Source organism: Rhyacophila brunnea, unplaced genomic scaffold, assembly GCF_057557595.1.
Source record: "Rhyacophila brunnea isolate RB1 unplaced genomic scaffold, BYU_Rbru_1.0 scaffold_8, whole genome shotgun sequence".
NCBI lineage: Eukaryota > Metazoa > Arthropoda > Insecta > Trichoptera > Rhyacophilidae > Rhyacophila > Rhyacophila brunnea.
The window spans coordinates 47,397,793-47,469,881 of NW_028233350.1; the positions used below are offsets into that span (position 1 = coordinate 47,397,793).

At 34.3% G+C, this 72,089-nt stretch overlaps 3 protein-coding genes across 3 annotated transcripts; 1 reads left to right on the forward strand and 2 right to left on the reverse strand.

Annotated features, from left to right (window-relative positions):
* Positions 1-6,136: 6,136 nt before the first annotated feature.
* Positions 6,137-33,128, reverse strand: Bcat (Branched chain amino acid transaminase). Its single transcript, XM_085959292.1, has 7 exons — positions 32,874-33,128; positions 31,387-31,611; positions 19,756-19,965; positions 19,159-19,389; positions 14,647-14,947; positions 11,009-11,163; positions 6,137-7,796 (listed from the first exon to the last, which is right to left on the reverse strand). The coding sequence occupies exons 1-7, from the start codon at positions 32,889-32,891 to the stop codon at positions 7,611-7,613; spliced, it is 1,326 nt and encodes a 441-aa protein (XP_085815418.1). The 5' UTR covers positions 32,892-33,128; the 3' UTR covers positions 6,137-7,610.
* Positions 33,129-35,616: 2,488 nt separating this feature from the next.
* Positions 35,617-44,131, reverse strand: LOC147064307 (succinate dehydrogenase assembly factor 2-B, mitochondrial-like). Its single transcript, XM_085959293.1, has 3 exons — positions 43,944-44,131; positions 38,512-38,648; positions 35,617-37,057 (listed from the first exon to the last, which is right to left on the reverse strand). The coding sequence occupies exons 1-3, from the start codon at positions 43,998-44,000 to the stop codon at positions 36,784-36,786; spliced, it is 468 nt and encodes a 155-aa protein (XP_085815419.1). The 5' UTR covers positions 44,001-44,131; the 3' UTR covers positions 35,617-36,783.
* Positions 44,132-45,812: 1,681 nt separating this feature from the next.
* LOC147064308 (vesicle-associated membrane protein 3-like) lies at positions 45,813-47,029 on the forward strand. Its single transcript, XM_085959294.1, has one exon. The coding sequence runs from the start codon at positions 46,119-46,121 to the stop codon at positions 46,503-46,505; it is 387 nt and encodes a 128-aa protein (XP_085815420.1). The 5' UTR covers positions 45,813-46,118; the 3' UTR covers positions 46,506-47,029.
* The last annotated feature ends 25,060 nt before the right edge of the window (positions 47,030-72,089 follow it).

Here is a 72,089-nt window from a genome sequence, read left to right on the forward strand (position 1 = left end):
AATTTTACAAGAATTAGGCATTTTCTTATTCAAAATATTGGCAAGATGAACACATTTGAAGACAATTCTAAAGAAATTAATTATAAGCTATGTTTTTGACCATTCAAGTTTGATAAACATCCTGCGAATATTGATTGCTTTATAATAATTATTGACCTAAGAATAAGGTAGTGTTTTTTTGAAATACGCCATTTCTTTTGGCATTCCCCAATGGTTAAGCTACAACATACGGCCGTAGCCATAAATTGACAAACTATAATTAAAGTAGGGAGTAAAATTATGTTAACGCGCGTGTTTGAACATGTACCTAACCGAATTTTTTTTTATTTTTTTTTAAACGATACATGTTCAAACACGCGCGTCAATATCATTTTACTTCCTATTTCAATTATAGTTTGTCAATTTATGGCTACGGCCGTATGTTGTAGCTTAACCACTGGGGAATGACAAAAGAAATGGCGTATTTCAAAAAAACACTACCTTATTCTTAGGTCAATAATTATTATAAAGCAATCATTATTCGTAAGATGTTTATCACACTTGAATGGTCAAAGACATAGCTTATAATAAATATCTTTAGAATCATCTTCAAATGTGTTAATCTTGCTGATTTTTTGAATAATAAAATGCCTAATTCTTGTCAAATTTGGGATCACAGAGATTATCAATATAATTTTTTATCGTAAATATTTTACTAAAACTATCTCGTCATAAATTATACTAATGGTTTTATAAATGCGATTAAAAATTAATAAACGTAAAAAATCTTAACACCACTGCACATTCGTGTACTGAAATATGACTATATTCTAAAACACTAGAGCGAGAGGTTTAAAAGAATACTATTTTATGTAACAAAAATACTTTATGCAGTCATCAAATGTTTAAAATAAATATAAAGGATAATAAGGATTCAAAATTTTATAAATAGATTATCTACAACGCTTAAGGAATGTCCAGGATCATGGTTTGAATATACAATAAAAACTCAATTATGACCCACGCTGAGCATGTGGGCCGTTAATTATTATTATTATACTCTGCGCGTACCTTCACTTCTATCTTTCTTGTGATCACAAATCCATAATAAGTATGAACATCTCCGTATTATTTTCTTGAAAGTATTTTTGAAACCAGTTTCTAAGCTGATATAGATGTTGTTCAAAAATATTTTCTGTACAGTGAAACCCCGATTCTACGGTTTTCAAGGGACCCTAAAAAAACGATAAATGCGGGATACATATTTTTTTTTTTAAAAAAAAAATGTTTTTCTCCTGGTTTTTTTTTGACGTCTTATTCGTCAATTATTTTCTGTTTCTCAGCTAGAGTTATAGTTTTCTTCATGGGGAGCGTTTTAGTTGCGACTTATAAAAATTCGTGATATGAGATGGGAGGCAAACCTGAGCGCCGACCGACCTGTGCAAACAAAGTGACGCGACTGAAAGGTCTGTATGTATCATAAACAATTCTGCAAAAGCGAAATGAAAAATATTAAACAAAAACGGTTAATCGGGATAATATTTGTGACGGGACCATAATATTTAGATGATAGATGGAGGAAAACGATAAATCGGGGAACGGTTAATGCGGGATTATTTAACATTGTTCTTATGGGTGTTTGGCGGGACTTTTAAAAATGAACGATCCGTGTGGCAAAACGATTTATGCGAGAGTTGGTAGATCAGGGTACCCTAAAAGTCACAAACCGATGCAACAATGGAAACTTTTATTATTATTACTGTGCATTGAATTAAAATTGTGTGGGGTTATTCAATTTGTCAAATAGCCTGCGGTGCATAGTTCGGCTACCACCTAGGTGGCCTAGGTGGCATTTCATGCGGTAAAGCGTCAATTACATTGAGCTTTTTTATGAGCTGATTATTGGCAAATTTAAAAGCGGGCGGTTCAGCTACTGCCATTTCATGATTACACACAAAATTTTCCATTCGCTGATAAGCCACAAGCCAGCGAGCGATTTTGACGGAACGTAGTTCGTTTTTTTACCGGGAGGTCGCTACGCTCCATAACAATGTTTCCATTACACGTCAAAAAGGTAAATTTCAAAATGAGTAGTTCGTTTTTTCACCACCATCGCTCTACTGCGCAGACGCAGTAAGCCCACACGCCGGCGTGTAGTGTGAAAAGTTGACCGGCTTTCAACTTTTCTCGGTGGAGTGTTTACAACCTGCTTATTAGCTTATTCGATGATTACACTGGGCGAATTTACAGGCAGATTATAAATTTGCCAATAATCAGCTCGTAAAAAAGCTCAATGTAATTGACGCTTAAGAAACAAAAATATAAAAAGAAAAACAAGAAAAACTGGTTATAATTAAAAGATTTTATTTCAATTATTATTTTTATGTTTTGTAGCGAGCGACCTAGACTGCTTTTCGACTGCTTCAGAAAACATGTACATTTATTCCTGTTCTTCCAAGTGTAAAATTCTTCGATGCCAGGGCAATTCTTTACTAACAAATAATGTATTTTCACGATAGTTCAATGTTAATTTAATATACAAACAGTAAGCATCAATAAACCGTATCAATTATTATTAACGTTACTTATACATTAAGTTATAGCTCTATCATATTATGATGCATCACACGACGTAGTATCGTGTTGCATTTTTTATCGTGGATATTTAAAACAAAGACAAAACTGGTTTTAAGCATGTGATTATTAGTTAATTGAATAGTAATTTGGTTATTCGTTTCTGAAGTGATTTACATTCAGTGCGAATCAACGATTTAAGTATGGATTTCATGTAAATAGAAAAACAGTAATTTTTACTGTAAGATGTTAGAAGACAGTAAGTTGTAACAATTGCATAGGTAATTCAACATTTACTGATTCGGTAATAAATATGAAACGATCGATTTAAGAATATTGACAATTTAAAGTTTATTTTCCAAATCCATAATAATATAGGTAAATTCCATAAAGATAATGGAATGGGTTCCGGTGATGGACTGAGGGACAGATGCGGCTAGTTGACAATTACACAAACTCTGTGGATACATTGGTGCCATAGTTAAATATCTAAGCGGTCTGAAGATGTAAACCTTGTCTACAGATGTTAAACAATCTGTCTTGTTGTCCGATTGGTCTCCGTTTCAGTCGAGCTGTCAGACTTAGCTACAAAACTGAAATGGCCGACTGAAACGGAGACGAGGCAGGATGGGTTTTCCATCAGTTATCATATCCATTTTTAGAATTGCCTAATTAGAAATTGAGATTTATAGATTATTGAGAGGGACTATCCTATAGGGATGGTCTGAAGGTGTAAACCTTCTCTACAGATGTTAAACAATCTGTCTTGTTGTCCGATTGGTCTCCGTTTCAGTCGAGCTGTCAGACTCAGCTACAAAACTGAAATGGCCGACTGAAACGGAGACGAGGCAGGATGGGTTTTCCATCAGTTATCATATCCATTTTTAGAATTGCCAAATTAGAAATAGAGATTTATAGATTATTGAGAGGGACTATTCATGCTTATGGAAAAAGAGTGATCACCTTCTTCTTCGGCCATATCCGCCCCTTAATTGGAGCATATGGACAACACGCGGTGCCTCCAAAAATCCCTGTCGCTCGCCAGTCTTCTTGCTTCATTCCAGGTCAAACCAGCATCCCGTAGCTCCGCCGTATACACTCTATAGATAGTATTTAGCGGCCTTCCAGGACGCCGGAATCCGGTTGGCTTGAAGAACAGGCAAGCCAGGTTGAGGTTCTCTTCTGGCTTCCGCAGCACATGGCTAAGCCAGGTCCAACGTCGCCTCCTCACTCTCAGCGTGATGAGAGTCTGCTTGATGCATTATCTCTTATCTCCTCGTTGCTCCTAAAGTCATACCACCGCACACCCAGTATCCATCGCAAACATCTGTTTTCGAAGCTCAGTATACGGTTGCTCTGAGCCTTCGTTAGGTGTCATGATTTGCTACCGTAAAGCAGTATCATCAGAATTCAAGCGTCGAATAGGCGGCATTTGGTTTTGACCGAGTACATTCGTGAGTCCCAGACATTCCGCATCGAGTTGAATGTTGCTCTAGCCATTCCCATTCGGATAGCGAGCTCTTCCTGCAAAATGCCATCTCCCGTGATGTGTACCACGGGTACTTGAAGCTGTCGACGCTCTCGACAGCTTCAAGTGATCACCACATCGCCAATAAACGAGAAACTTCCTAATGTATGAATATGAAAAAAAATCAAATAACAAAATCTGGAAATGTTTTTTTGTAGCCGAGAACTACCCTATTACCTACCTAATTAATTTTGGTAGCTATTTAGCGAAATTAATCTGAGTAGGCATGACCGTACTATTTAGTCAGTACATATTTTTCATAGTACTTTTCTAATTTCAATTGAAATATAATACTGCATTATACCAAATGACCGATATGTTTAGAAAGTTATGAAAATAATATTCATTTTAGTGGATAAAAACTACATAAAACATACATCGCCATTTCCCGACTGAACTGTCAAGTGAGAATGAACAGACGACTAAACTGATTGTCTAAATACTAAAAACTTAACAGACCAAAACTAAAACCTCGACTGAACGGACAACAGAACTGAAGTCTAAAAGGACCTTAAACGTTGTCTCATATGTGTCTCTGCTAAATGCAATCATAATTTTGTGGAAATGTTTCATATTGAATACAAAAATGTGATTGAAATTGGTAGGTATTTATCGAAGATTTTAAATAAAACTTATTAAGCCGACTATTAGGAAGTAGCCTAAATATATGAAAGTGAAACTGAACAAAATACCAAATTATTTCACATTTAGATTGAAAAGATAAAAATGACTTCCATCAGTGTTAAAAGCATAAAAAAGTTTTTCAATAATGAGTCAATCACATGAAATCAGAATAATAGGTAATAGTATGCAAGTAACCAAAGCAAAACGTCCTTTTCATTTATTTAGTTATCAAATGTTATGTTATGACGAAAAAGTTTCATATCATACTGAGATTCCCTCCAGGCACAGTCCGAGCTCTCGGATCCGGATGAATAGGTATTCATGTCTAGGTATATAATTATGACTCTTTCATTGTTTGTTTTGTCCTATAAATATTTGCAATAATACAATTAAAATATAATAATTTATACAAAACAATATTGATATTTTTAAATTCTTTTATTATCTGTAGAAATTACATAAATATTTATTATATTACATATTATTACATACGAGCGCACAGCAGTATCACTGACTGGATCAAATAAAATAATATGTACATACACACCCGATACTTACTATGATAAAATGTACAATATGTAATAATCATTTATTCATCATTTTTACATAAAAACTTGTATTTTTATTTATACACAGTATTATTGTCACTTGAATAGTACAACTCTACAACTCTACAACTACTCGACAACCTCTATTTCGACATTATTGGGAACTGAATTTAAAACTTAGCACAATACACAATCCACAGTGCACATAACTACATAGATCAGTCGACATATTATTGTCACTCCATAATGGCAATACATAATATGTATTCAGTTATCTTGTTAATGTAATAAATTAAGTAACCATTGGTCATTTCAACATATTATTTCTATCATCGTTAGGTAGATATAGATATTAGATATACAAGTTATATTAAATAATTTGAAATCATCAAAAGTTGTAGCAGTTTTAATAAACTCTTAAATTTACTAAAAAATTTACTCCGGCTGTCGGTCTACTTTTCCTCCTATTTAATCTGTCTTCAATAGGTTAAAGATTCTATTTGATAACCAAAAAATTAATGTGGAAACTCCATATTTTTTTTGTCAACATTCCACTTTTCGGAGATGCCGGTTACTTTATAAGAAAGACAGCATTTAGGGATTGAGGGTTGTAAAGATATATTACTGTTTTTAAACAGTAATAGTGCTACCGATGGCGCTAGGTATGTCGAGAAAGAAATAATGTATCCTCAAAAGCGGCATAAATCAAGGTAGCCAGTCGCAATAATGAGGTAAAGATATTATATATATTAAATATTTATTAACGAGATAACCCCATGTTGAAATAGGGTCAACATTTATTGCACTTATTGATAAATCATAATATTGTCTTGTTAATTGGTTCCAATACTGTAATAAATTACCGATATATGATTAATTTTTTGATCAATAAAATAATATAAACGGGAAACGTGCGGCACGATTCCCTTACGAGAGGTTTTTCATTGTAAGAGGTGGGTGACGAGAAAATACAGAACCGTCGATTAAAATCATTCATCATTGCGTTTTCAATACGGGTGTTACGCTCAGAATGATAATGATTTTAATGACGAGCGTCACTCGAAAACTCCTTCGCGACAGTGAATAGTTATATAAGTACGTAATACTGTTCCATTTATGCATAGCCCGAGATGAAACTGTAAAAAATTAAAGGGATAATCCGCATAGGCGTCATGTATGCGGATAGGATGTGACTTTTTGTATAAATGTGTGCGTCTCAAATTACACGGCGACGTTTTTGTTCTGTCTCATCAGACACAGGGTTGTTATTTTATTTTATAAGGTAACTTAACTTATCCATTTATAAAATAGTATTACAAAAAACTGGATTATTTACAAACAGTTAACAAACCAAATTAATACGATTCGATAATTACTAACTAAAATCTAAATAACATGATACCGACAGAGTAAAACAAAACGTTGATTATTGTCAAAGCACTGTATATGGATGTAGATGTGGCGATGAAAAACATTCCAGACATTTGCTAAATATTAAATAGTATCTCTTCCTGTTTAAATGTTGAGCAACATCTACATGAATAATTGAATTGACTTCATAAAAAAACAGAAACAGTTACAATGTACATATCATGTGCTCATAGCAAAACTGTGAAAAATAATATTGAAATAATAAAATGAATGTCTATGAAAATCTTATAATTTAAGTTGTTTACTTTCCTTCTGGTATTTTTTTGTGTTTATAATAAATACTATTTAAAGCAAGCACATCAAATGCAAGCACACATTTTTGGCCTACTCCTACATGTCGAAGTGACCTAACCTAACCTACACAACACAGTCTTGTGTTCATATTTATCTAGTGCCAACAGCAATGCGGGGAAATAAATATAAAATGCTTTTAACGGATCTCAATATCTAACTTATATTGTATATATATACAACTACAAAAAACATTCACATGATTGATAGTAACGATTTTCTTCCAAGGAATATGGAAAAAAGAAATTAATGGGCTAGTAATTAATATATCATGCAAACATTTAAATGACGAAAATTCACAATGAATATTGCCGCAATAAATACAAGATAAAAAAATTCAATTATCAGCATGGCATGAAAATTGACATGAATTTTATGTACCCGACAGAACTGTTTACAAATAAAACTAAAGTATAAATAAAAATTATAATAAATTTGATCGCCCTACATAGGACCCCTCCGGTATCCGCTAACTCATTTACTATTATAGTTTGCGCAAGAAATAACCGGTAAAATTATTAATCTGTACAAATTAGCATCGGGGCCGTGTGCGCGTTGGACAGGTGGTGAAGCTTCGCCCGACAATGCATTGAGACATTTGAGCCGCTTTCGATAATATTGTAGCAGGAAAACGATCAGATAGTTCTGGCCCACGGGTGTTCGAGGTGGCCGTACTGAATGGCGTTGAGGGTGTCTAGGATGCGTTTGTAGAAGGGGGCCGGCTGCTCCATTGTCGGAATTTTGATATCCTCATCTTTGAAGTTGATTAATCCTATGGGACTGACTATACACGCGGTTCCCGACCCGAACAGTTCCAGGAGCTGTAAATCCAAACAAATAACAGGCGTAAATAATATGTAATATATACTCTAAGCGTGACGTTTGTAATCTAAGCTCACTAGTTTTTTTTTTCCCCAATGTGCATTTGATAGAAAGTAAGGACCTGATGAATCAGGGGAATCATTTTATGGCTGAAATGACAATATTTTCTTTTGTTTTTGTTGTATTTTGTCATATACCTACATCATAATATCATATCTGTCGTATACATATCTGTTTAATTCTGAAAAATCCATTTTTTTTCCTTCTCGGCAATTTGGCAATACAGCCGCATGTCCTACAATATGCGTTAAGAAAATGTCAGCAGTTTTCGGGAAAATATGTAGCAGATTTTTTTTTACACAATCTGTTGAGACATTGAAAAATAATATTACAATCAGAGAAATCAGATGCAAGTGGCTGACATCCATTTCTCGTAAAAACAAAATCTGTTAATACAAACCCCTCTACTCTGTGGAGGCCCATATGATCCTATTAGGATCGGACATGGTCGGAAGAAGAATCATCTTACTTTAAATTGCGCTACAATATTATAGGAAATGTAATAAGTAATGCATATCATATTAGTCACTTATATTCCGTTCTCACATGCTGATTTTTATAGTTCAACTTTACTGTCTATTGCAGTGCTTTCCAAACTTTATGTTACTACGCCTACCTTTAAAAATAAATTAATCTTGGCGCCTCCCTCCCCTTTATTTCATTAAATAATACAGTAACCTTTTTAAATGGTCAACAATATAAGTACTAATACAAGAATGAAAAAAAAATATAAAAATGAACAAGGTTTTACTACTTATATAATATTCATTTTTAAATTAATTTGTTTTTCATGCGATGAATGTGCTTGTTTATTAGCACAATCAATTTCAATAGTAGTCAATCCAAATTTATCATCGTTCATTGACAAATGGATTCATGGGCCCCACATCCTGAAGCGGGCTACCTTTCGATGAAGTTATGGGCAGTGTGGTGCTCTAATGTAGTGTTTCCTAAATTATACACGGGAGTTATCATTTATTTAAGTATATCAATCATCATATAGGTATCACATCAAATTGCAACGCACAACCACATATCTAAAATATTTAAAAACCCTGTAACAAAGCAGGCGACTTTTTTTTACTATTAACGTGAAAAGTGCATTAGCAAACTAACCAAGAACTCAGTAAATAGATTTTTGTTTGCTTCAATATATCTGGGGCAGAAGTAATTTAAAAGTGGAAACATGGCGAACTTATTTTTTTGTAATTTTGATTTCTAAAGCTCCAATTTTTTATGAATGCCTTCACTTTGTCTTTTTAAATCAGTGAATGCATTAATGGCCCTTGCATTGATTTATTCACTCAATTTTTTTAAATGTCAACCAAATAGACAAGTTTAACAACAAAATTATCATATTTGTTTAGACGAATTTGCCTCAAATTTCAACATTATGATTTGACCCTTTTATTTCATCTTTTTCACGAGATAGCCAGCACGCATCACAATAGTATTGAAGTGAGGTATTATAAAATTAGTCTTCATATTTTCAGACAGGTTTGCAAACAACCTTTTATAGGACTGTTTTTTTTAATGTAATTTATAACTACCGGCCGTTTTATAAACTATGCATTTGCAAACTGCAAACCTGTGTCTACATTAATTGTGTTAAACTTTTCGCGCCTCCCTTTGCAATACTCCGCGCCTCCCAGTTTGGAAATCGCTGGTCTATTGCATGTCGAATGTTGAACAAGAAATCGAAAGGAATATTTCCATTTTGATTTAAGTTGAACCGATAGTCATAATCGAGATGGCTTCATGTGAAACAAACAAGTTTGATGCGCCGGTGCGAGTTCACCTTCGGTTACTCTAGAGAACTAGTTTACTCGAATGACGGTTCACAGGTGAATCGACAGAAGTAGAAAGAACCTCAACTTACGAGTTGTTCGACTTTATTGAAATATGGTTCCCACTTATCGATTGACTTTCAACTATGATTCTACATACAGTTGAACAACAAAAACCGCCACTGAGAACTCGGCAATAGCGAGTAATGTTTTCATTCGGTCATCATTCAATAGGAATATTCATAACAACATAGCCGTTGTTTCATATTTGTGATTTTGTTTTAATTAGTCATTCGCGACTTTGATACGTCAATCGTATCAACATTGGTGAGGTTGCAATCCATTGTATGCTAATATCCAAATAATGCTAGAGCCATTATAATACACGTTTGATGTAATTTACTTTTACAAATTACATCAATGACATGATAAATGTTTCTGCATTACGAATTTGCTTACAATTAGACAACAAACAGACAAATAATGCACATTTATGAAGATACAATATATTATTGAAATGTGAAAATCAGGTTTCAGGGTTTAATTATCCAATACATACTACATAATAAATCAAATTATAATAACTCAACAATTAAGAAGTAGTGTAATTGCTATCAGAATTACAAAATATGTAAAAGTCAAAGTTAAACATAAATTATCTGCTTCTAACCTAACCTAACCATAAACTATTGACAATTTTATTTTCTTCTCTACTGGCAAGGAAACTTATTAAACTACATATGTTAATAATCTCAAATCAATACACATTACGTTTTATTTTAATTAACACAATGTCTTTCCACCGAGAGTTGACAGTTATTAGAACAGTGGTTGATAAAAATTATCATAAAAAACAATTTAAATAAACAAACTGTTAATTTTTTAAGAATCAATTTTTCAAAACAGTATTCAAACTTTGCATTTAAAAAGATTTCTTAATTTTCTCATCGTGTTTATTGATTCTTATGATTTTTAGTACCCTTTGAAGCCTCTCCGTTAAGTAATTTTATCACGGGTGAAGTAAGGTGTGTATCACCTGCATCAGGGATCGTGGACCTTTTTCTGTGTGTGCGTCAAATTATGTACAAAAAACTTTTTCAAGAGTATATTGAAATAGTAATCTGAAAATGTCAATAATACAAGGCAGTGTTACCGGATTAAGGTCATTTTAAAAATTCAGTTGATCTTAGATGAGTTTATATTTAATACCTATAAAAAAAATTCTCAACTTTTTGAATACAAAATTCGAACTTGGTCCATGTGTCACACAAAAATTGTCCTCGCGCCACTGAGTGACATGCATGCCACAGTTTCTCCATTCCTGACCTGTATAATACAGTTCAATGAATTATATTCAAGCTTACCCGATTTTCATTAAGAAGAGTAGTAATTTGGTTCATTGTAATCGGCGATTCGTCGACTCTGATGTCTCCCCAGTGGCGTGCGAGCTGAAGAATCGAGTGTCTCGTCACTCCCGGCAAAATCAGACCATTCAAGGGGGGCGTTGACAAAACTCGGCCTACAAAAAGAATCAGAAGTATTTATTGCGGCTGCATCGGCGTATCATGAAGTTTTCCTGAACCGTTCGCATCATCAATGACGAGGTTTTAAGATGAACCAATAAACCGAGAGAACTTATAGAAACTATCTGTATAACATATTTTCCACAATGACAAGTATGATTTACCCCGGTACAGTACAGGGAAAGGTCGGGCAAATACAAATGAATCCCACTTTCTATGGGTCACACCCCTCGGATTATCCAATATGGAACAAAAAATATGAATCAATATTGAAATATTTTCAAGTGAAATTCTTCACTCAACAACAAGTGAATCGAGCGAGAACAAGTTATCTTTCAGATGTTTGATGTTTACTCGTTTGTCATAAAAAAATATTATATTCATTATTATTTTGTGACCTCAAAGTTATATTCATTAATTGCGTCACAAGTCTCAATATTATCACACTTTATTATGAAAATATATTATGGATACTGCAAAAAAAATAGCTACATTCACCTAATATCTAATTTTCATATTTGCTTCAAATTAATTTTTAATCGTTGACATGTTGTTTTTGTGCTGTTACTGATTGTTGGGTTTTTTTTAAATAATTCTTAATTACTTACATAAATAATAACTGAGAAATTAAATTGAGCGTAGTTTGACAGTTTTGGCATCAAACAAGACACGGTCCGAGAGGCAGAGCGAGTGAAAGCAGCGCAATAGGCCGGATGAAAGTACAGTGTACAGTCAACAATATCAACGGTAACAATAATCACACTAGACCCGACTAATTCCTGCGTACGAGAAGAAATAATCACATCTGCGTGTATTCACGGTTGAATGGTGCCATACTTATAGCTACCTAATCAGTTTTCTATGTCGAGGAACAATGATTACCATAGGTTTGTGTGGAAAAATGGTTACCTTAAATTAAACTTCAGCATGTTAATGTCAACTTCCGCTAAGCTAAACATTTATTGAATTAATTTCAGAAAGAATCAGATTTTAGTAATAATAAAAATACAAGATTTTGTAGCAAGTTATTCAGAAGACGTAGAGAATAAGAACCGAGAAAAGGTTGGATTTCGTTAACAATCCAATACTAAATGGAATTCATCAATTCATCACTTCGACACTCGAAATAGATAACTAACTTCAGTTGCAACAATGTTGGGAAATTGAATTTTAAATCAAAACTAATTGTATATAATCGGATTGAACTAGTTCTCCCATCATTTTATCATGTTAATATTACAAGTTATCATGTAAATGTCAAAAGGTAAGCACTGACTAAATAGATATCCCAAATATTGGTGTCGCTGTCAGTATGTATGACTATGTAAAATCCCACCGTGGAAAAGTGTTAAAGTGCTTGCTTTTCAAAAAAAAAATGGCACACTGTTTGATTCAGAGTAAGGACCTAACGGGTAGAACGACAGCTTTTCACAGCGACACCCTTTCCTCAGATTTTTTTTTTACCATGTCCGATCCTAATAAGATCATAATATGAGCCTCCGCAGGTTTGTCAATACAATACAGATTTGTTTTTATGAGAAACGGATGTCAGCCGCTCGCTCAACATATCAGGAACACACTCTGACTCAAACACAAATTGAAAAACAATATCTGCATTCGCCGTACCCAGCATTTAAACTTGAGACCCGCGACAGTATCAGCCGGCGCATAAGCCGCTCGGCCAACGTGACTCATAATATACTCTTCCAATATAGCCTCCACTCCGTATAGGCCATATATTGCTTACAGTTGTAGGTACCTATAGCCTTACCATTATATGTGGGCTACTGACGTTATAACGGCAATCCGGGGACCTATCGGCCCTCGCACTTTCAGGTATAAATCTACGTCTCCGACCCCCACTATAATCTGTAACACTGCATACAGCGCTATAAAATCGTAGTCAAGACATGATGGTTCTAGTATAGTAGTTACGGATTGAGCGTTGATATTTTTTTATTTTTCAAAGCCTCACAACGGTTCGGAATAAAAGGAGAGCTAAGACGACGGTGACATCGAGGAGGCCGAGATCCAGCGAAGGTCATGGAGCCGATGATATGAATGTTTACTTTATCGAGAAATGAGTTATCTACCGATTGCATTGTTTAGAATATTATATTCAGAAGATATGACATATTATATTATAATGAAGCCACATTTATGTATTATATAGGTAGTTAGTTGTAGGTAGTATTAACGTGACAAAATTATAATATTGAACAGTACAAAATAAAATGTTGTTCATTTTAGGAAATAATGTTTTGTAAGCAAATGAAAATACTTATATGGGTTTCGATAATTCTAGGAAAGTGCCTACTGAAAAGCAATAGCCCCAGTAAAATTATTTCTACATTTTATTTTATATCATCATAATGTATAATGTATAATGAGAAACATAAATAAAAAATAAGCGAGATGTCTCAATGGATAAATAAAATGATAAAAAATCAAGGTTATATAAACAGATAACTGAGATAACAATATTAATGCTCACGCATTAATTGATCTGACAAATAGACTTATTTCTAATGTCTAATAATATATCATTTGACCGATTGTACAATCGGGCATCTGTAAATTTCTATATGATATATTATGCCGCGCCGTGGCAATGAATTTTGTATTCATAACATAATGCACACTGAAAAAAGTCACGTAGAGTTAATTGACTTTATGATGATTAAGATCATGCATCTGATGGCTTATACGTAGATAATAAATACTGATAATATAAGCGTTATCTACACATCACACGGAGTATTCATTTTTTGTAGGTATTTTAAAACGATTTGCTAAAACAAATTCGGGTGAAAAAAATATGTTATCTACGTACGAAAATAGCACGCCGCGTAGTAACCTTGTTTTGAAAGAGAACCGGCAAATATTTGATCAAAAATGAATGTTAGATAAGCGCGCCTCTCTCAGTATCAAAACATCTGTGACGTACTGTGATATGATAATCATCCGACAAAAATATTGTGATAAAATCACATCATGATAATAATACCTTTATCATATTAATTATGATTTTGTTCATCGAATCGTCTTATTTATCTATGGATCCATCTACCTGTCGGTTTACAGAAATCAAAGAAAATGAAAAAGAAATCAAGATTTGAGAATATACTTAAGATATTATAAATTATCCACAATAATATTGTCATAAATTCATCTGATATATTATTATAATATATTTTATTTATCACAATGTGATTTTATCTTCATATGATAATTTCAGATGATATTATAAATTAATAAGCTAAGAGAATAGTATGGGCCTCCGCAGGGTGGTTGCTGTATTGAAAGATTTTTTTTTTATGATGTTTATCGTTGTTACTGAAATTTATTCCTTATTTTAATAACCTTTAACCCTTTCCTAGTGAAATAAAACGAATCCGGCTTTAGATTCAATTACACTAGTATGACTGAACATTCGGCCATCAAACGATGACGATTACACGTTGGAGATATAAATTTACCTCCGTTTTGGTCGAGCGATACCATGAAGATGTTCATGGTGCCGGCCTCGGTGAGCTGATTGTCGTCTCCGTACAGCCACAGCACCTGGTGGAGCCCTTTCTTGGTGGCCTGGCTCTGGATGTCAAGGGTGGGCGCGTAATTGGAGCCCATCTTCTTGTCGCCCACGCCTCCGGGCCACGCCCGCGTGTAATTGGGGTCGGCCAGCAGCGATACCCCTCCATCTGCCTTGAAGTAAGCTCCCACCGGACACAGGATGGCGTACAGCAGCGCTGATTCTGATGAAGCCACTCCCAGTGTTGGCTGAAATTAAATAACTTTCAACTATCGGTATATTTCAATATACGTTTCCTTAATAATGGTTAATAATGGTAAAAAGAAATAAAAAGTTATACAAAAATAATATATGGGTCGAAATGCTGGGCCATGACTGCCGGGGTTAACAGAAACCAGTGGCAAAGGGTGGAGGTAGGCTGTTAAGATTCGCTGTAAATAGTGCACACTAAACTTTGTTAGTCATATGTATTTGTTTTTATTGAACTAAGACTACAATTTACAGATCGTGTTAGTTATTTTTTTTAAATCAATTAAACCCTGCCTAAACGAAACCATAATAGTGTTGGTCTAATTTGGGCGATACGACAAAATTGTGCACACTTTTCCATTCATAGTTATTTGTTTTCGTTGGATTAAAAATACATATTACACATATTATGGGCTCATTTTTTTATTTCATTAAGCCCTGCCCAAACCAAACTATAATAAATAAAAAATATTATTCTATCTATAAAATATTCAAAGTTATGTATGATTTAACTGCATAATTTTAGATATTTTATAGATATACATGTATTTTTTGACTTATTATCTATTATGGCTTGGTTTCTCAGGGTTTAATTGAATTTTAAAAACTAACCAACATTTTCTGTAAATTGTAGTCTTATTTCAATGAAAATAAATATGTATGTCTGAAAAAGTTTAATGTGCACTATTTATGGCGGATCTTAACAGCCTACCTCCACCCTTCGCCACTGACAGAAACCCTAATACATATATTTGAAAAGAGGATATTTAGAAAGTTAGACTGTGTAGAAAGAGACGTAGCATCTCTGAGGCTGAGGTGAAGTAAGGAACCTGCAGCGGACAGAGGGGAGGCTGGGACATAAGACATATATCGAGCGGAGAATCTCTTAGGACTCTTTAATTATTGTTCATATCTTCATTTGCATTTTAAAATTTGTCAGTTAACGTAGGTCTCTATATCCTTTACAATGTCCGTTTGAAGCAGATGAAACTGGTGAAATGACATTTTCTACCTAGTTTCATTGTTTATGACTGGTGACTGATTACATTGTAATTCTCTCGCTGAGTATCTAATGTACCTCTAGCAGGTACAGATATTTCCAAACACTTTGAATTACTTACTTCCTCACTTAGTATGCAATAAGGTTTTCACATTCCTTTAAGGGGGGACATGCTCGTCGAAGGTCAAAATTGAGTTTTTATTGTATATTCAAACCATGATCCTGGACACTCCTTAAACGTTGTAGATGATCTATTTATATAATTTTGAAGCCTTATTATCCTTTATAGTTATTTTAAACATTTGATGACTGCATGAAGTATTTTTGTTACATAAAATAGTATTCTTTTAAACCTCTCGCTCTAATGTTTTAGAATATAGTCATATTTCGGTACATAACTGTGCAGTGGTGTTAAGATTTTTTACATTTATTAATTTTTAAACGCATTTATAAAACCATTAGCATAATTTATTACGAGATAATTTTTGTAAAATATTCACGATAAAAAATTATATTGATAATCTCTGTGATCCCAAATTTGACAAGAATTAGGCATTTTATTATTCAAAAAATCGGCAAGATTAACACATTTCAAGATGATTCTAAAGATATTTTTTATAAGCTATGTCTTTGACCATTCAAGTGTGATAAACATCTTATGAATAATGATTGCTTTATAATAATTATTGACCTAAGAATAAGGTAGTGTTTTTTTGAAATACGCCATTTCTTTTGTCATTCCCTAGTGGTTAAGCTACAACATACGGCCGTAGCCATAAATTGACAAACTATAATTGAAGTAGGGAGTAAAATGATATTGACGCGCGTGTTTGAACATGTACCGTTTAAAAAAAAATAAAAAAAAATTCGGTTAGGTACATGTTCAAACACGCGCGTTAACATAATTTTACTCCTTACTTTAATTATAGTTTGTCGTTTTATGGCTACGGCCGTATGTTGTAGCTTAACTACTAGGGAATGACAAAAGAAATGGCGTATTTCAAAAAAACACTACCTTATTCTTAGGTCAATAATTCTTATAAAGCAATCATTATTCATAAGATTTTTATCACACTTGAATGGTCAAAGACATAGCTTATAATAAATATCTTTAGAATCATCTTCAAATGTGTTAATCTTGCCGATTTTTTTAATAATAAAATGCCTAATTCTTGTCAAATTTGGGATCACAGAGATTATCAAAATAATTTTTTATCGTGAATATTTTACAAAAATTATCTCGTAATAAATTATACTAATGGTTTTATAAATGCGTTTAAAAATTATTAAATGTAAAAAATCTTAACACCACTGCACAGTTTTGTACCGAAATATGACTATATTCTAAAACATTAGAGCGAGAGGTTTAAAAGAATACTATTTTATGTAACAAAAATACTTCATGCAGTCATCAAATGTTTAAAATAACAATAAAGGATAATAAGGCTTCAAAATTATATAAATAGATTATCTACAACGTTTAAGGAGTGTCCAGGATCATGGTTTGAAAATACAATAAAAACTCAATTTTGACCTTCGACGAGCATGTCCCCCCTTAATGTATTAATTTGTTATATAAATGAGAATGAACCGTGTTCTGTGTTAGTGTACAATTACAATTTTTTTGAACCATGTCCGATCCTAATGTGATCATATGGGCTTCCATAGAGTGGAGGTTTGTATTAACAGATTTGTTTTTACGAGAAATGCATGTTAGCCACTCGGTAGGTCCATACTCTGACTCAAACACAAATTGAATAACAATATGTGTATATGCCAGACCCTGGATCACCATTGGCGAGTAATAATTTGATAGTGCCTGAAGACAGTACAGATCTTAAATCAATTAGAATTCTATTCTTCACTCTCCCTTTTTGGCTTGACATCCTCTATATACGGTAAAATAAATAAATAATTTGAAAATAACAAATACACAATCAGGTAGATGGTGATCTTTTGACCTAGCATTATAAAGCAGTGATAATATTTCATTGTGACATCTGAAGAATAGAAACTGATCCTAACGGTGATTATGAACGAGCAGAGCGGCAAGCTGCAAAATAAATCCCAGATGACACACGGTATTTACAATATTAATCTGTAAAAACGCTGTTATGTTTTAAGGGGAGCATGACCTATTTATTATATGACATTCCAACATTAAAAAACTTTCAAACTGGAGTTACATTTATGCTGAACATGAAAATTTGCATATTATATTTTAATTGCATTATTTTTGGTTAAAAATAATAATATCACATGTTGTTGAAGGTACACAAATTAAACTATTTTACAACATGATAAAGACAGTAAACAAAATGATTAATGAAACCCTATTTAATTATTGCTCCAGTTTTAAAAGGTTGGCATAAATCAATAAAATAGTATTATATGCACAAGGAATAGCGGATTTTTTAATAAATAATACTCTCTGATTTATTATACACGCATACCTACAAGAAAGTAATATCCTCTGCCTTATTGATGTGATGTTCACCTATTGGCAACAAGCTCTCTGTACGCGTGCGCTCTGAACAACGTTATAATAATTTGATGAGTCCATTTATCTATGCAAAAAAACAGTGCAAATTTTTTTCAAAAGACGGATTCCAAAAGAAGAAGGAAGAATGCCCGGCAACAGCTTGAATGCCAAAATAACCTACACAATTTTTTAGAATAAATCTCATTTTCAAAACATATAAACACGGGGGCACGCCGTAACGAGATAACAGATCCGTCCGTCAGTTTATCTCTAAAGATATTTACGACAAGCAGTGCAGACGACACGCTCGTTTTAAACCAACAAAAAAACGTACGACACATTTAAAACGATAATATTTTGAGTCGTCACCATTATTAAATTTAAGACCTCGTAAACGAACTTTAGCCGTCTTCTAACAGTAGCGCCGTGCTGATGAAATAATAATATTTTTATTTTACACCACGCCTCTGTTTAAATCGCGCTCAAAGCGTGTTATGCATATTTTAAATAAAAATAATGTGAACGCCAGCATAACAAGGTCTGACAAATGACTCAAGATCGATGTCATTCTTATTTGTATCTGAAACATTATATAAGGCGCATCTCAGAAGGATTCGATTGAACAGGAAGGAAGTGAGAAGGTGTTACAGTAAAATAGTCCATACTCGTGTAAATAAGTTCTCCTGTCAACAGTAGTATATAGTTTAATAAATGGTAAACATGCTCACATCGATTCCGATGAACGTCGGTCGGATGTAGAGACTGGAAGCGGAAGAGTGTGGGACCCACTCCTGATCCAGGGAAATGAGTCTGCCGATGCACTTGATCATCTCCTCTTCGTCGAAAGTGGGCAGACCCGTTCTGACAGCGGAGAGGTTCATGCGCTCCATATTCAAATCAGGTCGATACATTCGGATTTTGCCGTCTTCCCCGCGGTAAGCTTTCATTCCTTCAAAAAGCTACCAAAGAAACAGGATGCTTCAATAAATTCAATAATATTACCACAAATTTACCATTCCTAAAATATTATGATACCTGAACACAACATTATAAAGTAACATTTCAATCAATTCAAATCATTCTTAAATGGCCTACGAGCTTACCAGCGTATCGGGCCTTCGAGTACCTAAAACCAAAGGTGACAATATTTAGATATATAATTATATATCTGATAATTCGAATATTGCAGTGTATCCTCTATCTTTGGCGACCCGACTTTTAGAACGCATCGCAGAATTCATCCACACGATGGGCTCGGAATGTCATGCTGACGTTCGATATATTATCATCCAGAGACAAAATTATGCATTTTAAATTATATTTACCTCGATGGCATAGTGCAAAACCTTTGCAGCGGGGTGCAAGACGAGATTTTCGAATGGAGTGATCTCGGGCTTTTGCCATCCTCCCAGTTGTTTATGGTAGGATATCTTGAGCATGTGATCCGTAAAGTATTTGCCGAACTGCAGATCGCTGACGTCCGGCTTCGCCTGCAGCTGATCAGGAGTCGCCAGTCTCACCGACAAATCTGTGAACTGAGAAATACTCCGTTTTATTTCACGTCGACGACTCCGGCTTTCGGGATGATATATTATTTTCTCGCAACCCCTTAAAATTAATAAACCCCTTTATAATTTCTTTTTCATTGTGATTTGCTTAGGAATTAACTATTTCAATATTTTGTGTATCCATATCGCCGACTCTTGTTTCTGATCAACTATGTATTATCAATTAATATTAAAATGTAAGGCAAACAAACTAAAAAAGAGTGTGTGATGAGCACACGTAGCGGAAGTGAAATTTCTTAAGTATTAATAATTGTGCTTTTTCGTGTTAAATTATACATAACAAAGTATAACAGGAGACATTTTCGACAATCTGAGCCTGGGGATATAACTCAAGGTAGAGTGTTTGACAGCATATTATTGAAACATTGGCGGTTCAAGCCGTGGGATTTTTTTTCGTTTTTCTTTGCTTATCAGCCGAATTCACTCAACCAGAAATTTTGCTAAACCGTGTGTTGAAAAGTTTAACTTCAATAGTACGTTAAAAATGGTCTATTTCTATTAATTGAGATAAATCACCATTTCCGCTTCTAGGTTTATATATTAATATTCTCATGAGGATTGACCGTCATTAAAGACACAGATTAAATTCCGCATTCCATATAATTGTAATTAATTAATTATTTAAATTATTGAATAATTAATTTAATTAATTGTAATTCCACCCCACCATCACCTTAAATGCATCAACCCCATGGGCGGGAGGGTCATCGTTTCCTCCGACAACTCTTCATCTAGCACTATCCAAAGTACTAAAAACCGGATATAATCATTTTAGAAGTCGTCTACAAATGAAGTCACATGATTTTCGGCTACCTTTAGAGTGTGACCCCTTAAATTATAGATCATCATCAGCTCAGCCACCCTCAATCCGCTGCCGGATGAAGGCGTCTCCTCGCTGGTTACGCTCTTCTCTGTCCTCAGTCTTACATTGACGTATACTTCCACTAAACTTAACAATAACTTTAGCTCTGAATAGATCTCATCTGAGTTCAGATTTTCATCAGAAATTTCTCATATATAAGTAATATCCATTTACAAGGATTACTTCTGAGTCCACAGAGCAGTTTATCATGTCACTCAGGTATTCCAGCGCATCTATTCTATACACAAGGTTGCTTTCGGCCACTACGGCAGCTATCTAGGGTAGGTTTGTATCGAAGTATTCGCACTTATTGTCACAATTATTACAAAAGTCAGTTGTAATTGTTACAATAAGTGCTATGTTTTAACAGCACCTCTCTTGGCTGTGTTAAATTTGAGAGCGATATAGACAGTTTTGACTGTTTAGACGGCTAACTTATTGTAATTGTTACAATGAGTGCTAATACTTGGATACAAACCTACCCTAGATAACAGCCGTAGCGGCCGAAAGAAGTCTTGTGTATAGAATAGATGCACAGGTACAGTGGCGCACCCAGGATTTAATATTGGGGGGGGGCCCAAGGAGGATAATGTAAATTAGTCCCATAGGATTTTTTTCTTCTTCACAGCCTAATTTCTTGTTTATCGGCCTTTTGTCTATTGCACTCGGTGTACCTACACTATGGTCCCCACATCGTGAAACGGGCCCTCAGGCTAGGATATTTGGTGGCCCCCTACCTACCGCCAAGATTAAAGGCAGTGTGAAACACTACATTAACGTTTTTCAAATTGTGTTTTAGTTCAAATGAAGGGTACTCTACTCATACAGTGAATTATTGGCGATTTTTAATACATTTACTTTAATAATGGAGCTGTCGAGTATCGACACATAATAATCAAAAAATATATTGCACAATTATATAATTGAAAATGTTCATGGCCATGAAGAATAATAGCTACTAAAGCTAATTTATGATGTGTGTTTATCTCACTTATCTGGTCAACCCGACACGCCGGGCCCCCCACAGCCCGGGCCCCCAGGCTAGAACCCTGTCAGTCCTCCCCAGCCATGACCTACACCACTCCGGAATTCGGGTGGACACCGAGAATTTTTTGACAGTTATATTAGGGATTGGGTCTGACATTAGTGTTTCGAAATTTTTGTGTTAGAAATTAAAATCTAAGAATTTTTTCTAAAAACGGTGCTGGAGAATTACAAATCATTTTTTTGACGTGTTTTTATTTATCTAAGCCCAAAGGTATGGTTTATCGGCTTTCAATTTCAATGTTTAAAATCATTCTGATAATTTTGAGGGGTGCCAGGGCCCCTTGCCCCCCCCCCTGGGTGCGCCACTGCACAGGTATCTTCAAACGGACTGCTTCCGCATACCTGATAATCATTATCATACCATCATAAAACGATTATATCGAAATTGTTTTATTCTGCCTAATTCTATCAATAATCAAAACAAAGATTAAAATCATAAGTTTTTTTATATTTAAAATGGCACTTCAAATTTTTTTGATAAAAATATAATATTATCTCGAAGATAAATTATTTCTTCCCGGATTCCATTGTTGTCACCTTATCTTTTTAATGTCAAATATGTAAAATCTTGTACGCCTGGGATGTATACAACATGACCTGTGTGCGTGCACACTTGACAGAAGTAAAACTTTTTGTATCTCGGTAACTGTACGTGGAATTCTCATCATTACCATAATCCATCCCATCTTCGCTTTCGCTTTACTCGCAGAGTTACTGAACAGTTTCACTGGCACAGTCTTTGGGATTTACTTATTTATAGGTAGGTATACGTCATAAAAGACAGAATAGCCAATGTCGGTCATATGTATTATGGCTTGTTTTTGATGCTTCGAATGCATGATATACCAAAGACAGGTATCAACTGACGATTTCTGTTATATTATTGTTGAAATTTCCATTTATCATATTTTCTACTTCTATAGATTACGCAGTCGGCTGACTGTCTAAGCAATCCACCCTGTCAACACCGATTGTTTCGCATCCGCGATGGCCGAGTGGTAACGTGTCCGCTTATAAAATCGTGCGTCTCAGATTCAAATCCCGAGTCTGATAAATTCACATGCTGTCTTTTAATATGTGTTTAGAGCCAGACCGTCAACATAAAAGGTTGATTAATTGGTTAAGGCCATGCATTAGTTGAGGCATGGTCTAAAAAGATCGTTGCTAGGCGATGTGCGGATTGCGGGTGCAAAAGACGCCTGTCAAACGAAATATTATTTCTCATATAAATCCAACATATGTCCATTTTATGTTCTGTTTATTATTCTATTAGTAACAATAATAATATATTCATTGACATGTTTTCTTTTTAAAGTAAATGGGTAACATTTTTAGTCATCTTTACACGATTTTAGAATTAATTGGCCCGTCGCCATCACGCAGCAAAGTGACGTATGTCTGACTCGCCGTTCTCTGAATGAATGCGAAGCGAGTACAAAATTTCGTCGCGCGTACAGTTGAAAATTATTTGGCGTTTCACTGATGCGTCACCTTAATATACATTTATTGTTTAAAAAAACTATTATGAAAGATCTTAAATTACATCCCTACGTATGTATGCCCGGGCGTGTGCTTCATCTTCTTCAAAATATTATCTCAATGGATATTATTAATATGTTATAATTAATAATATATCTATCATCTTTGGTAGAAAAAGTTATAATAATAATAGGTCTTGAAAGAAGTATAAATTCAATAACAAAAAAAGACACTGACATGTGAATGAAAAAACCAAATTTACTTTAGACACGGCCACATGTCATTTGATAGAATAAATATTTTATCACTGATTAAGAAACCGCTAACTGCTCACTGCTCACGCATGTCCTTGCCTATATTTGCATATTTTTGCCAAATTTGCAAGGCAATGTAAACTTCAAAAATTTTAGCAAGGAAGTTCCTTCAACCAATCGATAAGTTATGATGTTGTAGAAAACCGGAAATATATATTAAAATCATTTTTGCAGCGGGTACTTTATAGGGAATTTAAAATTACTTTTCATCCAGTACTCGCAGTCAATTGTATTAATATGGAAATATATTATTATACAATATGTAAAAATAAAAATACGCCAACGATGGATGAGCGGTTACGCGTCACGCTTATAATGTCGTGGGTCCCGAGATCGAATCGCGGGTCCGGAAAATTCACATATTGTTTTTCAATGTATGTTTACAGTATGGACCTAATAGGTTGAGCAAGTGACTAACATCCATTTCTCGTAAAAAAAAACAAAAAAAATCTTAATACTACCTCCACTCTGTGAAGGTCCATATGATTTTAAGATCAAAGATGGTAAAAATATATACATCTTCTTTCTTCTTCTTCGGCCATATCCGCCCCTTAGTTGGAGCATATGGACACCACGCGGCGCCTCAGAGAATCCCTGTCATCAGCCAGTCTTCTTGCATCGTTCCAGGTCGTACCAGCATCCCATAGCTCCGCCGTATACTCTGTAGATAGTATTTAGCGGCTTTGCAGGACTGACTGATTGCCAGGTTGATGTTCTCTTCAGGCATCCGCAGCACGTGGCCGAGCCAGGTCCAACATCGCCTCTTCACTCTCAGCGTGATGAGAGGCTGCTAGGTGCGTTCTCTCATCTCTTTGTAACTCCTAAAGTAGCACTCAGTATCCGTCGCAAACATCTGTTCTCGAAGCTCAGTATACGGTTACTCTGAACCTTCGTAAAGTGCCATGATTCGCTACCGTAAAGCAGCACCGTCAGAATGCAAGCGTCAAATGGGCGGCATTTGGTTTTGATATATTAAAAAATACTATCATTGGCTTGCGATACTTATAATGGACATTGTAAGTGAAAAATAGTAGCGCCTGCTCAGATAAATTTCATTCTTTAGTTACATGTCATAATATTACGCTTATGGAATTTTTATGTGATTGTAAAATTAATTCTATCTATATTGTAATAAAGATGCATATCGTTAATTTGCATTCATGTCTTTACAGCATTCGGCCGAGGAGTAATTATACGGCAGATCATCCGCAAAAAAGAAAGCAATAGTTTGTAACCATATTCTGCTAATTTGTCCACTCAAATATTGGGAATAAAATCCATTAAGTCAAAGCATACAATGAATAATTACGTACAACATTTTAAAGGCATCAAAGCTGACGACTGACTTGTATCATTTCCAGGTAATGTGATGTGATGTGATGTGATGTCCAGCATTAATGCAGTCAGTGCAGTATGAGTATGGCTGTCGATTTTTTCGCAAATCCCTTTATGTGTCACATTACAAATTAGTAGAGGTCCATGAGTTCGACTGAAAATGGATCACAATTCAACATGGTGCTCAAAGTGAGCATTCACGAATGTTACATTTCATGGAAATGATACAAGTCAGTCGCAAAGCTTTAGAAGATCATATGGGCCTCCAGGGAGTGGAAGTTGTATTAACAGATTTTACATACTCTGGGTCCAATTGCACATTGAAAAAAACCATATTAAGTAAATTTGCCTGTCGGGATTTGAACCTGGGACCTTCTACTTACCGCTTGGCCATCGTGGGGCCGTATGTTATGTTAAAATATTTCAAGTTTCATTTTTTTAAATTTGTCTTTTCGTATTTTAATAACCATTTAAGGTTTCATATAATACAACATTTTTATCAAATTTAAGTAATTTCTTTATTTGTGTTAACTGTCAATCCTCTGTGGAAAGACATTGTATTAAATAAATTAAAATACAGCATGTAGTATTTATTCCATATAATTTAATAATAATCAGGACCGGTTTTGTCCGCTTCAATGGGAGATTGTCAACTGATACAAAATAACTGTAATTTTGTATATTATATTATATCAGTTGACAATGTCCCATTGAAGTGAACGAAACCGGTCCTGCCCATCTATTCTATACACAAGACTACTATCGACCGCTATCAGTGGTTAACGAGGGTAGTTTATCATATGTTTGTATTGAAGTATTGTTACATTAAGTTAGCCGTCTAAACAGTCAAAACTATCTATCTCACTCTAAAATTTAGCACAGCCAAGAGAGGTGCCTTTAAAACATAGCACTTATTGTAACAATTACAACTAACCTATTGTAATTGTTACAATAAGTGCTAATACTTTAATACAAAAATATGAAAAACTACGCTCAATAGCTGCCAATAGCAGCCTTGTGAATAGAATGCGCTGATTATTATTATATCATTTGATAATATAAATACTACATACTTATGTACTTGAATACAGTACACTGTACAGTGACTTGAATCATTCGAAACAAAAAATAAGATAATAATATAATATGATGCAACATGAAAGAATATAACACAAGTAAAATGTTGAATTTCATAATAATGAAAGATTATGAATTGAAAATTTCATTGAAATGTTTCTTATGAGACTTATGTAACAATCAATGAAGGCTCAAGTTCATTTTGATATGTTTACATTATTTACATTATTTACTTAGCTCGAACAGGTGAAGAACCATATCTGCCTGGGCCAACTGTCTATAGGTGGATGGTGGATGTATACATACTAACTTAATGAAATTGTTCACATAACAACGTTTGGCCATCTGAATAATGTGCACAAATTATAAAAGTGACGTCGTATTATGCCGAAAATGCAGCAACCTGTGAGTACTCCTACTAATCAACAGTAACAGGGAAATTAGAGCATATATAGAGCGTTATATGGATGTATAGGTTCACGCCAGGTATAATGCCACAAAAAACCAAGTAATCGGATAGGGGAATGAACCTTAAATAAAAATGACAGAGGACATAGCTTGAAGAAAAGACAATCATTGGACAATGTCATCCAGTAGTACCCGAGTAGTACAAAACGTTCAAAAGGTAAACCTTGGGGTTGCTAAACCAATGTTTAACGTAACACGTTATGCGAAAGTACGTGGCGACATAATGCAGAGGGCCGAAAAAAACAAAATGAGCTTTTACAAACTTTCATCCGGACGATGATATTAACTTGACTAAAATGAGGCATATATCATAAATATGTTGCAAATATATTGCCGAGAGTTCCAAATTTATTTTAAACGATTTATTAATTACTACTTGAAGTAACCGCTTAGCATGAAGTGGCTTCATTGATCGATATTTACAATTATCTTACTTAAAACAATAATAATTACATTCATCAACATTAAAATATATCTATGTAGGCATACACCATACGGCATATCAAAATGAAAATAATTCTGAGAGCCGAGTCAAACGAAAAAAATTAAAATCAAATCCAAAATATGCAAACTTATCTCGATCTGTTGTGAAAAATCAAAATTGGAATTGGCAGGAAAGCTAATTTGAACAAATATGTATTTAGATGTCAGTCGGGGCCAATTAGGAAAAGGAGATCAAACAAACATATTTTGACTTTTATATATTTATATATATAGATAGACACTGCTGGACAGAATATCTGCTTTTAAATTCATTTAAATTCCGGGGTTGGAACAAATTCTCGTGTTGTTTTTTTTTAATGCGTGTCAATCCAAAGAATGAGCCCGAAAGATTAACCGAATGGCTGATGACTGTACCTCGTAAATATCTGTTGTAACTCACTCTGAGCGAAAGTGGAAATTTAGAGTTTTAAATAATAGGTAATTTAATAACTCGTACAATATTAGACAAAATAATATGATTACCATAGTCTGGCAACTCTCACATTAATCATGACCTTGATGGACTGTTTTGCAATAACAAAACAACAATACTAAACCTGTTTTTGCAGAGTTTTTTATTCATGTAATTTTAAAGTTGAATAAACCCACTTTAAACTGGTTTACATTGAAGACAGGAGATTGCTGAATTACCTGATAATCCACTTACTTTACGGTTTCAAGACGGAAGTAATTATTCAAAAGTAAAATCTGCATTTCATTTTTGAATGTGTAAATTAACCGCACATACGGTTTAGTTTCATTCGAAAGCCTGATACATTATGTGTATGTTACAGATTTAATAAAGGCTGTATTACCAAAATTTTTGTTTTTTTTTTTACGCGAAATGGATGTTAGCCACTCACTCGACCTATTAATTCGACACTCTGGGTCCAAACACACATTTAAAAACAACATGTGAATTTTGCCAACCCCGGAATTCGAACCCGGAACCCTGGACATTATACGCCGATGCGGTAACCCCACTCGGCCATCGGGGGCCGATTCTAATTCAATCGAGTACAATCGGTTGATAGTATTAATTTTTTAAATATTATGTATCTTTAAATGAATCAAATACATTCATTTAAGATAGGTATTCTGTTTTAGATGTGGACAGCTGGAAAAAACAATTTTAAACATCTCAGCAAACATAGTTGTGTGTAGCAGTAAAAAATTTAATAAAAAAAGACCTCAGTTGTTTTTTTTTTATAATTCCTTGTGGGCATCAAATGACTAAAAGAGTTTTTTCTTCACTTATTATCACTGAAGAATGCTCAAGAGCATCATACTTACTTGTCTTGTTATTTTGAATTTTTTTTAAATAATGTGTTTATAATAATCTATCTATAGCTATAGCTACGCGATAGCACCTTGATAGCACCTTGACGAGGGTCACAACACAGAATGCAGGAAAGACCACAGGTTTTACATACTAAAAACAAATTGAATATATATATATATATTTTTAATAACTTCCTGGGTTTTTGTTTTTGTATTGAAGAATGTAATTGTTGTAATGTAAGAAGTATGCAAAGCAAACTCTCATTTCATGGATCATAAAAAACACTTCAATTTATTAATCTTATGATAACACTGTGATAGTTATTTATGTTTAATGATTATTTTTTAATTCAAATTGAAAATACTCTTCCTGGGTTTTTGTTTTTGTATTGAAAAATGCAATTTTATTGTTGTAATGTAAGAAGTATGCAAAGCAAACTCACATTTCATGGATCATAAAAAACACTTCAATTTATAAATCTAATGATAACACTGTGATAGTAATTTATTTTTAATGATTATTTTTTAATTCAAATTGAAAATACTCTGGTGGGAGTTTTTTATTTTTAATTTTGTAAAATGCTTGATGGTGATTGGGCAGTATTGAATGGTTATAATTAAATAAATAAATTGGATCCTGTTTTGACATTTCGCTACGGTTATTTAGTTATATACTGTTATTTGCGATGTTCAGTAGTCTTTCATTTAAATATCATAAATAATGATGGTCGAATACTAATGCAAAATAGTTTTATCCATCAGCGCAGCCTTGGAGGCGGCCTTGGAAAATTGACAAAAATATCTCAGAGTATATGCGCGCCTGCGTGTGAAGTGAATGAATCTCCAATCTGAAATTTTTTAGTCATCTTTACACGATATAAGACGTCATCACAAAAAAATTGACGTGCTCCCACCTCGAATGCCGCTCGGCGATCGCCAATTGTTGAAAATTATTTGCTGTTTCTCTTATGTATGCTCTTAAATGAAACAAAAAATTTGATTCAACTAAATTTACTTTAATAACAAATTCTGATGTTTCTAAAAGAATCACATAAAAAATGTCAAAAGAAGCACTTATTGAAAATAATGAAATTGTCGCATTGCATGTTGCTAGTATGTTGACAATTTCATTAAAATTTTAACAACCATTGATATAAAGATGCTTTAAGACACGTGTTTCGTTCGCAAGGTGAGTTTTATTATAGCTCTCGTAAAGAGGAATTTATAAGTATTAAAATAATTAACACATTATTTAAATAGTCTGTTGACATATTTGAAATATATGAAAATATATTATCATCAATTTGAAAGCCATCTAAAATAATTACAAGATAAAAAGAACTTTTTATATACAACATTTTTAAATTTTCTGTTGAATCATATAAACTTGACTTGACTAGCTTAAACGATCAAAAAAAATTGTACTTGATAGAAATACTGAATAATGAAATGTCATTTCATATTGATTTCCATAATAACGCACGTATATATATTATTTAATAATTTAGTTGCTAGGACCCCCTAGCTTTTCATACAAAACAGAATTAACTAAAAATGAATTCAATTCTACTTAAAGATGGCTAAAAGTATTAAAAAAATGCATTGGAATCGTGTTCTTTTATATTCTAAAAGTTTCAAATGTCTAGCTAGTCGGGAAGTTAGTTAGAAATCGGTTACAAGATTTGTACCGGACAAACAACCACTGGACAAATAAGAATACGACCGAAGAAAAACGTTGTAAAAAATGAGTTTAAGAGTGAAGTTAATAAGTTTGCTATAAATCAGGAACTTTCATAAATATTTATCAACATTTACAAAAAACAATATAGACAGAAGAATAATTAAAAATTTAGAATAAAGAGATAACTCATAACAGTAGGCATAATTCTTTTTGTTGCCTTGATAATATCTTGATCATGATAGTAAATTTAATAATGATGAGATAACAATAATACTTTAAGATAGGTATCATTTTTTTTATATGCTAAAAATGACAATTTAGATTCCACTGTATGACATTTAGTTTTAAATGCTATTTTTAAAAAGACCTAAGATATTACGACCATTTTATTGTAAGAAAGCTACGGTACCTGAAGGGTTGAGATCCGGATTGAGCTGCTTATTATTGATTCAAATGAATTATATTTTTTGCATTGTACACTTCATGTCAAAAAAATAATCCAAGAGTCAGTCGGTCAAAACTGGTCTCGATATTAAAAAGTGTCGATAGAAAAACTAAACGGAAATTGTGTTTTCTTGTTTAATTTAAAAAGAATGGTTCCTTTGATATTTTTGGTCGTAGTCACAGTCATTATAATTATTAGTAATAAAGTAATAATAGTCAATAGTCAGCGATGATCGGAGGTGTTATGGTTTACAGTAGTGATTATTAAAAACAACCAGTTTTTGGCAAACAATGTGCTAATGTGCTAAAACATCTGTTCACACAGCTCAGACATTCACTTAACAAATCTAAAATGTTACATTGACAAGTGTTTTGATATTGCAAAATTGCCTCGCTTGAACTGTGTATTTTATGACACTGATTGCATTTTAATATGATAGAATAGTTAAAATATTATTTTTCATTCAACGCCAAATACACACAAGGTTTAAGAATGTTGCATTCTTATTAGGCATTGAAAATACATCATTTTGAAAAACATTTATAAATTCTAGAAAAAAGGTAGACAGGCGGTACTTTCAGCATTTTAAGCTATCGGTCCGGTCCGCCTGTGACTGAATCCTGTGCAAAATAAATCTAGCATTTGTGTCATCGGATAGTATCAATAGAGCACGGAACATTCGAGATCAGGGAACCATTAAAAGTCATTTGAATGTAATATAAATAAACTCCATAATACACGAATGATAGGTTAAAACAAGAAATATTGTAGCATTCCAAGACACCTCACCATACTGCTATGTCTGCCATATATACACGTTTTGTTCTGCAATATACATAATAATATATTTTGCTAATAAATTTTTAACGCCATGTACATAATGTAATGAGCGTACGTAATTAAATTGATATCTTACCTTAAAAGATTCGGCTTGTTTTATTTCATGGGTTCGCTTGGGCGTCGGCGACTGCTTCAAATAAGGACCATCGGCGATGTTGACGGCTCCTTGCTTGATCTGTTCGGCACTGTGTACTTTGGGCGGAAGGACGTCTTCCACTTCTTTGATCCTCAATGACGAACTGCAGAACCCGGCGTATTGCTTCAGCTGGTGCTGATACTCCACAAGTCGCCTCACCAGTATCTATAAACAACGACCCTTTAATAGATTGACGCTTTTCAGTGGATTACATTCGAAACAATGTAAATTATGTATCTTTCTAAATTACCGGCTCACGCTAGATGTGAAAAAATAACTTCACCGTATCGTCAGTGTATAAATTAGCAAAATGAATTTTAAATCATGTTTTCTGATTAAAAAAAACAACCATGGGAATTAATTTACAATGTCGAGTAAAAATTCCGCGAAAACAATTTACCGGTGGAAGTGTGAATTAGCATAATGTTATATCTGACATTTTTATATTATGATCATTGATTGTGAATATATTTTACCGTAATCGAAACTCTTCAAATTTACATAATGTTGCCAGATTTACTATTTCAAAATAAAGAATTTTGAAATCCCATTTTAACATTAGTAAATTTTTTTATATCGGAATGAAAACAGGAATAAGGGATGGTAAAAAAGCTACGTGTAATATAATGAATGGGATATGCAGGCTCTACCCTAGAATGCGGCATGTCAGTCACACGGGACATACTAATTGAGAGAGTCAATTGAATTCCATATCTTACACACATATACACAGCTGACATCAGCGCAGGATTAATCTTAAGAAAGTATATTTGGGGATGTTTCATTTCTATTTTATTACCCGATTATACTGACAACCTTAAAAGGAAAATTTCATCATTCTAAAATCAGTGTATTTAACAATAAAAATTTGCATGATTTTCATAACATAGGTCTAAAATAACCAACTATTCCTCGGGAGAGAAATAAAAGGGCATAGGAAAATCAATCAAATTTGCAAAATACTATATTATAATGATTGTATCGTACCTTGTTTGTTAAATTCCACTTATCTCTTGAAAAACAAGGTTCTATAAAATTGGCAAATAGAAATTTTCTTCTAACATATACAGTGATTTTTTTTTATATAATATAATATTAACTAGAATCAATATTTATCGCTTTCGATAATATTCAACACAACCTTTCAGATACAATATTTACCATTGTAGTATTTTTGTATTTAAGTATATCAATTACCTACAGAAAATGTATTTTTGTTCTTTTTAAGACACAATAACATATTATTAAATTATTAAAACAAAAAGTCGTGAAACTGGCTTTAACAAATATTTTCGCAACATTAAATTTAATAATTAATAATTTTATTGCCCTCGTTGAATACTGCACGCTGAATGAATATTTTATTTCAAAGAATTACTTTACAAGATGTATTTTTATTTATTTTTAAATTATAAAGTAATACTTACTTTACTTCGTATAACCATTTTTGAAGTTTTAGATGATACAGATAAAATGTTAAAAATCACTTATTTATTTCACCCTTGTCACAGTAAAATAGTCAATAAACAGTCTAGGCGCAGAGCGCAAACACAAAAATCACAAATATCACTATGGCTGAATTAGAATATCGCGATCATCGTAGTGTAAAAATGTGGCCTTCCTCATTTCCTAGAGGGGATAAAATTCGCAACACTTTTACTTGCGACACTCAAACTTACAATGACTGAATATACAAAATGTATGATTATAAATTTAAATGATGTGCGCAGTGAAAATCACACATTAAACAGTTTGCGACAAACCAATTTCGAGTGGGGGGGAGAGGGGCCGATAATATTATTTGTGTGCCGAGAATGTGATATGAAAATATGACATCAAAAAAATACCTCAAGATATCTTTGATAAGAGAGTCGGAATATTTGGGGTACCAAAACACTGATTACGTACAAAATACCTAAGCAAACAGACAAATTAATTTATCTCAGCGTGAGACTAATTTCACTATTACTATTTTATTTACACTATGACTATTTACACTATTACTAAACATATGTACATGTGTATATGTACGCGAGCTACTCAAACAGAATTTATACGTTAACTAGTATGTTTTAGTGACAGCAGAACTCCATATTGAATAGAAAGATGTCGCATGAAGCGGATAGAATACTTTGCTTCAGCCGTTATCACCCGCCGGGTCAGTGAGGGGTTAGCTCTGTACGTACCTGAAGAAAAATATTAACATAATATATGGAGCGTGTGTGCGCATAGTGTGTAGTATGATTTCTGTTTGAACAATGATTAATTTAAATATCACCCATAGACCACTATTTTATAGAAAATGTGACAAAAATTATACTTACACTTATTGCGTTTCAATTTTTCATACTTTTTCAAACATATTAATTACATGGGTTGTATTTTTTACATTTGTTTTTTCGAAAATGACTTGATATCTCTTCTTCTTCTTTGACATCTCCGCTCCTCAGTCGGAACATACCGCTCACCGTTCCGTAGCTTTGCCGGATATACCCTTTGGATGGTAATTTTTTTCAGGACGCAGAAATCCGGTCAGTTTAAAAAACGAGCAGGCCGGGTTGAAATTCTCTCAAGGCCCGTGGCACGTATTATTAACTCGGCATGATAATGTTATTCTTTGTTTTCGTATACCTCACCTTGAGGACGGTGACCCTCTTTAAATGTCATAGTCATAGTATGCTTGTCCATTGATCCCCGCATTCCTCCATCTGCGTAGAAGATATCGAGAGTCGTATAAGAGCATATGGCACTGCTTTTCCATATTTTATTCAAGCCTGTTATCGGTCCCTTCGTGTCAGCTATTATAATATGATAAAATAAGCAATAGTCAAAACGCTCGCTTGTTATTCCTTCGAACTGGAGGGTGAACGCAATATGGGTTCAATGAATAGTTAACAGACAATCTTCGTAAAAAGTCAGTTAAGATACTGTCACCCTGCGGATGTACGGTAGACATGAATTAACTATTTTTCAAGGACATCATAATATAATGTGACCGCTACAAATTAATTACAGGCTATGCTTAAATTATGAATTTTATTATTAGACACAGCCGTATGGAACATCGAGCATGCGAACACTACTCTACTCTAATCGAGATAGCGCAGCTCATACGCCAATCTTAAATAGCAATTCTATTTACTACTCTCTTTTGTTGATCAGGTACAAATCAGAAATTAGCATAGAAATGTGGACACACCCGAAAAAAGCACCCATTTTTCCCACGTGCCACGAGACCGAGGCTTTAAATTTTTTACGCACTTAGGATCACAATTTCAGTATGTGTCTCAGTATAATCAGCACTCTAAAATTATGAAAATGCGTGTAATATAGTTTAATCTGACGAATAATCAATAAATGTTATTAAATCGTCGAGATGCGATCTTATCACTGATAACTTTGTTTTTGGGCTTGTTGTTTCTTCTTCCTCGCTATCTTCACTTCCATCCTCATTATCCGAGATCATAACTTCATCTGCTATTTCACTTTCAGTCATGTGATCTCGGGGTCACCTTCGCCTACTTCTAACCATTGTAAACTTATCGAATGGAGTAATTACTGCATCCACCCACTTCGAGCAAACAAATTAAATTGTCATGTGGTCGTGTGAATTTGCGGCCAGCGTGGCCAGCGTGGCAAACGTCAGCGTCTACGTTCAGTCTACGAGCTGGACGGCATTGTGACTGGAATTCAAGGGCGAGGGGAATGACATGATCATCAGCAAGTATGATATGGATACTAAAATTACATGCGATATGCTTGTATTTTGTAGTGTCTAACAGTTACAATTTTCACCTAACCATATTTAAAATCCTGGTTTCTTTAAATCACATAACAGCTGAGAAAAACAATATATTTTTTGAATATTAACATGTCGGAAAAATTATGAGGGTATTATTTACCCAACGCTGGAACGTATATATAACAGGTCATATATTTTTTACCTCCCACTTAAATACAGTGAAAACGAGAACCAGCGTGCTCCTGATAACTATCTTACAAATTGGGAGTTCAAATCGGTCGTTTGTTCTCCCGAGGTATAAAACTATTCTGCCGTTGATAATATCAATCGGGAGGGCAAAAACTGTGTTCAAGCACTATCAATACCAATACCGAGCAAGCGACTTTTATTCAGAACTATTTGGGGAAATTAAAGAAAAGATTGTGAAATTGCCAATTAAAAAAATTATATTAATAAATAAATATAAACAATTAGATTTCATCTATGGGAGTACATATCTATTTCAATATATGTATGTATACAGTTAAGAACATTGTATTTAATAATAACAAAATATAAACAATCTTTAATTTATAATACTGTTTTAGATTGTGTAAACTTAATTTGGAGCATTCAGATTCACAGTGGCATAAATTATGAAACAAAACAAAACAAAACTTTGAATGAAAAACCTTTTATACAATTTTATAAGTAATACCTTCCCACTACAGTAAACTCTCACTAATCCGCCGCTCGATTGTCTGACAACTACTATAATCCGCCGTTATTTTTACTAGTTGAAAGCACAAAATCAAGCTCTATAATTCGCCGGTATTCGATTGTCAAATTCAGTAGTCCGCCGCGTACAAGTATACAATGCAGATGAGACGGGTTTACTTTGGAAACTTCTCCTTCGTAAAACGTACTTTCATCGCGAAGAAAGTAATATACCAGGGAGGAAAGTGCCCAAGGACCGCATCACAATTATGCCGTGCTCCAATGCAACCGGGACATACAAAATGAAGCTTTTGGTCATAGGGAAAGCCAGGAATCCTAAGCCATTCAAGAACAACTGGTTGTGTCAAGTGATTTACTGTTTAATGTTTAGTTAATACTTGATTTTAATTATAAATAAAACAGTAATTTGCTAGTACAAACTTCTCAAACCTGTTTTAATTTTTACCATATTTTGTATGCATGCACAATAATCCGCCGCTTTCACTAATTGGACACTTGTCTGGTTTTTGGGGTGGAGGATTACTGAGAGAGTACTGTACTTACTTACCTCAATTCGTATTTACGTTGTCTGTAACTTCTATATTTTAAAAAATTGATGACAATTTATTTTTAATAATATAATTTAATAAAAATAAATTCCTATCCCAGAACTAAGAGACTTTGACATTCTTTAGAAAGAGGTCTAGAAGAAATTTACAAGAAAAACAATGAAATCCATCAGAAACAAAATAACTAATGATACTTTAGTATGGAATTATATTAACTTTACCATTTTACATAACTTATGAGCATTACTATATAAAAAAAGGATGTTAAAAACTGGTTTGAAAAGTGCTGTCAGTATAAAACATTCAAAATAAAAGCAAACTGAACATTATTCAATTTAGATTCGGCTGCCGCAATCTACTATTTTTGTCTTTATTTTCTACGTGCGTTTTGAACATTGTCATTATTTCATTGTCGTATTCCGGCGGAGTAGGTTTATGTCCGACCGCCCAGTAATAGATGTCCCAGTCGTTGGACGGTATGTTGATGAGCCTATCGTAGAGGACGGCCTGCTCTTCGGTCATGTCTTTCAGATATTTCGCCGCAAACGTGCTCAATAATAGGTCATTCTCCAGCATCCCGCGCTTACGTGACTGATAGAGAAGCCTGGGGACAAACAAATGTCCTATTATACCGCAAACTGGGATACATTCACGTCGAATAATGTCATATAGCGGAGGCGGGAGACCTTTTCAGACTCAGGGGTCACAATTAAACTTTAAGGCTAAGGCCACATAGACAGGTGCCTTGATTGGTGGCTACGTGCTAGGTGACATATCCTAGCGAACGGACGCACTCTATACTATCGCAATGGCCACACTGCACGCTTCGCTACGTGATTATTAGACACCTCGTGAGTTCCCGGCGAACAAACGTGTTGGTTATTTTTTATTGACACCTAGTGATTTTGCAAGATGGCGCATGTTTCTTCAGTATGACAAACTTCAAACACCGTATATTTCGAGGTTATGAATAATGAAGCATGGGATGAATTGAATTATGCACCCAACAAGTTCGAATTTAAGACTTTCGAAATTTTTAATTTAAATTCTCTGAGAAGTAGCTTTCTCGTTAGTTTTGAGAGTGACATATCGTTCTTAACTTGAGTGCTCCTAAATATCAAATGAATTTGCACCTAAGCAAGTAGCGTGCAATGTGACAGTAGTGTTTTAAGTAGACAAGCATAGCACCTAGCTCAGCACTAGCGAAGCATTTGCCTATGTGGCCAAAGCCTGAGTTTTGATAAAAAAGCCGCTGCGAGGGTGAAATTAAGGAGTGTAAAAAATACTACACGATGCAACATTCTTTATTCGATGTATATAATATGGAACTGTCTCAGAAACGGACAGAACTTGAAACTTATTAAAATTGTTTTATATAAGAAAATAAATATTTGTCTAATTATACAATTTATCTATTATACAAAAAAGCTTTATGAATAAGATGTCCAGGCAAAAAGCGAATATCACGGCTGAATAATCTAAATACGTACATACTCTCTCAATATCTGCAATGCCGACGGCGGAATGCAAAAATTGATGGTGAGATATTAAAGGGACATATGAAAGGAGACATCGATCTCCACAGTGAGAAAATTTTACAAACTGTTCGAATAGGGGTTTGCGTCGATTTTCATTTCAAACATCTCTTGTTACAAATAAACAGTGCATAATTGATTTCAGACAATGTCATAATGGTCCAACACTGAATCCATTATTTAGTCTTTAGACAGACATGGGTTCCACACGGAGGCGGGGTCTCGACTGATTTAAGCCCAGGCATGTCTGACTTCAACTATGCTGTGATCTAAACAACACTCGCTTTCACCATCACAAATGATAAGAATTGATCTTCTTTTGGGCACCCATTGCACCCCCATGCCTCTTACTATACAAAGAGCATACTGTGCGACGGTAAGGGGAAACTACACCTCAGTTGAAAGTGCGGGGATTCACATTTTCTCCTTTTCCCACTCCCGCAGCAGACTGCGAGTGTACAAATGCTAATAATTTTGCGTGTTTATTCCATCAGATGCATATATTGCGACAATCGTTACTCACCTAGCCTTACGCCTATCCAAACTTTCGTGACGGTCGATATCGTAGATGGGAATCTGAGGTTCATTCATGTCATCGTAATGAATGATTTTGCTGGAAAATGCTAATGACGGTTGCCTTATCTTTCCAAAGACAGAGTTCTAGAAAAAAAAAGATAATTTTCAAGGAAGTACATTATGAATTTAAAAAATTAGACAAATAAACAGCTAGTACGTGCGGTTTTGCCTTTTGTTGTTGTTTGGCGACACCCAAAAAAATTATGCAAAAATTTGGACTCTGATTAATAATGAAAAACATGTTCGAGGGACTCTCATTATTCGCAACGTTATTTTCTTATTTTGTGGTGAACTTTGCCAATAGTTACTTTAGTATATAAAAAAAATGTGAAAAGCAAACAGATTCTTTGTGTGGGAAATTTGCACGTAGGGAATCATTAATTATATTACCTATTATTATGTATTATCGATTGAGAATCTATTTTAGAAGATTTTTTCTGATTCAAAGGTATCAAATAATACATCCTGCAAACTGTTATTATGTTTTGAATGTGTATACGTATATTCAATTGTCAATAATTTTATTACAATATGACATCAACTGAATACATTATAAATAAAAAAATTGCTTTTGCCAAAGCATAATAATATAAGACGTATTTTTCAGCAGTAAGTAGTATTGCATTATCTTTATTGAGGTTTGTCAAAAGTAATATGGCATAGGAAATTAACCACTTGACTGTTTATCCCGAGTGTGACTCGGGCACGCGTTTACTTTGCACACTGACTAGCCCGAGTCTCAGTTGGGCGTTTTTTTTATCAACTTTACAGGAATGTTTATCATGAGCTACATTCGGGAAGATCGTATTTCAACTTGTCACACAGTTTATTATTTGTTTTGACTGGTATTTGAGTGATATATGAGCCATATGACATAATAAAAGCTTTATTTACTGCCGGGCAGAGCGGGTATATTAAGATTAGTCAATGACTTCATTGTTCATTCATAGTTATTTTTGTGTTAGGTATGTCGCATGTTATTGCAATTTGAATTTAGTTACTTTTGTTATTTTTGAGCACATTTTAGAAGTAAGTTCGTAAAAAATAAGTATATATTATTCATACTATCTTATTAGCTTCATTTTAGTTACCAACCAATACCATCTACGGCGAATAAAGAAAGGCCTACTAGCGTGCAAAGTATGCTGCTCACATATGAATGAAAACGACAAACGAATACGGAAGGAGACGAGATTGTGATGTAGGGTTGTGTATTGAATTTTTCAAAAAGGCTTATTAAAATTATTTCCGTAAAATTTAAAACATAAACCTACATATCTGTTGTGATAAAATGTAAAAAAACATGTAAACAATTTATAATAAAACGTTAAAAGAAAATTTGACATTTTTCATAAAATTTTAAATATTGTAAAAATTTAATGTGAAAAAAAGTAAAACAAACGTAAAAATGAAATTTTTAATAAATTGTTTAAAAATATATCTGACAATTTTTAGACACTCTTTCTCACCAAAATATAACTGGGAAGTGGTTAAGAGCATACTTCAGTGAAACGGCAAATAATTTTCAGCAATAGGTGGGACGTAATTTCGCACGCGTTGCCAATCGGAGAGCGATAGTCAACCTGTGAGCACGTCAATTTGTTTTGTGATGGCGTCGGAGGAATTAATTCTTAAATCATGTAAAGATGACTAAAAAATGTTACGTAGTTACGCGAAAAGCAAAACATGTCATTGAATATATTATTATTATAATTTAAATAACAATAAACATAACATCAAATGGACGCATGTTGAATTTTTATGACAAATTATGTTTTGTTCGTCATGCGTCATTTGCACAATCTGCGCGTCGCGTAGTCACGGTCTTTTTAGAGCCTGCCTCAGCTGAAGTGTAGCCGTAAGTAAAAACGTCCATAGCATATTACTTAGGATGACGTTGAATTTTATTGTTAAAGAGAACCTTCTTCTATTAAGACGGAGTTCAACTATATGATGAATTGCAGATTTACTTATACAATACATCACACATATTTATTTCTCAATTTTCAAGGTAGAAAATAGCTCGGATCAATGTTACCAGTATATGAGAAGTTTTTTATATAATGAACCAATTAAATATCCAAACCAACTGAACCTCCGTCATACCGCCATCTGGTCTCAATCGGGCTCATCCCGTAACCGAAAGGTGTTGTGACACATCTGTTTGATTCTGTGAATGTTTCAGATCACAACCGGAACTATAACCGGAACCGAACCCTAGAATCCTGAGAACCCCGAATTGAAATCATACCCCTTAAAAACCCCGAGTTCCGGAGGCTTTGATCGTTTTTCAATTTTATAAAATTATTATTCTAGTATTTTGTTTAATCATTCATTCGTGGCGGAGGAAGCTATTCCGAATCTTGTTCATCCATTAATTAATATCATAACCACTGGGTCTATTTTTGATCTGAACTAACATGGATATTGTATGACTTGGGTCAATTCTCTATACAAGGAGTTTATTATAGTATTTTATTTTTGTATTATTATGGCGTACATAATAGATGTTCAAAGGCCTTTGCAATTTGGTGAAAATACTTCATGTATTCAATGACTTTTCACAACTTAGGGGGTGTGTAATATGCCAACTTTGGTTTGGCGGCGCTGCGCGGTGACACTTACATCGTAATATATGAATTTTGAAAATTACTTAACTTAAATGTAATCTTCGTCTTTTCTCTTGCTCTGACTGGTTAACGCAGCTGTCCTGAATAATTAACTCTCGGAATACAACATGGCATATTTATCGCTTTTTTGATTTCGAATTTAAGTGAAATGTTAGAATAGCCCTGTACCTATCATCAGAATTCGATCATATTTGAATGACTGATATAAAACAGGTTGACTGAATTGACCTTCTAATGCCAAAGTTTATTATAAGTCTTGTAGTTTTTTCCAGGGCTTTGAACGATCTTTTTTTTTTGTTTCAGTTTTCGTTCACATTCAAGTGAAAAAATATATATCGGTTCGGTTCCGGTTTTCGTTCTGAAAAAAATAACGGTTTTTCCGGTTTTCGGTTCAACCAGGGTTATTAATTTTTAAATGTTTTTATTTGTAACAAAAAAATATTTTATACCATAATTTAGAACATGGAACCTATATGATAGTCCGGCGCCATGCTCCGAAACCGATAGTTACGCTGCACCGCACGGCATAGCCAAACAATTGTAAAATAATATTATTATAAATTATGTGAATTATGTCGAGATGCATCACGACAACTGAACAACAACCTGGAGTGGGGAGTAAGATCATGTTAACGTTGCGTGTTTGAACACGTACCAAACTGAAAAAGCTGATATTTTTTTCATTTCGGGTCCGGTTTTCGTTCTGACAAAATAATTATTTTTTCGGTTTGCAATCTTCGGTTCAGTTTTGATTCGAAGCCCTGATTTTTTCGATTATATTTTCATGTACAGGCGGACCTCGACTTTTGAACGTTTAACTTTCGCACAATTCGCTATTTCGCACATTTAAAAAAATCGTTGTTTTAAAACGTCGCGCTGTGGGGTAAATATATCCTTCTCTCGCTCGCTCACAAGCAAGTGCATTTCTTGCATCACTTGCATCCTGCTCACACCCGTCACTTTGCTTGTGAGCTAGCTAGGATAGGTTTAGTGAGTGAGAAACGGAAAAACTGCAGTGTTGATACGAACAAAAAGAAATCAAGGTATCATAAACTTCACACAATCGAGACAAAGATGGAAATTATTAGACGTTCTGATAGCGGTGAATCTTTTTCATCAATCGGACGTTCGTATGATACAAACAGGTCTACGATATGTTGTGATAATTGTGGAAATATATCTTTAAAGATTGTTTCCAAAGGACACGGCATAGTTATGGATGAAATGGAAAAATCTTTGTCATCATGGATCGATGACCAACATCAAAAAGATGTTGTCTAGCCAAATATTTAATGTAGATAAGTCAGGTTTATTCCGGAAAAAAAATGCCTAGTCGTACATTCTTATCTAAGGAAGAATCAGTTGCCCCTGGGCATAAACCTTCTAAAAACCGATTGCATTGCTTCTTGGTGGAAACTTAGCTGGTGATTTAAAATTGATGCCAATGTTAATTTATCAACCAGAAAATCCCAGAGCATTGAAAGGGAAAGATAAAGAATTGCTTCCAGTCATTTGGTAATCAATTAAAAAGCCTGGGTTACTGCGATAATATTGAAAAATTGGTTCACTTTACATTTCGTGCCAGCAGTTAAGCAATATTGTAAAGTTAATAATTTACCATTTAAAATATTTTATTTAAAATAAGAAAAAGAAGAGTGGCAAACAGTTAACTCTTGATAACTTTTTAAGGGAAACACCCGCAAACCCCACTTAAACATATGTCTTAAACATCTTATATTTACTTGATAAATAAATATTTTAAAATACACACAATTTAAATTTTGTTTTACTTCCCTCTACTTTCGAACATTTAACATTCGCACACACTTTCAGGAACCAATTATGTGCGAAAGTCGAGGTCCTCCTGTACTTGTATGTGTACTCATTCTACGGCACCTATTTAACATGGCGAAAATTTAAGTTGGTACGCCTGTCATGTGAAATACATCTCTTATTTGCGAAGCTCGGTAAAATTTGGGTATGCTCGTGTAGACGTATTTAAAGGTCGGTACTGACGAACAAATTTGCACACACGAATGGTTTACACGTACGAACGTTCGTGCAAATTACAAATTTTGTACACACAACTTTCTTGTTTGTGCGTGTAAAATCTCGCTCCAGTTATTTTAATTGTACACGCACAGCCGAAAAAACCGACAAGCCACGGATAGTGTTTGTACGCACAAATGCGTACGCGCACACAAATTTGACCTTATACTGACATGAACAAATTTGCGTGCACAGCGTTCAAATCGCCACATGTTTGGAAAGAAGAAAGTTTGCGTGTGCCTGCCCTTTTTAAAGGCATCTCACTTGCTCCGTCCGGTTTTGGTCGCTGTGTCCGCCATCATTATACGGATTTGCTTCCTCCAGGGTTCGAAATGGACCGGAGCACTGTTCCGGTTCGTAAAATTAACACTCCATCTCGTGGAAAAAATGTATTGACCGTCTGAGCTAGATAGGCCATATAATAGAAAATCCAACACTTACTTTTATAAAATACACATAAAATTTGATCTATGTAAATATCTTCAGAAATTTGTCGAGCGCTCCGGTTCGTAAACTTTTACATTAATAGCGCTGGCTTCCTCGTGTTAACCTGCTCATGTTATTACCTAAGCACTTGTATACAACATTAGGCGTTCTTGTATTTATTTCAAAACCTGATAAGAGTGATAAGTATTCACCATTTATTTGTAAAATATAATGCTTTTGTCCGTGTTATATCTACTATCGGAATTGAGCGTACCTGTAAATGTTTGATTGGTAGTGTTGATTTTTTACAAATAATATTCAACAACGCCATAATTACTGTCTTTATTGTTACGTAAACCCAGAATAATCACATCACAATACCGAAACCATTGAAATTCCTTGGAAGTTATATTAGTCTATACCTATGCTCTATGGTTAAAAGTGACAGGTGCATTCGTATCTTCTTCTTCTTTTTCGTCGAAGATTAGTCCAGTGCTGCCATCTTTTTGACACCAAATTATAGTATTTCCGCCAAAAATATAGTACGCCTTGTCATCAGCTGTTGAAAAAGTTTGAAAAGTTAAATGTTGTGAAGAGGAGGAGTCCATTCTCTTTGATGGGGCTTTTATTTGTTTTTCACCAAAAAATAACGTATAATTTGAAAAATTCCGAGGTATTTTTTTATTTAGAGGGTAGGTACCTCTTCTGACCAAAAATGTTTACCCGCGAATTACTATACTTTATATAGATAGTAATTCGGGTGTACTATACCTTTTAATGTCGTACATAGTACGTGGACCAAAAGTATAGTACCTACAATTATTAATACTATAATAATTACTACGGTTAGCAACACTGGCTATCGCTATACCCGTAGCAGCTAAATAATTAAATGTTTCTATTACAACACTACCCTATAAAATAGTTTAATAAATACTAGGTAATTATACATAATGAATCAAAACAAAATATAGTAGGTATGTTTACCTAGTAAAACTCTGTTGTACAAGCTCATAGGGTAAAAGTATTTAAGTCACATAATCTATACCTAGACTGAATCGATATTCTTTGTTAAGCCACGTTTTTACGAATTTGAGATTTAACTACCAATGTGTTCAAAGAATGATGTTCTTTTTGATTATCTTTTTCATATGTATGATCCACGACAAATCGATCTTTTCTGCTGTAAATGATTTCAATTTGTATTTAGGACACAGGGGCACCATTTTTCTTTTCATTCCAATGAAATTGATTGATCTGAAATTTTATCACTTTTTTAATCAAATGAATTTTAACCAATTTGGAGGGTGCCGCAAATTTAAGGTTAATAAAGGGGCCACTATAATATGTGATATGTACATATATACACTAAAAAACATTTATATTTAAAATGATATGAAAAAAAACTATGTAACAGTATTTAAATCATGTACCTACCTTGCTGAGTGATTTAACTTGTCAATTTAAAGTTTACTACTAAAATATTTTATAATAATATGCAATATCCAGAATTTTATCATACCATACCTACTCATTTAAACTAAATAATCAAGATATAATGACATCGTTTTTTAATGAACCCCAGCTACAGCATTTTGAAAGGTACCTAATAAAATTGTTTTCAAACTTGTACCAATTTAGGTCAGCCGTGCTAGTACCCATTTTTCGGAATATTACAAACATAGTAAGTATTTTTAGTTGTTTTAAACATAATATATATATTTTTTCTAATATGCAACAACTGAACAACGTCTGTGTTATAACCACCGCCTTTCTTTACGCGTCAATTACTTTGAGCTACTTTACGAGCTGTTTGTTGGCGAATTTAAAAGCGGGCGATTCAGCTAGGTACTGCGATTGTGATGATGACACACAAAATTTCCATTCGCTGAGAAGCCACAAGACAGCGACTATTTTGACAGAACGTAGTTCGTTTTTTTACCTGGAGGTTGCTACTACGCTCTACTGCGCAGACGCAGTAGGCCCACACGCCGGCGTGTAGCGTGTAAAATTGACCGGGTTTCAACTTTTCTCGGTAGATTGTTTACAATCTGCTTGTTAGCTTGTTCAATGATTTTTTACACACTGGAATTACAACAATCTCAGTTTCGTCATAACGTGACTTAAGTGCTTTTACCCTTGGTTAGCGTAATCAGATTTATAATTTTAATCTGTTTTTGATCTTATAGATAATATTGTTTTTATCTACAAATAGAAAATAAATTTATTTAATTAATCTTCAATTTTTTTAAGCCATATATCGAGTCTTGATAAAAAATAATAATAATAGCCGCTACGTCATTTTCATTGTTCTTATAATTTTGAAGTTGAAGTCAACGCCATTTTGTTTGAGTTTGAGTGGATACCTGTTGGACGTTTCTTGTGTTGAAAACTTTTAAAGTTATTTTTTAAACTTGTTTTTCAGTAATTTTGTTATTAAATCATCAATATGGAAGACCAAGGTGGTAGTTCCGCCCCTAGGGTGTCCACGGAAAACAGAAAACTACAGCAAACTCAGGATAAAGTCGACGAAGTCGTGGGAATCATGCGATTGAACGTCCAAAAAGTTTTGGAGAGAGATCAAAAACTGTCCGAGCTAGATAATCGCGCTGATGCTCTGCAGCACGGCGCCTCTCAATTTGAACAGCAGGCCGGGAAGCTGAAGAGGAAATACTGGTGGAAAAATCTCAAGATGATGATTATTATTGGCGTCATTGGAGTAATTTTCATTGCATTAATCATAGTATGGGCGATGCCTAGCGGTTCAAGTTCAAGTGAATCTACTCCGACACCGGCACCGGCACCCATAGAACCTCCTGTCAATAGCAATCCATAAAACGTTCCGTAGAAGATGTCGACAGATCGCCGAAATTCCTTATTGCATTGTATTAAACACCATTAAAACTGCTGTTAATTTAACGACCAAGAGTGATAAAAAAAAATGACTGCCTTATTCCTAGTGTCTTCAGGCTCTTTACATAATATTGTGATGAAAGTGTAATTAATTTTAGATTTATTAATGCTATCATTGATTTTAAATTTTAGTTTCATGAACAGTATTCTTACAATTAAAAATTCTAGTGACTTTCATTAAAACAACCCAAAAAAACTAAATTCTATTGGACTGAATTAAGGTCAATGTAAAATATTATATTATTGTTAAGTATGTGCTATTATTTTTATAGTTATTTGTGCCTTCCAATTAGTAAAAAGCTATATAAAATGTCACAATTCGCACAGTAAATTATAGAAGCATTGAATAAGTATTTACTGTTTTATTATATTTATCATAAATGTTTATATTTATGCTACATGGCATATGGTTACCTTTAAGGCTTATTAATAATAAATATCTTTATAAATAACGTTGTTTCTTTTTTTACTTTTACATCTCAAATTATTAGATCAACGTTACTTCAGTATTTTTGTATAAATCAACACCCGCATCATATACTAGAATTGAAATGGGTTACAAAAATCATAATTATTTCAAAATAATCTTTTTATCAGTAACCTTACATATTATAGACAATTTTATTCGTTTGCATTATACCTAATTACATGGTAGAACTCACAATATAATCTTGAGAATGAAGTGATTGTGTTCTTATCACTTTGTTCTCAAGATAATGATTGTAATTACGTGCACCAAATCAATCTTGACACTGCCCCTCTGGACTCGGTTAATTGTCATCATCATCATCATCAGGGGCGCGACAACCCGGTGTGGGTCCTGGCCTCCTCCACCTGTCCCTATCTAGTGTGGCCGCTTTCCAATTTGGTACCCCCAGAATACGGCTGTCACTGGCAGCTCCATCTAACCAGCGAATCTTTGGCCTCCCTCTTCTTCTACGTCCTATTGGATTGCTGGACATCACTCTCTTTGCCGGTTCATTGTCATTCATACGGTGCACATGACCTAGCCATCGCAGTCTCCCAATCTTAATTGATTGAACTGCGCTGCAATCTTCGTACAGCCCGTAGAGCTCAGCATTATATATTCTCCTCCAATTGGTGCCATCCCTGATCGGTCCATATATATGGCGGAGAATTTTTCTTTCAAAAATATTCATTTCGCAGTGTTAATGTCCAGGTTTCCGATGCGTAGGTGAGCACTGGCTTTACAAGTGTCTTGTAAATAGTGCTTTTAGTTCGGCGAGATAGTAAGCGGGACTTAAAATGTCTTAACAGACCGAAGTAGCATTTATTCGCAGATATGATTCTCTTGTTGATTTCTTCTGTAATACAGTGGCGCACCCAGGATTTAATATTGGGGAGGGGCCAAGGAGAAGAATGGAAATTAGTCCCATAGGCTCTGTTTCTTCTTCACAGCCTAATTTCTCGTTTATCAGTCTTTTGTCTATTGAAACGGGCCCTCAGGCTATGATATTTGGTGGGCCCCCTACCTACCGCTAAGATTAAAGGCAGTGTGAAACACTACATTAAAGGTTTTTCAAATTGTGTTTTAGTTCAAATTAAGGGTACTTATACAGTGAATTATTGGCGATTTTTAATACATCTACTTTAATAATGAAACTGTCGAGTATCGACACATAATAATCAAAAAATATATTACACAATTATATAAGTAATTGAAAATGTTCATGGCCATGAAGTATAATAGCGCCGCAGGCGACTTTTTTTACTATTAAAGCTAATTTATGATATGTGTTTATCTCACTTATCTGGTCAACCCTACACGCCGGGCCCCAGAGTAAAGCCATGTCAGCCCTCCCCAGCCATAACCTACACCACTCCAGAATTCGGGTGGACACCGAGAATTTTTTGACAGTTCTATTAGGGATTGGGTCTCTGACATTAGTGTTTCGAAATTTTTGTGTTAGAAATTAAAATCTAAGAAATTTTTCTAAAAATGATGCTGGAGAACTATTACAAATCATTTTTTTGCCGTGTTTTTATTTGTCTACGCCCAAAGGTATAGTTTATTAGCTTTCAATTTCAATGTTTACAATCATTCCGATAATTTTCATGTTTGTGGAGTGCCAGGGCCCCTTGCCCCCCCCCCCCCTGGGTGCGCCACTGCTGTAATATCATTATGTCCTTGGTTAATTGTGCAAAAGCTTATTATATTTAGTCAGCGGCTTCTGGAACATTCTGGCAATATGTTTGAAGGCTGAAACTAAATATAAAAGTCTACTCGCTATCCTAATATTTATAATAAAACTGAGCCCATCTAAAACCCCGTTTATCATAAATTACATGACATTTCTTTGCGAATTGCGGTATTTATCATCGTTTCGGTTAGTAAATATAATGAGAATACAATTATACCTATAATATTATATTAGCGTAGCACCTAAGTATGAATTAGAAAGTAGAGAAAAAGTCACCAAAGCGGGTTTTGTGACCCTCCGACTAAATTATCTATGTAAGTAGACCGTTGGCTCTCAACTTCATCTGCTCAACTGCACATGGAAAATGAGGAATGTACAAATAGAATGAATCATTTTTATAAGTTAATACAGTCAGTGGCGCACCCAGGATTTATTATTGGGGGGGCCCAAGGCGGAGAATGTAAATTAGTCCCATAGGCTCTTTTTCTTCTTCATACAAATATTTTTACATATTTTCACAATACACGGCGATATATTTGTACAGTTTCTCCTAGTTTTTATTAAATTGGAGGCATAGTGGCGGCAACCGTTGAGCGTGTCATCAGCGACTGGCGGATTGGAAGTGAATAGCGACCATGCTGGACATGTGTACGTACCTAGTATGCTAAAAGATTACTTAAATAATATCGGCTGTGCTACCCGCTTGGTCGAGAGCAGTGTTTCCCAGAGTGTGGTACGCGTACCCCCTGGGGTACGGGAAGAGTTTGGTGGGGGTACGCGCTGCACCGGGTTATGGCTACGCCTGGTGCAACAAGCATTAATACAACATCCATGCTAGAAGGTTTATCGCATGCGGAAGAAGAGCAATTGTTGGAATTATTAGCTTCATACGGATTCTTGCAAAATAAATATAAGGAGTGTACTTAAACATCATTTAGGTTGCAAATGCAACATGTGTATCCAGTTTTAACAGAGAAATTCCTGAAATATATTGCCTTTTTCAACTTCATATCTATGTGAAGTTGCTTTTTCAGCATTTGTAGACATTAAGTCAAAAAAAGGAACAGCCTTGGGTGTGGAATCGCATCTCAGATTAAAATTAATAACCAGGGAACCAAATTATGATGATCAGTCGTTTCAACATAAATAATTTCATCCTTACCATGGTTTATAATGAATGTTATTCTTTATAATATAACTTTTATTTATATTTTATTATGAATGAATTTTATTTTTCGTTTATTATTATTTTGTTTATGTACTACAAAAGGAATATATTTAGATTGTTATTAAAGTACTTATATGCATTTTTCTTTGACGAGGAGTACTCAGTGTTACGAAAATTATAGAAGGGGTACACAGATGTCGAAAGTTTGGGGAACACTGGTCTAGAGAGCTACAATATTTATGCCAAATTCTACCGAAAAAAAAATGTTCTTTTGATTTACACCACCACCGTAGTGGGTGTAGTCGTTTTTTTCGCCGAATTTTTATCGCAGATTTTTGGTTTTTTGATATTGAGGTTTCAACATATTAATTGAAAATGGACAAAAAAGTATTATTGCATTTAAATTGTACACAACCTACTCAATGCAACACAGCCTAATATCTCGTTTATCGGTCTTTTGTCTATTGCACTCGGTGTACCTACACCATGGCCCCCACATCCTGAAACGGGCCCTCAGGCTAAGGCAGTGGTCGGCAAACTGCGGCTCTTTGGCCCCTTGAGTGCGGCTCTGCCACAGATGCTCTCTGCCATATTTGACATGGCTACAAAGAAGAATCAAAGAAAATGGAAGAGGATAACCGTAAATGTAATGTTGAATAGACCGAGACTTCGCGTTTATTCAAAACTTAAATGGCTTACCGACCTGTATTTATGTGTCAGGAAAAATTGGCGCATTCAAATTTAGAGAGATACTACAACTAAAAACTCGTAATTTTGCACTAAATATTCTATCGATGATGCAAGGAATACAGCAGCTGAGGAGAAGAGTCAAGAAAAATAAAGTTCTGTATTTAATTAGGTACTGAATAAAATCTTTCAACAATGTTAATATTGCAAGTTTTGTGTTTAGTAAAAAGATTTCCAAGAGAGGAAATCAAGAGTAAATTGAGAAATCGATTTATTGATGAGAACCTGGAATCGTGCTTAAAATTAAATCAACAACATACGAACCTGACTTATCCAAACTTTACAAGGAGATGCAAGGCCATTATTCACATTGAGTTTGTCAGTCATTGTCATGATTCAATTTTATGGATACCTGACTTACAATTTAATTTTTATTAATAAATAAGATCATTGTTGCGTATGATATTCAGTTTTATTCAGTGTACCTACCTATAATTTAATTAGGACATAAAACTTTAACTAAAGTTTATTAAGTAATTTAGCAGTCCTACTTATTACTTACGCATATAATTTAAGTTTAAGAAATTTGGCTCTCAAAAGAAATCTCAATCGTTGTACTGTTGATATTTGGCTCTATTAACTAATGAGTTTGCCGACCACTGGGCTAGGGTATTTGACGGGCCCCCTATCCACCGCTTAGATTAAAGACAGCGTGAAACACTACATTAGCGTTCTTCAAATTGTGTTTTAGTTCAAATTGAGGGCACTTAATATTATACAGTGAATTATTGGCAATTTTTAATACATCTACTTTAATAATGGAACTATCAAGTATCGACACATAATAATCAAAAAATATATTGTACAATTGTATAATCTAAAATAAGTATAATTGCGCCGAGAATTTTTTGACAATTCTAAAAAAGGGTTTCTAAAAAAACCCGACATTAGTGTTTTGAAATTTTTATGTTAGAAATTAAAATCATTTGTTCAGTGTTTTTATTTGTCTAAGCCCAAGGTATAGTTTATTAGCTTTCAATTTCAATGTTTAAAATCATTCTGATAATTTTCATGTTTGGGGGGTGCCAGGGCCCCTTGGCCCACCCCCTGGGTGCGCCACTGAATACAGTATAACCCCTATTTTACGTTTTTTAAGGGACTGAAAATAAAAACCTAATTGGAGGGAAAATGTAAAAGGGGGGTATTGAAAAAAAGAACATTTAAATTTTATGTTTCTATAAAAATAACGTTTTATTAAAAAACAGCATTCAATTTAAATTTTTATTGAATTTTTTTTTATTTTTTATTAAAAAAATCATGTATATTAGTTTTTTGCATTTTTGTTATGTAATTCTCACCTTACGCCGTTCGAATGTCACGACCCAATCATTGTCAAGCGCGCGTAACTCGCATATTTTGAATATTTCCGATGTAAATCGCGGGAAAGAAAAACGTAAATGCGGATATTAAATGTACTGAAATACATTGGGACTGAAAAAATTACACGCAATCGCCGGGAAAACGTGAATTCCGGGCACGTAAAAACGAGGGTATACTGTATTTGTTTGTAAAATTTGACCTGTAAAAATGAATTAAACATCACCTACAGATTTTTGGGTTTCCACCGTGTGTCCTTCCTTCTTTACTCGACGTTTCGGGTTCGTTGCAGAGGCCATTATCAAGAGATGATATGTTTTATGATGAAAATGTAGTGTAGGTATGTAAATGTAAACATTGCTCTAAGAATGTCAAAAGGAATCTGATTAGCTAAGAGCAAACGTTGCTCAGAGTAATCTGTCAATCGTTACGACCAGGGATACCGGCTCGAATATTTGATTTTGCTGATAGTGCCGGAAGCCATGACGTTTTTAACCGTAATCCATCATCCCTATTAATATTTTCAGGGTTTCTATGGATTTCACTGGCCTCCTTTACCAATCGTGCGAAATATCCTTTATTCCGACCCAATATCTTGGTTTCAAAGTCAAATTTGTGTCCTGTATCCATCAAGTGCTCGGCAATTGCTGACATCGTGTAATGGTATGCCCTCTCGTGTTCACTCACACACTTCTTTACTGTTCTAGAAGTTTGGCCTATATACTTTTTTGGGCATCCGCGACAGCTTAACTGTATACACTTGCCGAGTCTGTAACGAGCCCGAAACGTCGAGTAAAGAAGGAAGAAGGACACACTGTGGAAACCCAAAAATCTACTACGATAAAAAAACAACCGTGAAAGCCTCAAACATTATATCACCTACAGACTTTATTTTCATGAGTATTATACCCCGTTTAACACATCCATGATTTACTGCTGACAGTACGTATTATCGTGCAAGTTGCAAGATTGCATGCATGGATGTGAAACGTGAACAGTTATTATCGTGATGGTTGAATTTACACACTATCGGTGCCAGTAAATCCATGCCCATGTACAGGCACTATTATGACTAATTATGTTCATATAATAATGACAGGAACGGTACGGTTTTGATACCGAAATGGCTGGAGGTGAGGTGGCGAGGGTATATTTGTAATGATTAGCCCAGACCCAAAGTTTTGTTGTACGCTTTGTTCACTCAGAGAATGATATGTCTATGATGGTACTCTGTTTCAATTTCACATTTTTAAAGCAAATTGAACAATGAATGTGTACACATTATTAAGTGCATACATACACGTCTACTCTGGAAATATTGCTAAAAATTTTCTCTGTCAAGTATTCCTGTATGGTTGACAATCGCTGCTGTAGCTTATATTCAAACTATAAATAGAAGGACCCTTTCGCATAATTTCTTGTTACAACATTTGAAACTTTGCACATGCATAAAACATGGTTAAGTTAGTAAAATCCACAAATATTAACATCCCCCAGTTACCATTCCGATTTTCTTACTCATGCAACGGCTGATATTTTTATGTTCACTGATTATTTACTCAAGTGCAGTTATAAACAGTTTTACATAAATTATACAGGATTTTCAACTAAATAATGCCAAAGTGCAAAAAATGCAAATGAATGTAATTTGCAGTAATATGAAGTTCTCTGCAAATGACCGTGGCGAAGGCTCCATAGTAGGCGATTATTTAAAGCCTACCTTCTAAGAAAAATAGATCTTCAAGTAACTAATTTAATTTAAAAAATAAATAAATACACAGAAAAATCCATCCAATTGAGAGTCATCTATCGTCAGAATTTAGAAGTTTTATTTTATTTAATAAGGCTTATAACCATATACCCATACTAGCGCCGCCTGGATTCAACTATATTATGAATTAATTTGACCCCTTTTCCAGATCTGTTTTATATGACTTCAGTCTCATGGCGCCAATCACTGTCTGGCTTTTTATTCCAAAATCATAAGTTGTTTAGTTTGCGCTTACATCACTAGGGCACATTTATTCAAAATAATTATTAATAAGATAATTTTAAAAATAATATCTATGGGATTCAATCACATATAAATAATATTGATTGTTAAAAATATAAAATAATTTATCTCGCGATTTTTATTTATCAGTTATTTATACCAAAGTCTGTGTTTTAAATATAGAAGTATTTTAAAATGTCTAGTTTTACGGGTTAAATTATAAATTGTTATGGAACATATTATACACAACAACGGATATTTTCAAAGATGATAGGTAATATATTTTGAGCGTAGGTATGTAACGTTTATAAATGTTTAGGAAAATACATAATTCAAACTAATTGCTTGTTTATAAACTAATTATATCAAACTAATTGAGCTTTTGAAATTTCATCGATTTAGTGTATCTATTCATCAGTAATAATATTGGGTTATCTTCTTAATTCCTGTAAATATATCTGACAAGCGTGGTTACTCCACAACCTACCTCTTTCCAAAAGTCACCCTTCGCCACTGGCAAATGAAACTGCAATGTAAAGTCACTTGTAGTTAAATTCACTTCAACAATAATCAGTGAATTTTCGTTGTTTTTTGGTTAAATTGTTTAATTTGATATAGGTAGGTATTTAGGCTACACCTCCTACCTCCAATAACGCTCATTCAAAAGCTAGCAGTACACACTCCTTAATTACTAAATTACGTTATAATAGAGACATTTTTCTTAACCAGTGTCGTCTGGTTATTTTTAGTTAGATAGAGAATAAGGTCTACATACAAAATGTGTTAAGTAATGTTTCCTTGTCTTTGTTCAGCTGTCGGATGGGCCGTTGGCAGCTTCCAATAGGACACAGAGAGAGAGCATTACTCGAGTCAGCAGCGTTTCCCATACTTTATTGTGTAAACTGTAAGAGTACTTTCGCAAAACCTGATTCACGTAAATTCAACAAGGAAAAAAATGACTTAAAATACTAGTTGCAAATAATCATTTTGTATAATTCAATCTGCGAAAGGAAAAGAAAGTTCATAACACGAGTTGAATAATAAGATACTAATTTAACCATAGATCATATTACAATATGCCTGAATGAGAACAAGGTGGCCCCTTAGGACCGAAGACATGAGACACCAAACATAAATAAACTTATATTCCACTGACAAGAAAATCTTTACAGCAGATTCATATTGAACTATCTTTTCAAAAATACCGAGAATCGTGTGATGTCATTTATGTCTGACAGTTTATCTTTGTTTTCTTCTCTTTTCGCACATAGAATTATTATTACACAAGAAAATAAAGAATAGAAAAGCTCATGGCTAATTACCCAATTAGAATTATCAGTTTATTTATTTTTTTTACTGTTATTTCGTGGTGATAACACATTGTATCAAGAAATGAACACTTTATTTTTGGTGGATATAATATTCTAAATTTGTTTAATAATCATTCTCTGTTCCTTTTCTTTCCTCTCTTCTCAGTCCCCAGTTATTTGCTGTCATGTACCTCCACCGATCTGGATGAGTTCGTCGATCCGGTGGCTTTTAAGGTGGTCCTGTGTGGCTGTTTGTGTGCCTCTCGTATGACTGCATTTGTCCAGCAGTTATCCATTGCTGTATATGTGTGGACATACACATAAGCGCCATGAGATTTCTTTTTGAGTTTAATTTTAATTAACTAGAGTTTTATTTTAATTAACTAGGTACTTACTGAATTAATTTTGAGAAAATCTAATTTGAAAAATATTATTAATCTGAATGTATTATCATGCATACATTTGGCAGCTTATTTTGTATGATTTTAGTTCCAAATTCGGTCGATAGACAACTTCTTTTCGGTCTGTTATATACGGATATTGTAATACATAATATTGCTCACCAACCATGCTCTGGATCCATTAGATATTTATTAGGACCCGTGGCCTCGGAAGCGGACATTCTGGCGCTCGTGCATCGTGGGTGACAACAAATTATAGCTATAATAAATCGTAAATTATTAATTTTGTGGAAGATTAGTAGATAAGTTTTAGTGTTTGCAGCGATGTGCATATGACTATATTCCCATGTAATTCGTTTGATATCCATAAAACATAATAATTATGTATGATCATTGATTCTACAAAATCTTATATGTGCATGTTTTTATGGTTTTAAGTTATGTAAGTACTCCAATTTTCCTTTAATACTTGCTATGCCAGTGTTTTTCAACTCGTATGCTGTGAGTTTCCTTCTAGTGTGCTGCCAAACTTACATATTCTTCCATTGCGGCTGTGTGCAAGTTAGGCATGAATTGAACGTGGGAGATTAATTTTATTGTTGCATTCATTCTTTGCACATGATAATCACTTGGCATTCATCATAGTTAATACTTATATTTAAGTGGTGAATAAAAGTTATAATCTCAGTCAATTTGAAGTAAATTATCATGAATTAGCATTATGTACTTAAGTAAAATATGATGAATCTGATGAATGAAAATAAAAGATTATTTATTTTCCTAACATTCATTCCGTAACATTGTTATTTTAGTAAGTAACTCGAATTATCTATCATTTTCTTTAGGCTTAAGCTGCGGACATCTCAGTGGCGATATGTAGAAATAAAAGTACCCCGCTCTTTCACATCGTTACATAACTATCCCCGACCCCTGTTTTCGCCCATTATACTACACAGAAGTGCTGCAGACATGACATTCTGATTGTACAATATATTAAATTAGAAATTTATGCAATAAAATTAGTATGTAAGAAAGGTACATAGAACGCAGGTAAACTATGACCATGTCCATACGAGGAATTTGATTTTGTGAAAAGTGACCTACGGCTTACACTACATTATGATGTATTTATTGTTCCTTAGTAAGTTCATCTATCTGGGGCTCACCTTACTAAATGTTTAAAACTATGTTGAAATTGTTGGGAGTTGCCTGTCTACGTTATGATTATGTATAACAGATAAATTGAGTAACATGAGATGGGATTCAGCCGGTTCACAAGAATGAGGAAATTGATCGATTACAAGTGTGCAATGTCGTTTTACTTGGTATTTAAATGTATCAAAACCATACTGAAGTCACTTCATACGTATCATGTCGCACTACCGACTTCATGCATGATAGAAAGTTTTTGTTTTATTTTCTGCAAATTTACACTTTTTTGAGTCGCATACCTTCGTTTTTAGTGGTTTGGAAGGGTACACATGTTTTTGTAGGTTGTCAGTTTTCTAATATTGAATGTTCTGATGGTTCTGGCATATAAGCTTGCGTAACATGATTTTAATATTTTTCTGCACACATACGTATTTAATGCCAGTTGTCAGAAGATTACCGAGGTGGAAGCGTGTTTTTTTAATTAAAATAGATGTCATTATATCCCTGGTCGTCGGAGATTATTTCGTAAAATCAGTATTCTTATTATTTTAAGCATGGGTAAAACGTAAAACCAACAAAAATATCATTTTTGGTCTACAAAGTCAGCTATAATCTTGTATCCTCTCCCATCGTACAAAACGCTGATCTGACCAATACTGACATACGGGTCGGAGTGTTGGCTCTGGTGAGAACCAGGCTGATGAGCATGCACCCGAGATGTATTCAAGAGAAAGGTGATGCTTAGGATATACCTATGGCCACATACTAAAAGAATAAGAATGGCATATTCGACATAACCCGGAGGTCTATAATCTCTTCCAAGAAGAATTTTATATAACTCCGTATTCTTCAAACTTGGTAGACTGATGGGCGGGCCTGGGGCCATAAATAGCAAGAATAGACAGTTCTGGATACCAGACCAGACCGTCGGAGGTCGATTGGCAGGCCCGGTATCCGGTGGATAGATAGTGTCGGACACTGGCCCAGAATAGGGGGATATAGAGGAAGTTCTTGGAGGAGGATAGGAACCACCCTGTTATTAGGCCATTGATGAAGATGATTATTTTTAGCATTGTGATACACATTAAACTACATGTTACTGTTTTTAATCTATTTAATTCAGATTCACTTTTATAAATCATATTATTAAGTAGGTACAGTAAAAACAAAATAATGATTCTGTTTGTGGATTGTATGCGTACAAATACGTGTACCGTTCTCAGCGCAGGTAATTAGTACCATTAGTGAAAGATCGGACTTTCAAAGCAATTGCACGTTTCATTTTTACTCAAAAGTACACCGTGACCAAAAATACAAAAAAGTAATTATTTTGTTGAAACTTATTTGTTGATATCGTATTTTGTTATTTAAATTATAGATGTCGAAAAAAACAAAACTAGGGCGCGACATACCACTTTCTGGCCAATCTATAAACCCATTTTTAATTATTTGTATGAGTATTGGCACGCAGAAAATAAAGATGCAGACATTAATAATAAGATAAATGTAGCGAAAAAGGTTGCAGAAGCCCTTAAGTTGACTTTTCGCACTGTTGAAAAAATTTGCGGTGAATTAAAAAAAATGGGGGGAGAGTCCTCTTTCTCTTCGCCCAAAAGGAAGTCGAAAGTGATTAATACCAAAATCAACATCGATGATTTCATAAAGGCATTATTAGAAGGATCCACAATTTCCATATAGAAAAAAGCAATTATCCATACTGGCGAGATTGCATAAACAATTAAAAATCGATATGAATTTCAACGGGGAGTCTCATTGTTACGTGGGATTATAAAATCGCTGGGATTCCGGTGGAGGAAGACGGAAACAAACAAACGACTCTTGATGGAAAAAATGGATATCGTCACAAAGTGTGTCCATTATCTTAGAGCAGTGACAAAATACCGCTCAGAGGGAAGACTCATCATTTATCTATACGGATGAAACTTACATCCATTCCAGCCACAGTTCTTCAAAGGCTTTGTCAGATTCGTCAAATGACAGTTTTAAGACACCACTGTCAAAGGAATCAATATTTATTATTGTGCATGCGGGTGGTGTTTGTGGATCTCTATCCAATGCGTTGCTGATTTACAAATCTCACCTAAAAACGGATGATTTGCAAGACGATATGTATTACGAGAACTATGACAAGTGGTTAATAACAAAGTTAATATCAAATTTACCCGAAAGATCGGTTCTTATTATTGATAACGCCCCATATCATAACGTGATTAACCTGGTGCCAAATTCCAATTCGCGGAAAGGAGTTATGTTAGATTGGTTGCAAAATAACCACATTCCATGCTCTTCTACAATATTGAAAAGCAATTTGTATAAATTAATTCTATAAATAAACCTAGAATAAAATTTTTTAAAGTGGACGCTCTACTTGCTGAAAATGGTCACAGCGTGCTGTCTTCCGCCATACCACCTGGAATTAAATCCGATCGAAAACATTATTTGGTCTATGATAAAAGGATACGTAGGATCAAATAATAACATTGAACTAACCATGGAGTGTTAAAAATTGGTTAAAGAGAATGTGGAACAAATTACGGTCGAAATGCGGAAAAAAACGTGTGAGCATGCTGAAGATATAGAAAAAAAGTATATTGTACATGAATTCGCATTGGACACTATTTTAGATGAGAATTTGATCTTCTTAATATCCCATCAGGGGGTGGGTCCTCTGACAATTCTTGAGACCAATAGCCGGACCACGTTTTTTTAATATTTGAAAAAAATATATTTTGTAAATTTTCATATTTTTATCAACAAAATGGTTATTAATTTTGAATCAATGTGTTTTAATTAATACGCAAAAAACATTAAAAATCTAGTAACATTTTGGGACTTTCTGTACCACATCCGCACGCACACCATTGACCAACCGAATCATTGTTTTGTTTTTACTGTAGATACCTACTTATTTGAAATACTAGGTACCTATACAATAGATTATAGATTATAGTAGAACCTCAGTTATTTGTACTTATCAAGATTATTTGGATTTCTTTTTGATCATCAGTTTAGCATGTCTATAAGAAATAGGTACTTACCTACTTACAATTCAAAATAAGTGGGTAGGTACCTACATTGATAATTAATAGTAAAAAAACTGAATTTTTCAAAAATTACCATTATTTAAAAGGTTTCTTTACCGTTATCTGGACTATCTTCATTCACAATTAGTTTGGATAATCCAGGTTCTACTGTATTATTAAAGACTGAAATAATACAAATTGTTGAGTAAGTAGGTACATTTTTATAGAGGGTTGGAGCGGACCCTTTTACGAGTTGCTCTGCTCCGGGCCCAATACTTGCTCCAACTCCGCTCCGGGGTCTGCTTCACTCCGGGTAAAAGTTTTTTATGCATAGGTATAGGTAAATCATTCTACAGTGGCACCATAGGCGATTCGCGCGTGTATTGAAATGCTTGCGACAATGTCTGTTTCAATGCTAGCAAACAATACCACTACAACTGCAAGTCACATTTGCCGTACCCATGGTGCCACTGTAAAACGATTTACCTATATAAAAATGTAAAAAAATAAATAGTTTTAAAGTAAGGTTTATTATTCATTTTATTCATTACATATTAATTCTTTTAAACAAAACGACAGCAAATCGACTTTCATCATCCGCCTCTGCTGTCAAAAAAGTGAGGTTATCGTTATTTATCAATCGGCAGTGTTGCCGTATTTCAAATAATTCCAGTAAGTATTGCAAAGTGTCAAATATAGGCAATATTTTTATTGGATTTTAGGACGAAAATTAATAAAAACAAACATGTGGAGCACTACAAATTTTCGGTGCTCCGGCTCCGCTTCTGCTCCGGGTAAAACCCCATTGCTCCACTGCTTCGTGCTTCTGCTCCGATATCCGCTCCAACGCTTTGCTTTTTTACACACACAACGGTCTCTCAAACATTTGTGGCCCTATTGTTTTTAAATTGAAAGTTGAATGTAGCCTGAAGTCTGAAAAGGTTTCCAGCCTACGATGTGGCTAATCAAAAGCCAATTTGGAATTATAGAATAAATCTGAATCAGTGACGTCCCTAGACAAAATGCCGCACCTAGGCAGCACCAAAATGCCGCTTCATTTTTGTTCAGTATTTTTTTTCATCCTTTTGATACACCCCTGTTACAGGCGGGCTTCTCCCGGTGTAAAATAATCATTTAGTAGCTCAAGTCGAAACGTAACCCTGACCTCTAGAAACGGCTTCATAAAACATCTAATCTGATTCCTTGCTCAACCACGTAAGTATTTTTTATTTATAAGCAAGGGCCTTCGTCCGGTGTGTGAAAATGACATATTGGGCGGAGGTGTAATTAAGATAAATTTAATTTAATTTAAAAAGTATAAATGATGATGGATGAAAGCGATAATTTTAAGACTAAATATAAGTATTTAAATATAATAAATTTTGCCGCGCTTGTCGGCAACGTCCAAATTTCGACGCGCCTGCGCCAGGGTCAGGCTCGTGATTCGCCGAATCAAAGATCACGCGATAAAATTTGGCCAATCACGAGAGTCCTTTTTGCTGGAATGGCGTGGGTACGCGAAGTTTGAAAAAGAAAAAAGTAATTAGTAAGCGTCCCCTTTCCGATAGGATAGGACCTGCGAAACTTATTGTTAAAACAAAATATGTAAACGTTTAAAGAAAATGTAAAATATAAGAAGACCACGTTACGAGCACGAAAGACCGTGTTTTATTTACACACCAACCGTTTGAATTTCTTTTTTTTGTGAATCCGGGGTTCGATGGACTCCTGAGCTAGCCGCTGGAACCCCGAGGATCTCACTTTCATGAATCCAATATCTAAGAAATGTGTTGTATTGATACATTACTTAGGTACTAACAAAATATATACCTACACAGAACAAATAATAAATAGAATACCAATAGGCTATATTCAATACGCCACATGGTGAAGCAGGCTTTTGAATTTGAGTGTCCTACGAAAATGAAGCACGCATTATGCACGTGCAATAGTGTGTGTAATACACCAACATTAAAGGAGCGTAAATGCATAAACCGAGAGCAGTTTTAAGTATTCGACGTTAAACGTATTCTAGACACGTGTGTAAGTTTAACCCGGATTCATCCTTACTCAAGTCAGTTACTTGCTATCGCCTTACCTTACCTTGCCTTATCGAGTTCCCTGTACCCTTTAAATTTACTAGCTGAGCCAGCTGGCGGTCGCCAGTCTGTCTCGCTAGGTCTTGCAGACGGCTTGGCGGTCTTGGATTTTAATATAATTGTGAAGTATGCATAGATGGCGCCAGTGGCGCACCCAGGGGGTGGGCCAGGGGGCCCTGGCACCCCCCAAAATAAAAATTATCAGAATGTAATTCACCAGCACATTTATAGAAAAATTTCTTAGATTTTAATTTCTAACACAAAAATTTCGAAAATGTCGGGGTTGTTTAGAAACCCAATTCCTAATGGAACTGTCAAAAAATTCTCGGTGTCCACTCGAATTCCGGACTGGTGTACACCGAGTACAATAGACAAAAGACCGATAAACGAGAAATTAGGCTGTATTGTGTTGAAGAGGTTTGTGTATAAGTTAAATACAATAATACTTTTTTTTGTCCATTGTCAATTAATATTTTGAAACCTCAATATTAAAAAATCGACAATAAAAATTCGGCGAAAAGAACGACTAAAACCACCACAGTCGGCGGTGGTGTAAATCAAAAGAACATTTTTTTTGGTGGAATTTGGCATACATATTGTAGCTCTTGAGTCTAGACCAGTGCTTCTCAAACTTTTCATACCACGGGCCCCCGAAATTAGAAAATAAAAATTCAAGGCTCACCTCCCCAAAAATTTTAGTCTTTAGTGACCAACAGTCAGTGGCGCACCCAGGGGGGGGGGGCAAGGGGCCCTGGCACCCCCATTTTAAAACATTTTAAACTTTTACCAAACTTTAACAAACCCCCGTTTTAAACATTGTAATTGAAAGCCAATAAAATATACCTTTGGGCTTAGACAAATAGATTTTAATTTCTAACACAAAATTTCGAAATACAAATGTCGGGTTTTTTTAGAAACCCAACCCCTAATGGAACTGTCAAAAAACCACCCGGATTCCACCCGAATTCCGTAGTAGTGTAGGTCATAGCTTGGGAGGGCTGACAGGGCTCTAGCCTGGAGGCCCGGGTTATGGGGGGCCCGGCGTGTCGGGTTGACCAGATAAGTGAGATAAACACACATCATAAATTAATTTTAATAGAAAAAAAAGTCGCCTGCGGCGCTATTATTCTTCATGGCCATGACCATTTTCAATTACTTATATAATTGTGCAATATATTTTCTGATTATTATGTGTCGATACTCGACAGCTCCATTATTAAAGTAGATGTATTAAAAACCGCCAATAATTCACCGTATAAGTACCCTTAATTTGAACTAAAACACAATTGGGAAAACGTTAATTTAGTGTTTCACACTGACTTTAATCATAGCGGTAGGTAGGGGGGCCGCCAAATATCCTAGCCTAAGGGCCCGTTTCAGGATGTTAGGACCATGGTGTAGGTACACCGAGTGCAATAGACAAAAGACCGATAAACGAGAAATTAGGCTGTGAAGAAGAAAAAGAGCCTATGGGACTAATTTACATTCTCCTCCTTGGGCCCCCCCCAATATTATATCCTGGGTGCGCCACTGGATGGCGCTATAGTTTTCCCTTCGGGATGGGCTACCACTTTAATTTTAATACAATATATGTGTAAGTATGTGCAGTTAAATATGGTAAATAATTATACATCTCAATCATTCGAATATAAAGCAATATATTATGTGATTATCATAAATAGCGATCCAATATAATGTGATATTAATGTCCTTCGGGTCCCATTGAGATAATAGAAGAAGGTTAGCAGTGTAAAAAATGAATTTAAACATTATTTTGTTTCATTGTCTATAAAAAATAAATCCTTGCAGCCTTAGAATAATATTTAAAAAATCAAAATTTGAATTAAAAATTAACCTTAAACAATATAGTTTCCAGGTGCGGGACATTCATATCGAGACAAATGTTGATAAATAATGAAGCAATACATATTATATCTGATAAGAATAAGAATTTATAAGACCTAAAGATGTGGAATCAGCTTAAAGAGGCCTTCATCCAGCAGTGGATTGATACAGGTTGATGACGATAATGACGATATAAATGGGTAGGTATATAAAATCACAAATTTAAAAAAATATAGCAGTTTATATGACCAAGAAGAGTAGAATTAGGTTGGGATAACCTTCGTCCAGCAGTGGATTAATCTTGGTTGATGATGATAATGACGATATTATGAATGGGTAAATATAATATCAGCAATTTTGATAAATATAGAAATTCATATGACCGACGGAAATTCAAACAACTTAGAGAGTCCTTCATCCACCGGTGGATTGATTCTGGCTCATAATGATAATGGAAATATAAATAGATATAATATAATATCACCGATTTTGATAAATACAGCAATTCAAATGACAGAAAGGAGTAGAATCAGGCATGTGAGGCCTTTATCCAGCAGTAGATGGGTTCAGGTCAATGATGATAAGGACGATAGAAATAGGTATAATATAGTAGTAGAATCAGGTTGCGGAACCCTTCATCCAGCAGTGGACTGATCCTGGTTGATGATGATGACGATATGAATATGTAGATAAATGTAATATCACCGATTTTTATAAATACAGAAATTCATATCACAGAAAGGAGTAGAATCAAGCTAGGGAGGTCTTTATTAAGCAGTGGATTGGTTCAGGTCGATGATGATGATAATGATAATGACGATATGAATATGTAGATAAATATAATATCACCGATTTTGATAAATACATCAATTCATATGACAGAAAAGAGTAGAATCAGACTAGGGAGGTCTTTATTAAGCAGTGGATTGATTCAGGTCGATGATGATGATAATGATAATGACGATATGAATATGTAGATAAATATAATATCACCGATTTTGATAAATACAGCAATTCATATGACAGAAAGGAGTAGAATCAGGCTAGGGAGGTCTTTATTAAGCAGTGGATTGGTTCAGGTCGATGATGATGATAATGATAATGACGATATGAATATGTAGATAAATATAATATCACCGATTTTGATAAATACAGCAATTCATATGACAGAAAGGAGTAGAATCAGGCTAGGGAGGTCTTTATTAAGCAGTGGATTGGTTCAGGTCGATGATGATGTTAATGATAATGACGATATGAATATGTAGATAAATATAATATCACCGATTTTGATAAATACAGCAATTCATGACAGAAAGGAGTAGAATCAGGCTAGGGAAGTCTTTATTAAGCAGTGGATTGATTCAGGTCCATGATGATGATAATGATAATGACGATATGAATATGTAGATAAATATAATATCACCGAATTTGATAAATACAGCAATTCATATGACAGAAAGGAGAAGAATCAGGCTAGGGAGGTCTTTATTAAGCAGTGGATTGGTTCAGGTCGATGATGATGATAATGATAATGACGATATGAATATGTAGATAAATATAATATCACCGATTTTGATAAATACAGCAATTCATATGACAGAAAGGAGTAGAATCAGGCTAGGGAGGTCTTTATTAAGCAGTATATTGGTTCAGGTCGATGTGATGATGATGATGATGATGACGATATGAATATGTAGATAGATACAGTATCACGGATTTTGATAAATACATAAATTCATATGATAAAAAGGAGTAGAATCAGTCTATGGAGGTCTTTATTAAGCAGTGGATTGATCCTGGTTGAAGATGATGATGATGACAATATGAATATGTAGATAAATATAGTATCACCGATTTTGATAAATACAGCAATTCATATGACATAAAGGAGTAGATTCGCGCTAGGGAGGCCATTATCCAGCAGTGGATTGGTTCAAGTCGATGATGATAAGATGGATAGAAATATTATGTATAATATCACAAATTCGTTAAACCAATAGTAGTAGAATCAGGTTGCGGAACTCTTCATCCAGCAGTGGATTGATCCCGGTTGATGATGATGATGATTATGATGACGATATGAATATGTTGATAAATAACATTAGAAATTCAATACTGTCAAGAATACAATCAACGTAGAGAGGCCTTCATCCAGCAGTGGATTTATTGAGGCTCGTGATAATAATGGCCATATAAATAGATAGGTTGATAATAATATAATATCACTGATTTTGATAAATATAACAATTCATGTGTAAGTAAGGAGTAGAATAAGGCTGAGGAGACCTTCATCCAGCAGTGGATAGGTCAAGATTGATGATGATAGGGACGATAAAAATAGGTAGATATTATACAATATCACACATTTTGATGACTATAACAATTCGTATTAATTTCTTTCATTGTTTGCAATGGCAACTTAGTTTAATATGACTATATTCTGATCTATGGAAATTAGTAGCCTAGGTAATTATTCAATAAAAAAAGATTGAGTGAACAGCCACAAAGAAGTATTTTAAAAAATCAAATTTGGAATATCACGTTATCTATGAAATGGCGGACAGTGGCGTACGCCGCTGTCAGAAGATATTATACGTAGTGAATTGTACGAAGATTATGGTTTTTTCACCGGAAAAAAGTGCGCCAATGCCTACATTACGATGTTTGAATAAAAACTAGCTAAGCCAGCTGGCTCTCGCCAGTCTGTCTCGCTAGGTCTTGCAGACGGCTTGGCGGTGTTGGATTTTAATATAATTGATAAGTATGCATAGATGGCGCCATAGTTTTCTCTTCGGGATGGGTTTTTTATTCACGTCAGACAGTTTGACATTTCACTAATAATAGTAGAATGGGAAGAGAGGTCTTTATTAAGCAGTGGATTGATCCTAGTTGATGATGATGATGATGATAACGATATGAATATGTAGATAAATATAATTTCACCGATTTTGATAAATACAGCAATACAAAAGACAGAAAGAAGTAGAATCAGGCTAGGGAGGGCTTTACCCAGCAGTGGATTGGTTCAGGTCGATGATGATAAAGACAATATGAATATGTAGATAAATATAATATCACCGATTTTTGATAAATACAGTAATTAAAATGCAGAAAGGTATAGAATCAGGCTAGGGAGGCCTTAATCCAGCAGTGGATTGGTTCAGGTCGATGTTGATAAGGATGATATAAATAGGTATAGTAGGTATCACAAATTCGTTTAACTGCTAGTAGTAGAATCAGGTTGCGGAACCCTTCATCCAGCAGTGGATTGATCCTAGTTGATGATGATGATGATAACGATACGAATATGTATATTAATATAATATCACCGATTTTGATAAATACAGCAATTCAAATGACAGAAAGGAGTAGAATCAGGGTAGGGAGGCCTTTATCCAGCAGTGGATTGGTTCAGGTCGATGATTATGATGACGATATGAATGTGAGGATAAATATAATATCACCGATTTTGATAAATACAGGAATTCAAATGACAGAAAGGAATAGAATCAGGCTTTTAAATTTCAGTAGATTTTGACAAAAAATTCAGTAGATTTCATAAAATATCAGTAGATTTTGAAAAATGTGGTTTATTAGATATGATTTAAAAATAATAAGAAAAACAATAACTAATAATATTAATTTACTGTAAATAATGATGATATTAATGGGTAAAATGGCGCTCTTGGGTAGAGTTACAATGCTTTTTATGTCAATTTAGAAGTGTATAACATCAAAAAAGGTCATGCGTAAATCATTTCAAGTTTATTATTAAAACAATCATCAGATAATTTACAATTATAGAGAAACACAAATATCAGTAGATTTCTTAAATTTCGAAAAAAAATCAAAAATTCAGTATATTGGCAAAAAATATCAGTTGATCGCATAGTCAGTGTTGCCTTGTCTATCTACTGAATTTTTAAATTTTGACTTGGTAACACTGGGTTGATCGCATAGTCAGTGTTGCCATGTCTACTGGAATTTCATTAGATCTACTGAAATTTTTGTCAGGAAAAGAAGAAATTATGATATTTGTGATAAACAAAAGTCACTTTTTACATGATTTTTTAAAAGACACTTGTGAGATTATGTCAGTATGCACGCTTTCACCAAACACAATTGTTGAATTTTATACATTTTTGTCAATCTACTGATATTTTGAAGAAAAAGTCAAAAAATCTACTGAACTTTGAAAATTTTAGTTGGCAACACTGGTTGATACCTTTTAAATATTTTTGGGTTATATAATGAGCTAATTAAATGTATATAAGTTTCATTGGTTCAAAAAAAAATCATTCAACAGCCGTACAAATATTATTCCTTGGTAATGTTAAATCGCCGATATTTCGTGCGCCCGCGTTTCAATGAAATGATCAGTTTTAATCGGAATTCGTATAAATGTTATTATGTATGTGAATAATTATAGTTATCTATGGGTACTTGTTATAAATGTGAGTTATTATATAGTGCTGTGCATTTTTAAATCATTATGAGACGTAAATAATATCACCTGTCTTTTTTTACATAAACAACAAATGACGGATGGTACCTAGTTTTTAAAAGTGATTTTTTGTGACTGTGTTAAGTTTTATAAAATTGTGCTCACTTCAAATTATAGTCACTCGAATGCATCTGATAAGGAAATATGTGGTGAGTCAATTGAAATACCGTAGTTTAGTATACATAGCGTGATAAATACGCACAGTGTCAAAAGACTTCCTTTCCGTCAGAGGTGTAGAAACTTAACTTAAACAAAGAACTTAATTCATAAAAATTTAAATAAATCAGTTTTTATATGTTTATCGGTTAATCTTATTATGATTAGTTTGTGAAAATTGATTGTATATATTGGTTAAAACGCATTTTAAATTTAAAGCGGCCATCTTTGTTTAGTTGGTTTGAGTGTTGCAAACATTGTGAAAAAAGAAATTCCCATATTGTCAATAAAGTGACGTTCGTGCCGGAAAGCTTTAGAGAAACATCAATATTATATCGCAAGATAACTTAAATTCGGAAAACCCTTTCTTTCATACTCTATTCGACCGTTTTGAATTAAGAACATTTAATTAGTGTGTTTGACGTTTGAACCCATCGGACATAACGAATAAGGCACACAATCGCTCGCAAAAACGGGCAAAGCTGTAGGATAATAATATATAGGAGATAATCGATTTCGTTTGTCAAATAAAGGATTAGAAGGTCTTAAGCGACAAAGACGTCATTTTGCTGTACGTTAAAAGAAGTATGGCGAATTGTATACGCTATATGAGAAAATATCGGTTATAAACGTCACGTTTCTGGAAAATCATCGGATATTTCTCAAATTTGGTCAATTCAATCGGTAGATAATTCCGCAGCGCACATATTGAAGTGAAGATGTAAAAATAACAATAAAATGTCGCTTAAATGAGCCGTTGGTGCGTTTTCCAAAATCTCTTATTTTTGAGATTAGGTACTTAACATGTTTCTGCCTTTTATGAAGTTACAGTGTAGGCACTAGCAATAGGCTAATGTGAGAGTATATCACAAACTAACCAAGAACTCAGCAAATATATTTTTCTTTGCTTCAATATATCTGGCGTAGAAATCATATTTTAAAAGTGGAGACATAACGAACTTTTTTTTTGTAATTTTGATTTCCAAAGCTCCATTTTTTTATAAATGCCTTTACTTTGTCTTTTTAAATCAGTGAATGCATTAGTGGTCCTTTCATTGATTTATGCACTCATTTTTTTTAAATTTCAACCAAATAGACAAGTTTAACAACAAAATTATTTATTTATTTAGAAAAAGAGTATTACGGCATTACAGCGATTGGCCAATGCGCCATAATACATATTAAATTCAAAATTATTCAAATATCTTAATTACAAATATCAACTAATATAACAAGAAAGTAGAAAAGACAGCATGTGTTATATTATGTAAATATTAAAGAAACATGATAATATAGGTATACAATTATAAATTTAACCTATTTAACACGTCCACAAACATTATATAGTTAATAAAAAATAAATCAACCTTTATGGTGCCATCAAATAAGTTAATTGCACGATACACAGCATCATGAAACATTATTACAATTATCGTTCCTAAACAAATTTGTCTCAAATTTCAACTTTATGATTTGACCCTTTTATAGGAGCCGGAGCGCCGTTCCGGTTCATAAAATCCTCAAAATTTTCGCTGTCTCTTGGAAAAATAATTTGACCCTCTGAGCGAAATTGGACATGTCCAAAATTTAACACACTTATTTTTATAAAACACCTTCTCATAAAGTTAGATAAGTATGTAAATATTTTCGTAAAATTATCGAGCGCTCCGGTTCGTAAAATTTTATATTTCGAGCGCTGGAAGTGAGGTATTATAAAATTAGGTTTGCAAACAACCTTTTATAGAAATGTTATTTGTGTAGTTTATAACTAGCGGCCGTTTTATAAACTATGCATTTGCAAACTGCACGCCTGAGCGTATATAAGTGAAACGCATGTCAATTTGTTTTGTGATGGCGTCGGAGGAATATATTCTTAATCGTGTAAAGATGACTAAAAAACGTTGCGCATGTACTTGAAAAAGAAAACATGTCAATGAATATACTATTATTATTACGAATATAATAATAAAATTAATAGGACGCATGCTGAATTTTTATGATAAATTATATTTCGTTCGGCTCGCCTCATTTGCACAATCCGTGCATCGCCTAGTCACGATCTTTTTAGACCATGTCTCACCTGAATTATAGCCTTAATAATGGTGTTAAACTTTTCGCGCCTCCCTTTGCAACACACGCCTCAGTTTGGAATTCGCTGGTCTACTGAATGTAATTTTACCGCAGTGACATCTTGTTTTATGACGAATTGTTTCTGCTAGGTTTTCTGACTTTGACCAGCCCACTCGTCATATTAAATAAGGAAGTACAAATAATAAACTCACGCTGTTCGTGAATATTTTGAACCTTTATATGGATCTCAGCACGGCGCGTCATTAAGGCGGCTGGCTATATAGGTACATAGGTAGGTACCTAAAGTGTGGTTAATCAGGTACCTATTATTCTTTGGCGAAAATTTCTAGTAAAATCGGGATGTTTCGATTGTCTGATTTCTCAAAAAGAATGATTTTTAGAGATCGGAAAATCGAACACGTAAACCCAGCAACGCCATCTTTGATGAGAGTTAATTCGTCAAACCAGTGGCGTAGGTACCTAATTATATTTTGGGGGCAAGCCTGAAAAAATCTTTACTGCCGAATTGTCAGTAGGTATTTACCTATTTATCGTTGTTGTCGGAAGTATTTGATGTTATTGTGAAGGGAAGAAAGTGAATTTTCAGGAATCGTCGATACTCATTATTATTGCCATGGGCGCGCGGCTAAAACGTAGGTAGATATCTATTACGAAATTGCAGAATCTGGTTAAGCCGGGTAGGTACGCTGCGTGAGTGTGATACAGTGGCGCACCCAGGATTTATTATTGGGTGGGGCCGACGGAGGAGAATGGAAATTAGTCCCATAGGCTCTTTTTCTTCTTCATATAAATATTTTTACATAATTTCACAATACACGGCGATATATTTGTACAGTTTCTCCTAGTTTTTTTATTAAATTGGAGGCATAGTGGCGGTAACCGTTGAGCGTGTCATCAGCGACTGGCGGATTGGAAGTGAACAGCGACCATGCTGGACATGTGTACCAAGTATGCTTAAACAGTACTTAAATAATATCGGCTGTGCTACCCGCTTGGTCTAGAGCAGTGTTTCCCAAAGTGTGGTACGCATACCCCCTGGGGTACGGGAAGAGTTTGGTGGGGGTACGCACTGCACCGGGTTATGGCTACGCCTGGTGCAACAAGCATCAATACAACGTCCACGCTAGAAGGTTTATCGCATGCGGAAGAAGAGCAATTGTTGGAATTATTAGCTTCAGGCGGATTCTTGCAAAATAAATATAAGGAGTGTACTTAAACATCATTTAGGTTCCAAATGCAACATGTGTATCCAGTTTTAACAGAGAAATTCCTGAAATGCATTGCCTTTTTCAACTTCATATCTATGTGAAGTTGCTTTTTCAGCATTTATAGACATTAAGTCAAAAAAAGGAACAGCCTTTGGGTGTGGAACCGCATCTCAGAATAAAATTAATAACCAGGGAACCAAATTATGATGATCTGTCGTTTCAACATAAATAATTTCATCCTTCTCATGGTTTATAATGAATGTTATTTTTTATAATATAACTTTTATTTATATTTTATTATGAATGAATT

Coding starts and splice junctions, on each gene's coding strand:
- LOC147064307 (XM_085959293.1), bottom strand. CDS start 44,000: ATGGCGTTGTTGAATATTATTTGTAAAAAATCAACACTACCAATCAAA. Junction 38,649..43,943: donor TACCAATCAAACATTTACAG/GTACGCTCAATT, acceptor TTTTTTTTCTAG/AACTCTGTCTTTGGAAAGAT. Junction 37,058..38,511: donor TTGGATAGGCGTAAGGCTAG/GTGAGTAACGAT, acceptor GTTTGTCCCCAG/GCTTCTCTATCAGTCACGTA.
- Bcat (XM_085959292.1), bottom strand. Junction 19,390..19,755: donor TTTTGCACTATGCCATCGAG/GTAAATATAATT, acceptor TTTCTTTGGTAG/CTTTTTGAAGGAATGAAAGC. Junction 11,164..14,646: donor ATCGCTCGACCAAAACGGAG/GTAAATTTATAT, acceptor TTCTTTTTGTAG/GCCGAGTTTTGTCAACGCCC.
- LOC147064308 (XM_085959294.1), top strand. CDS start 46,119: ATGGAAGACCAAGGTGGTAGTTCCGCCCCTAGGGTGTCCACGGAAAAC.